We start from the raw sequence: 72089 nt of genomic DNA, 5'->3' as shown, positions 1-72089 counted from the left end.
TGAAAATCACTATGTGCAGTTGTAAGGGAGGTATGGGGATGAAAAGTTTTACACGGAAAATTATGTCCATTCATAAGGAGGACACACACTCGTGCTCATAAATTAGGGATAATTGTAGAATGTGGTGCCACACAACTTGGCACTAAACAAAACTGGCGCTAATAGCATAGGCACATAGGGAACAAACGCGACACAGATCTGTAAGTTCACGGTATTGGTGATAAGTTGAGAAAACCGTCCCGATACACGTGTGCTACAAAACACTGTTTCCTGCGCATGTACCCCGACATTAATAATGGATATGATCACCATGCACACGTACATAGGCCGCACAACGGGTTTGCGTACTCTGGATCAGGTGGTCCAGCAGCTGCTGCGGTATAGCCTCCCATTCTGGCACCAGTGCCTGTCGGAGCTCCTGAAGGGTCCTAGGTGTTTGAAGACGTGCAGCGATACGTCGACCGAGAGCATCCCAGACGTGCTCGATGGGGTTTAGGTCTGGAGAACAGGCAGGCCACTCCATTCGCCTGATATCTTCTGTTTCAAGGTACTCCTCCACGATGGCAGCTCGGTGGAGCGGTGCGTTATCATCCATCAGGAGGAAGGTGGGACCCACTGCACCCCTGAAAAGGCAGACATAGGGGCGCAAAATGACGTCCCGATACACCTGACCTATTACAGTTTCTCTGTCAAAGACATGCAGGTGTGTACGTGCACCAATCATAATCCCACCCCACACCATCAAACCACGACCTCCATAAAAGTCCCTTTCAAGGACATTAAGGGAATGGTATCTGGTTCCTGGTTCACGGCAGATGAAAACCCACCGAGAATCACTGTTCAGACTATACCTGGACTCGTCCGTGAATATAACCTGGGACCACTGTTCTTGACACCAGGCTTTACGGTCTCTCCTGTGACCAAGGGTCAGTGGAATGCACCTTGCAGGTCTCCAGGCGAATAAATCATTTCTGTTCAGTCGTCTGTAGACTGTGTGTCTGGAGACAACTGTTCCAGTGGCTGCGGTAAGGTCCTGAGCAAGGCAGCGTGCAGTACTCCGTGGGCGTCTGCGGACACTGGTGGTGAGATATCGGTCTTCTTGTGGTGGTGTACACTGTGGACGTCCCGTACTGTAGCGCCTGGACACGTTTCCTGTCTGCTGGAATCGTTGCCATATTCTTGAGATCACACTTTGTCGCACACGGAGGGCGACCTGCTGTGTTTGACCAGCCTCCAGTCGCCCTAGTATTCTACCCGTCATAACGTCATCAATACGTGTTCTTTGAGGCATTTTCAACACACAGTGACCATTAGCAGGTCTGAAAACGTCTGCACACTTACTCGCTGCACCGTACTCTGACTTGCACCAACACACCTCTGCGTATGTGGACTGCTGCCAGCGCCACTGTGCGACGAGTGCAGGTCAAATGCACCGCATGGTCATAACCCGAGGTGATTTAAACCCGCAAACCGCCCATCAGAGCGTAGTTTCACCACGTATCAGCATTATCCTTAATTTATGAGCATGAGTGTAGATGTTGATATTGCCAGAGCCACAGTCATCAGGAGGAGGTATTTCCGATACTTCGGTCATTGTCAAATGTCCCCAGACTGGTGCTACGATCATAACATTTAATTCTGATTACACTGATAAATATGTGGCTCGTTTCCTAGGACGATCCTGCCTAGTGTGCGGGTGCATCGCAGAGGTAACCAGTGACTGGAACGAACTGACATTTCCGACTTGAGGCGGAAGGCCTTGCTGGGCCTCCGAACCGGTCGGGTGGGGTACAAAAGTGTCGCCCTTTGGTTGGGTGAATAGCGAGTTAACACTTAGGCAGCCTTCGTTAATGCATCTGTTGTCAGTATTCCCCATGAAAAATCGAGTGATTCAATATCGACCACTGCCAGGTGTTGGTGTTGGATGTATTGATAACATCCAAGTACCAACCACGCAGGTCATCCTGGACACCCACACGAGTGAGTGGTCCTCTCTGGCAAGGCGAGTCCAGCTACAGACGTGGCGCGATCGCCGGGACGCGCGTCCCATGGCAGGAACTAGCGGCGCGCGACATCTGGTCTGTGGATAAGGGGACAACCTTGATGACAGGTTCCACTCTCGCAGGCATACGTTCAGTCAGGTGCTGGAAGGTTTCTTGGGGAATGGAAGCCCATTCTTCACGGAGTGCTGCACTGAGAAGAGGTGTCGATGTCGGTTGGTGAGGCCTGGCACGAAGTCGTTCCAAAACATTCCAAAGGTGCTCTATAGGATTCAGACCAGGACTCTGTTCAGGCCAGTCCATTACAGGGCTGTGTAACCACGCCGCCACAGGCCGTGCATTATGAATGGGTGCTCGATCGTGCAGAAAGATGCAAGTGCCGTCACCGAATTGCTCTTCAACGGTGCGAAGCAAGAAGGTGCTTGAAACGTTAATGTAGGCCTCTGCTGTGATAGTACCACGCAAAACAACAAGGTGTGCAAGCCCCCTCCATGGAAAACACGACCCCACCATAATACCACCGCCTCCGAATTTTACTGTTGACACTACACTTGCTGGCAGATGACGTTCATCTGGCATTCGCACATACCCACACCCTGGCATCTGATCGCCACATTGCGTACAGTGATTCTTCAGTCCACACAACGTTTTTCCACTGATCAATCGTCCAACGTTTACGCTCCTTACACCTAGGGAGGCGTCGTTTGGCATTTACCGGCGTGATGTGTGGGTTATGAGCAGCCGCTCGACCATGAAATCTAAGTTTTCTCACCTCCCTCCTAACTGTCGTAGAACTTGTAGTGGATGCTGATGCAGTTTGGAATTCCTGAGTGATGGTCTGGATAGGTATCTGCCTATTACACATTAACACCCTCTCCAACTGTCGGCGGTCTCTGTCAGTCAGCCGGCCCGAATGGCCGAGCGGCTCTATGCGCTACAGTCTGGAACCGCGAGACCGCTACGGTCGCAGGTACGAATCCTGCCTCGGGCATTGATGTGTGTGATGTCCTTAGGTTAGTTAGGTTTAAGTAGTTGTAAGCTCTAGGGGACTGATGACCTGTCAGTCAACAGCCGACGTCGGCCTCTACGTACGGTTTTGTGCTGTACGTGTCCCTTCACGTTTCCACTTCACTATCACATCGGAAACAGGGGCCCAAGGGACGTTTAAGAGTGTGGGAATCTCGCATACAGACATATGACACAAGTGACACCCAATCACCTGACCAAGTCCGTGAGTTCCGCGGAGCGCCCCATTCTGCTCTCTCACGATGTCTAATGACTACTGAGGTCGTTGATGTGGAGTACCTGGCAGTAGGTGGCACCACAACGCACCTAATATGAAAAACGTATGTTTTTAGGGATGCCCGGATACTTTTGATCACATAGTGTAAAGGGCGAGCGAGAGAGATGGAGACGCAGAGAGGGAGAGAGAGAGAGAGAGAGAGAGAGAGAGAGAGAGAGAGAGGCCACCTGCCACCCGGCCGCCGCCTCCTGCCCTCGCCTACGCACTTCCTGGAGCGCGCCGTCAGCGCCGAGTCCCTGCCGCTGGGTTTATTTTCCAGCCGCCTGCCCCACGCTCCGGTAAAAATAGCCGCCGAGGCCTTCCGCAGTCGCTACTGCCTTCCTCGATCGCGCGTTAGGACCCTCCCGTCATCGCTAAGTCGCGAGTGACGTCATCGCGAAGGCAGTAGCACACACCCTCTTAGACAAAAAGAGCGACGCACCACGAACGAATTACCCGAATGGGACGGAAGACGGTAGATGTGATGCTCGCGTACAAACAAACAAAAAAAAATGTCAATTCCTTCGAGAGAAAGGCAGTAACGCGTTGGCACTTACACAAGCAGTTATTCGGCTTGCCAAATTCTGTCCAACTGGCACGTTATACCGTCAAAATCCTGAGCTGGTTGCTGGGGCGTGCCCATAATGCTCCAAGCGTTTTCAATTGGGGATAGATCCGGCGACCTTGCTGTGCCGAGGTAGGACAAGCAGAAACTCTCGCCGTGTGCGAACAGCCTTTATCTTGCTGAATGTTAGGCTAGGATGGTTTGTCATGAAGGGAAACCAGACGGAGCGTTCTACTGTCGACGTACTGCTATCCTGTAAGGGTGCTGAGGATGGCGACCAAAGAAGTCCTGCTGTGAAAAGAAATGGCGTCACGGACCATCTCTATGTTCTGTCTCTGAAGCTCCGTACATTAGTGGGAGGACTGGGTCAGTTTTAAGGGAGCCATCCGCGACAAACGCACACAGACATACGGAAAATAGAGCAAATGGCAACTGTAGAACATGTGGTTGGAAGTGACTGGGTGCACTCGAGTACAGTGCTATACTATACCGCACGACTAATATGCTGCTCTAGCTCGTACATAAGAATGATTCTAATGAAGGACTGCCTCCCTCCATCCAACGCCTTAGATGGTTGTTATGACTGGGGAATCTAGACAATCTTGTTACAAATATTATTATATATGTCGAATATGTTGCGGTCTTTAGCAGGATGAATTTAAATTCGCCTACACCCGCTGCAAAACCGTTTTGCGAAGAGTGTTTCGCTATTTGTAGAGCTGTAACACTGTCAAAAATAACGTACTGGTGGTTGAAATCGAGACTTCGCCATTGGTAACATGTGTGCAGAGTCTCTATATGTGTGTGTGTGTGTGTGTGTGTGTGTGTGTGTGTGTGTGTGTGGAGCTGTCAGCGGCGGACGGTTGCGGTTGGAACGCACAAGTTGCTACCTGGTCATCTATAAATGATGCTGCTGGGGAGGCGCAGTCTGTCGGTGGGGGGAAGAGAAACTCTTACGGTTCAGGATGATAACTGCAGTCGACGCACTGTCAACGAACGAATAACTTGTTGTTGTTGTTTTTGTTGTTGTGGTCTTCAGTCCTGAGACTGGTTTGATCCAGCTCTCCATGCTATTCCATCCTGTGCAAGCTTCTTCATCTCCCAGTACTTACTGCAACCTACATCCTTCTCAATCTGTTTAGTGTATTCATCTCTCGGTCTCCCTCTACGATTTTTACCTTCTATGCTGACCTCCAATGCTAAATTTGTGATCCCTTGATGCCTCGGAACATGTCTTACCAACCGGTCCTTTCTTCTTGTCAAGTTGTGCCACAAACTCCTCTTCTCCCCAATGCTATTCAATACCTCCTCATTAGTTATGTGATCTACCCATCTAATCTTCAGCATTCTTCTGTAGCACCACATTTCGAAAGCTCCTATTCTCTTCTTGTCACAACTATTTATCGTCCATGCTTCACTTCCATACATGGTTACACTCCATACAAATACTTTCAGAAACGACTTCCTGACTCTTAAATCTATACTCGATGTTAACAAATTTCTCTTCTTCAGAAACGCTTTCCTTGCCATTGCCAGTCTACATTTTATATCCTCTCTACTTCGATCATCATCAGTTATTTTGCTCCCCAAATAGCAAAACTCCTTTACTACTTTAAGTGTCTCATTTCCTAATCTATTTCCCTCAGCGTCACACGAATTAATTTGACTACATTCCATTATCCTCGTTTTACTTTTCTTAATGTTCATCTAAAATCCTCCTTTCAAGACACTGTCCATTCCGTTCAACTGCTCGTCCAAGTCCTTGCTGTCTCTGACAGAATTAAAATGTCGTCGGCGAACCTCAAAGTTTTTATTTCTTCTCCATGGATTTTAATACCTACTCCGAATTTTGTTTCCTTCACTGCTTGCTCAATATACAGATTGAATAACATCGGGGACAGGCTACAACCCTGTCTCACCTCCTTCCCAACCAAAAAAATGGCTCTGAGCTCTATGGGACTTCTGAGGTCATCAGTCTCTAGAACTTAGAAGTACTTAAACCTAACTAAGCTAAGGACATCACACACATCCATGCCCGAGGCAGGATTCGAACTTGCGATCGGAGCGGTCGCGCGGTTCCAGACTGAAGCGCCTAGAACCGCTCGGTCACACCTGCCAGCCCTTCTCAACCACTGCTTCCCTTTCATGCCACTCGACACTTATAACTGGTTTCTGTACAAACTGTAAATAGCCTATCACTCCCTGTGTTTTACCCCTGCCACCTTTAGAATTTGAAAGAGAGTATTCCAGTCAACATTGACAAAAGCTTTCTCTAAGTCTTTGAATGCTAGAAACGTAGGTTTGCCTTTCCTTAATCTTTCTTCTAAGATAAGTCGTAAGGTCAGTATTGCCTCACGTGTTCCAATATTTCTACGGAATCCAATCTGATCTTCCCCGAGGTCGGCTTCTACCTGTTTTTCCATTCGTCTGTACAGAATTCGCGTCAGTATTTTGCAGCTGTGACGTATTAAACTGATAGTTCGGTAATTTTCACATCTGTCAACACCTGCTTTCTTTGGGATTGGAATTATTATATTCTTCTTGAAGTCTGAGGGTATTTCGCCTGTCTCATACATCTTGCTCACCAGATGGTAGAGTTTTGTCAGGACTGGCTCTCCCAAGGCCGTCAGTAGTTCCAGTGGAATGTTGTCTACTCTCGGGGCCTTGTTTCGACTCAGGTCTTTCAGTGCTCTGTCAAACTCTTCACGCAGTATCTTATCCCCCATTTCGTCTTCATCTACATCCTCTTCCATTTCCATAATATTGTCCTCAAGTACATCGCCCTTGTATAAACCCTCTATATGCTCCTTCCACCTTCCTGCTTTCCCTTCTTTGCTTAGAACTGGGTTGCCATCTGAGCTCTTGATATTCATACAAGTGGTTCTCTTCTCTCCAAAGGTCTCTTTAATTTTCCTGTAGGCAGTGTCTATCTTACCCCTAGTGAGACAAGCCTCTACATCCTTACATTTGTCCTCTAGCCATCCCTGCTTAGCCATTTGCACGTCCTGTCGATCTCATTTTTGAGACGTTTGTATTGCTTTTTGCCTTCTTCATTTGCTGCATATTTATATTTTCTCTTTTCACCAATTAAGTTCAATATTTCTTCTCTTACGCAAGAATTTCTACTAGCCTTCGTCTTTTTACCTACTTGATCCTCTGCTGCCTTCACTACTTCATCCCTAAGAGCTACCCATTCTTCTTCGTGTCAATTGTTCCCATATGCTCTCCCTGAAACTCTGTACAACCTCTGGTTTAGTCAGTTTATCCAGGTCTCATCTCCTTAAATTCCCACTTTTTTGCAGTTTCTTCAGTTTTAATCTACAGTTAATAACTAATAGATTGTGGTCAGAGTCCACGTCTGCCCATGGAAATGTCTTACAATTTAAAACCTGGTTCCTAAATCTCTGTCTTACCATAATATAATCTATCTGATACCTACTAGTATCTCCAGGAATCTTCCATGTATACAACCTTCTTTTATGATCCTTGAACCAAGTGTTGTCTATGATTAAGTTATGCTCTGTGCAAAATTCTCAAAAATGGTTCAAATGGCTCTGAGCACTATGGCACTCAACTTCTGAGGTCATTAGTCCCCTAGAACTTAGAACTAGTTAAACCTAACTAACCTAAGGACATCACACACATCCATGCCCGAGGCAGGATTCGAACCTGCGACCGTAGCAGTCTCGCGGTTCCAGACTGCAGCGCCAGAAACGCACGGCCACTTCGGCCGGCTGCAAAATTCTACCAGACGGCTCTTTCTTACCCCCAATCCGTATTCACCTACTATGTTTCTTTCTCTGCCTTCTTCCACTCTCGAATTCCAGTCACTAATGACTATTAAATTTTCGCCTCCCTTCACTACCTGAACAATTTCTTTTATCTCATCATGCATTTCATTAATTTCCTCATCATCTGCAGAGCTAGTTGGCATATAAACTTGTACTACTCCAGTGTCTATCTTGGCCACAATAATGCGTTCACTATGCTGTTTGTAGTAGCTTACCCGCACTCCTATTTTTTATTCATTATCAAACCTACTCCTGCATTACCCCTATTTGATTTTGTATTTATAACCCTGTATTCACCTGATCGAAAGTCTTGTTCCTCCTGCCACCGAACTTCGCTGGTTCCCACTATATCTAACTTTAATCTATCCATTTCCCTTTTTAAATTTTCTAACCTACCTTCCCGATTAAGGGATCTGACATTCCACGCTCCGATCCGTAGAACGCCAGTTTCCTTTCTCCTGATAACGACGTCTTACGTCCGTAATATTTTACCCAAAAGGACGCCATCATCATTTAACCATACAGTAAGGCTTCATGCCCTCGGGAAAAATTACGGCTGTAGTTTCCCCTTGCTTTCAGCCGTTCGCAGTACCAGTTTTGGTTCGTGTTACAAGGCCAGATCAGTCAATCATCCAGACTGTTGCCCCTGCAACTACTGAAAAGGCTGCTGCCCCTCTTCAGGAACCACACGTTTGTCTGGCCTCTCAACAGATACCCTTCCTTGTGGTTGCACCTACGGTACGGCCATCTGTATCGCTGAGGCACGCAAGCCTCCCCACCAACGGCAAGGTCCATGGTTCATGGATACTAGGATAAAAAAACCGATATCTACAGTTTGTAGAGGTCTTGACAGGGTTGTGAGAACGTATCAGAGCTCAGTTTGTAGATGTCTTGGCAGGGTTGTGAGAACGTATCAGAACTAGAAGGAATAAACAAAAGTAGTGGCGAAGCTCATCTAGTAAGCAATAAGAGCTTATACGTATGGCAAAAATATCAGAGAAGCAGCAGAAAGCAACTCTGTATACATCTCAGCTCCCTGTTGCAGATCCCTACACAGTAGAATGGGAGTCAAATGAATATGTAGAACTGTGCCACACTTTGAGTTTCCATAAAGTTCATCGCTACATGAGTCTGCAGACAGGCCTTCTGATGTGTCGGACCAATACATGGAATTGTTCCCTGACTATGAGTTTCCAATACATCCATCATCCGCACCATCCAAGCCTCATGCAGGTACGAAGCAGCGACTGTTGCTATACTTTGCATGACTGTCCTATCCAAAATGCATCGGGAAGAGGGGAAGCCTTAGGTTTTTTTTAGTAGGTTGGTGAATAAGACACGCAAATATTCTCATAGAAATTCAAACAACACATGTAAATGCCATCAGTATGACCATATACGTATGGAAAATTCTCGATAAATATGAAATATGACATAAAATTCGAGGAAAAAAACACGAAAAATTGATAGGAAATACGTATAATTGAGTAAAAAAATGTTCAAATGTGTGTGAGTTCTCAAGGGACCAAAGTGCTGAGGTCATCGGTCCCTAGAGTTACTCACTACTTAATCTAACTTACACTACCTTATGCTGAGAACGACACACAAACCCATGCCCGAGGAAGGACTCGAACCACCGGCGGGAGCGGCAAAATTGAGTAAAATACGATGAAATAAGTGAAAGTGCAACAACCTAGCAAAATTACAGAAACTGACTGAGAATACATAGAAGAAAAATTCCCTGAAATACTGACTGAAATTAATAAAATTGCATGTTCTGGACTATACACACCTTAATAGTGAAAAGGGGAGGCGTTCTACAGATGTGGTGGCAGGGCAAAACGGCCATATTATCGTACACGTGAGCAATACAGCCTACCGTCAGACCATGGCTTCTGTGTGCAAGTGAAAGGTAAGGGGGGTGGTGGTAAACTGCGATGAGACAGTCACATCTCCTCTGGCTACTGGTTGTGGTATTTATTTCCTTGTAAGATGTCGTTGTTTCTTCATATGCATTTTCGGCTGCCAACTATCATTTGGTATGAAACTTCCTGGCAGATTAAAACTGTGTGCCCGACCGAGACTCGAACTCGGGACCTTTGCCTTTCGCGGGCAAGTGCTCTACCATCTGAGCTACCGAAGCACGACTCACGTCCGGTACTCACAGCTTTACTTCTGCCAGTACCTCGTCTCCTACCTTCCAAACTTTACAGAAGCTCTCCTGCGAACCTTGCAGAACTAGCACTCCTGAAAGAAAGGATATTGCGGAGACATGGCTTAGCCACAGCCTGGGGGATGTTTCCAGAATGAGATTTTCACTCTGCAGCGGAGTGTGCGCTGATATGAAACTTCCTGGCAGATTAAAACTGTGTGCCCGACCGAGACTCGAACTCGGGACCTTTGCCTTTCGCGGGCAAGTTCGAGTCTCGGTCGGGCACACAGTTTTAATCTGCCAGGAAGCTTCATATCAACGCACACTCCGCTGCAGAGTGAAAATCTCATCATTTGGTATGACTATTGCGAACAAATCGTAATTTCCTAACTGTAACCGGGCTTGAACTTCGTAAACGGCAGGCATCATACGACTCCGGAAACCTATGTAGTGTTTGTGTTCCAAAGAATCGATGTTATGTTTGGTGTGCAAGGTATTGTTTTATCACCTTACAATTTATCATTATAATTTATCTGATAGAAACTTGCAGGGAGAATGCATGTCATGTGTTGTAAATAGATTTCCTGCATAAAAGAATTAAGAGCGTTGCATTCCACGCGACTAATAGGTCAGAAACCGCACAGAGCGTGTTTTAAGTGCAGGAGTCTGTAGCCCTTCGAATGTGTTTTAACGATCATTTCTCTCTTTCTTTGGTATGGACACCAGACACTGGAACAATACTTCAGAAGTGTTAGCGAAAGTGATTTACGTAAAATGTTTCAAACACCGTCCCTCTGGAGCTCCATCATGCATATACCACACATTTCTTTTTAACTATCACTACAACAGTCTCATAGCTACTATACACCGATAAGGGGTGCCGAACTCCTAGACATGCATGCATCTGGAGAGATCTTATGCACCTGGATGAGTGCTGTGAGTAAGATTGGTGAGGAAAGTCACGTATTGAGCTCGCTATGCTCTTTCATGAAACGTGGAATGTAGTACCCTCCTACTTCTGGTCAGTTGTAAGTTAAATGAGTTACAGCGTCACAGGGAGGGTTGGCCAAAGACAATGCAGGGAGATCTTTCAGTCTCCAACTTTATCCTGCCAGTGCGAGAATACTCTGTGACTCCCATCCACATAGGGAAAGATGGCCAGTCGTAATGGTAAATTCCACAGTATGATCGAAGTGCTAGAAATATCTAGATCAGTATAGGACACTCTCTGGTATACTTTGGTGTATATGTTCGGGAATTAACCATGAATGGACATACGAGGTGCATTCAAGTTCTAAGGCCTCCGATTTTTTTTCTCCGGGCTGGAAAGAGATAGAAACATTGGCATTGTTTTAAAATGAGGCCGCGTTCATTGTCAATACGTCCCAGAGATGGCAGCACCGTACGGCAGATGGAATTTTACCGCCAGCGGCGAGAATGAGAACTGTTTTAAATACTTAAAATGGCGACGTTTTCCTTACTTGAACAGCGTGCAATCATTCGTTTTCTGAATTTGCGTGGTGTGAAACCAACTGAAATTCATCGACAGTTGAAGGAGACATGTGGTGATGGAGTTATGGATGTGTCGAAAGTGCGTTCGTGGGTGCGACAGTTTAATGAAGGCAGAACATCGTGTGACAACAAACCGAAACAACCTCGGGCCCGCACAAGCCGGTCTGACGACATGATCGAGAAAGTGGAGAGAATTGTTTTGGGGGATCGCCGAATGACTGTTGAACAGATCGCCTCCAGAGTTGGCATTTCTGTGGGTTCTGTGCATACAATCCTGCATAACGACCTGAAAATGCGAAAAGTGTCATCCAGGTGGGTGCCACGACTGCTGACGGACGACCACATGGCTGCCCGTGTGGCATGTTGCCAAGCAATGTTGACGCGCAACGACAGCATGAATGGGACTTCCTTTTCATCGTTTGTGACAATGGATGAGACGTGGATGACATTTTTCAATCCAGAAACAAAGCGCCAGTCGGCTCAATGGAAGCACACAGATTCACCGCCACCAAAAAAATTTTGGGTAACCGCCAGTGCTGAAAAAATGATGGTGTCCATGTTCTGGGACAGCGAGGGCGTAATCCTTACCCATTGCGTTCCAAAGGGCACTACGGTAACAGGTGCATCCTACGAAAATGTTTTGAAGAACAAATTCCTTCCTGCACTGCAACAAAAACGTCCGGGAAGGGCTGCGCGTGTGCTGTTTCACTGAGACAACGCACCCGCACATCGAGCTAACGTAACGCAACAGTTTCTTCGTGATAACAACTTTGAAGTGATTCCTCATGCTCCCTACTCACCTGACCTGGCTCCTAGTGACTTTTGGCTTTTTCCAACAATGAAAGACACCCTCCGTGGCCGCACATTCACCAGCCGTGCTGCTATTGCCTCAGCGATTTTCCAGTGGTCAAAACAGACTTCTAAAGAAGCCTTCGCCGCTGCCATGGAATCATGGCGTCAGCGTTGTGAAAAAAGTGTACGTCTGCAGGGCGATTACGTCGAGAAGTAAGGCCAGTTTCATCGATTTCGGGTGAGTAGTTAAATAGAAAAAAAATCGGAGGCCTTAGAACTTGAATGCACCATTGTACTGCACAGTCATCTACGTAGAGTCGCAATCTACTATAAGGTACTCAGAAAGTGGTGGAGGGGTGGTTTACTAATGATACAAAAAAATGGGAAGCATGCTGCCGCGTCGTTGGTTGGTGTTGAAATTACGGAAAAACTGGGAAAATTGCTAAAATTGATCACACTATCAACCGTGGTGCTTAATACTGTACATCGTCCCATATCTTTTCCATCCCATCCATCCATTGGTATGCTTTAAATTACCACATAATGATTGACTGACACCACTTGTTTGGGATAGCAAGAGTCTTGAAGGGAGCAGCACCTTCTGGGGACGACCAACATCAAACAGTGATTGCGTACATGGCTGCAATAAGAAGAATCAATGCTCAGGATCTTTTTGCAAATGGAACACTGAGGCATCTGCTACTACATCACTATGTAACACGAGTCTAAATGTGGAGGTTACCAATCACCTTTGAATAGCTGTTTGGAAATGCTCCACAGGGGCGCAAACTCTTCCAGTTTCCATATTGCGTGATGTCCTCCATATTTTTGTCAGTAGGAAACACTGCCTCTGTCTTTTATTTCAACCATTCTGTGTGTTGTGGTAACAGCATAGTTTACAGCATGCGATGTCCAGCTCTCTGTGAGAGCCAGTGGGTCAAGATGTGTTAATGTCTGTTCAGCGCTTGACACAGGCCTCGAAGTCGTGCTGGAAAAACAACATGTGTGGGGGCATACAAAGCTGTAGCGATACACTGCTTGCTTGTGTTACATCGGAAAAACAATGCATCTGACTTCTAATGAAACAACAACACAGGAACGCTCTCTTGTGATTGATAGTATGTGAGATATGGTCATCCTATAATAAGGAAAAACAAATGAGCCATTTGCATCGATGGCGGATTTTCGCTCAATATTGTTTGGTTCACCAGCATTCACTTATTGGCGAAGTATTATACTTAGTAGGGGATGTGTGATAGATCCAGAGTGATCAGCAGTCTTATAAAATATGTGTTGGGGTGTAAAGTTACTGTGGTCATCGTTCCAACATGTGCGAAGGAAATGAATATGTCCGGTCATAAAGGAAGGTATCTATTTCATGTGCGAAATTGTGACTTCAGTGCATCAATAGCCATAAGGGGGATGAACGATTTTACGTGGAAAATTATGTCCAGTGATAAGGAGTACATAGATACCGATATTTCCAGAGCCAGAGTCGTTAGGAGGAGGTATTTCCGAATACTGTCAAATGTCCTCAGATTGGCGCTATGATCGTAATATGTAATTGTAATTACACTGATAAATATGTGGCTGGTTTCCTAGAACGATTCTACCTGGCGTACGGGGGGATGGCATAGGCAGCCGGTGAGTGGAAAGAATTGACATTTACGGCTTAGGGCGGGAGCCATCGTTGAGCCTCTGATCTGGTCAGGTGGGGCATAACTCTGTCACACTTTGGTCGGATAAACAGGCAACTAATTCTCAGTATGTGTTGGGCAGTCTTCGTGATTGCATATGTTACGAGTATTCTCCATAGAAAATTGAGTGATTCAGTATCGATAACTGGCTGGATAACACCCGAATTCTAATCACTCAGGTCGTCCTGGACACCCTCCGAGACACGACCGAGTGGTCGGTCCCCTGTGGCAGGCTGAGTCCGGTTGCAGATGTGGCACGGGTGTCCCATGGTGGAAACTAACTGTGCGCAGCATCTGGCCTGGGGTGCTGCGTGTGGACACGGCCACATGAGCTCGTGGGATGTGTGTCAGCAACCTCCAACATCTAGCTATGACGAGTACCATTACTACAGATTGGATCACGCTTTAAGTGTGTTGTGTCTATTGCGTCTCAATATATCGCAGTAGATTCTGTCTTTGCATGGTATTTGTTGTCGTTGTCTCTATCCTATCACGCAGTAACACTTCCTCCTCCTTCCCATAGAAGTGGAGAGAACCAATTTAGGAATTCTATAGTGCATCAGAAAGCCAGACACAACGTCAAATTGCCGAATGATCAGTTTATTGTTTCCGATAGTAGTATTGTGAGCACGCATCAGTCCAGTCCCTCCCACAAATTGTTTGACCCATCATGCAACTGAGCTGAAATTTGAAATTTTCAGCTACCTCCAATGAAATGGACTTCCTATCAAATGAACTGACTGTGGCAGTGTCCGCCTATAGCAGGCAAGTAAAAGAATTCCGGAAGGGTTTGGAAACTGGGCAGTTGCGGGATCTAATCCTGCCTAATATACCAGTCCTTGTATCCTCCAAAAGGATGCAAGGAAAAAGTGACCCACACAAGGGGTATCGATTTAATTAATTAGTCAATAAATCTGATGGAGTGAGGGAAATTTCCAAGACATCCACAGCATAGGGCGGGGGTTATTAGGTATCTACTACTTTGTTCAGGACAGGTGGGGTTAGTGCGGCATATGGCAGACAATACTTTCATCCAAGACGCCTCATTGTTGGTCGTATTATTGGTTTAATTGTACAGGTACATTGATTACATATTACGATTACTGTTGCCGTTTGCAAGGTAGGGAAAAGAAGTTAAAGTTCCCAACAGTTATGCTCACTCGAGCCCTCTATGTCTGGTGGCCAGGCGCTCACGGCGCGGTCGAATTAGCAGGAGGAACGAACGCGTCAAGAGTAACGAAATGGGAGACGTATTCGTTACTCCGATTCGCTGCCGGAACCTACCGACTCGACCCGAGTCGGGCACGAATTTCCGTGCTAAAACTACTACATGCGGAATCTTAAAGCTTGCCGAATCGGTTCTTGGAGTCTCGTGGGGTATTCGTTACTCAGCAGCGGGTGCAGAGGATTTTCTGCGCAGGAGCCGGGCAGCGGCACGTGGCAGCCTGCTCTGCTGACAGACAGGCGGTCGGCTGCACGTGTCGCGACAGCAGGGCGCGGGACCCGCTCACAGGCAGCGCAACGCGACGCCCGTGGCGAGGCAGCGGCGCTGCATAGCAGCAGAGTCTGCCGCCGTCCTACTGTGCAAGCCGTCCGTGTACTGCACAAAGGCGGCGACCGGGCTCGCTGTGAGCGGCCGTGTCATAGACTGCAGTATACGGCGACAGCACGAGGCATTTGCACGGGTACCCCTTACACGGAACCTAGTATGAGCCCTTTCTAAGTGGATGGCAACATGCTCACCGTCTCTACACAGATCGAACACGCCCTTCACATCGCGTCACAATCGCGAACAGACGCTGCGTATTCGTCCATTCCGTCTCCCTCCGGAAGCCTCGGTCCGTGCACAGGAGCTGTCTGCAGTGCTGTTGTTGTTGTTGTTGTTGTTGTTGTGGTCTTCAGTCCTGAGACTGGTTTGATGCAGCTCTCCATGCTACTCTATCCTGTGCAAGCTTCTTCATCTCCCAGTACCTACTGCAACCTACATCCTTCTGAATCTGTTTAGTGTATTCATCTCTTGGTCTCCCTCTACGATTTTTACCCTCCACGCTGCCCTCCAATACTAAATTTGTGATCCCTTGATGCCTCAGAACATGTCCTACCAACCGATCCCTTCTTCTAGTCAAGTTGTGCCACAAACTTCTCTTCTCCCCAATCCTATTCAATACCTCCTCATTAGTTACGTGATCTACCCACCTTATCTTCACATTTCGGAAGCTTCTATTCTCTTCTTGTCCAAACTAGTTATCGTCTATGTCTCACTTCCATACATGGCTACACTCCATACAAATACTTTCAGAAACGACTTCTTGACACCTAAATCTATATTCGAAGTTAACAAATTTCTCTTCTTGAGAAACGCTTTCCTTGCCATTGCCAGTCTACATTTTATATCCTCTCTACTTCGACCATCATCGGTTATTTTACTCCCTAAATAGCAAAACTCCTTTACTACTTTAAGTGTCTCATTTCCTAATCTATTTCCCTCAGCATCACCCGACTTAATTTGACTACATTCCATTATCCTCGTTTTGCTTTTGTTGATGTTCATCTTATTTTCTCCTTTCAAGACCCTGTCCATTCCGTTCAACTGCTCTTCCAAGTCCTTTGCTGTCTCTGACAGAATTACAATGTCATCGGCAAACCTCAAGGTTTTTACTTCTTCTCCATGAATTTTAATACCTACTCCGAATTTTTCTTTTGTTTCCTTTACTGCTTGCTCAATATACAGACTGAATAACATCGGGGAGAGGCTACAACCCTGTCTCACTCCTTTCCCAACCACTGCTTCCCTTTCATGCCCCTCGACTCTTATAACTGCCATCTGGTTTCTGTACAAATTGTAAATAGCCTTTCGCTCCCTGTATTTTACACCTGCCACCTTCAGAATTTGAAAGAGAGTATTCCAGTCAACATTGTCAAAAGCTTTCTCTAAGTCTACAAATGTTAGAAACGTATGTTTGCCTTTTCTTAATCTTTCTTCCAAGATAAGTCGTAAGATCAGTATTGCCTCACATGTTCCAACATTTCTACGGAATCCAAACTGATCTTCCCCGAGGTCGGCTTCTACCACTTTTTTCATTCGTCTGTACAGAATTCGCGTTAGTATTTTGCAGCTGTGACTTATTAAACTGATAGTTCGTTAATTTTCACATCTGTCAACACCTGCTTTCTTTGGGATTGGAATTATTATATTCTTCTTGAAGTCTGAGGGTATTTCGCCTGTCTCATACATCGTGCTCACCAGATGGTAGAGTTTTGTCATGACTGGCTCTCCCGAGGCCATCAGTAGTTCTAATGGAATGTTGTCTACTCCCGGGGCCTTGTTTTGACTCAGGTCTTTCAGTGCTCTGTCAAACTCTTCACGCAGTATCTTATCCCCCATTTCGTCTTCATCTACATCCTCTTCCATTTCCATAATATTGTCCTCAAGTACATCGCCCTTGTATAAACCCTCTATATGCTCCTTCCACCTTCCTGCTTTCCCTTCTTTGCTTAGAACTGGGTTGCCATCTGAGCTCTTGATATTCATACAAGTGGTTCTCTTCTCTCCAAAGGTCTCTTTAATTTTCCTGTAGGCAGTGTCTATCTTACCCCTAGTGAGACAAGCCTCTACATCCTTACATTTGTCCTCTAGCCATCCCTGATTAGCCATTTTGCACTTCCTGTCGATCTCATTTTTGAGACGTTTGTATTCCTTTTTGCCTGCTTCATTTACTGTATTTTTATATTTTCTCCTTTCATCAATTAAATTCAATATTTCTTCTGTAACCCAAGGATTTCTACTAGCCCTCGTCTTTTTACCTACTTGATCCTCTGCTGCCTTCACTACTTCATCCCTCAAAGCTACCCATTCTTCTTCTACTGTATATCTTTCCCCCATTCCTGTCAATTGTTCCCTTATGCTCTCCCTGAAACTCTCTACAACCTCTGGTTCTTTCAGTTTATCCAGGTCCCATCTCCTTAAATTCCCACCTTTTTACAGTTTCTTCAGTTTCAATCTGCAGTTCATAACCAATAGATTGTGGTCAGAATCCACATCTGCCCCAGGAAATGTCTTACAATTTAAAACCTGGTTCCTAAATCTCTGTCTTACCATTATATAATCTATCTGAAACCTGTCAGTATCTCCAGGCTTCTTCCATGTATACAGCCTCCTTTCATGATTCTTGAACCAAGTGTTAGCTATGATTAAGTTATGCTCTGTGCAAAATTCTACAAGGCGGCTTCCTCTTTCATTCCTTCCCCCCAATCCATATTCACCTACTATGTTTCCTTCTTTCCCTTTTCCTACTGACGAATTCCAGTCACCCATGACTATTAAATTTTCGTCTCCCTTCACTACCTGAATAATTTCTTTTATCTCGTTATACATTTCATCTATTTCTTCATCATCTGCAGAGCTAGTTGGCATATAAACTTGTACTATTGTAGTAGGCATGGGCTTTGTGTCTATCTTGGCCACAATAATGCGTTCACTATGCTGTTTGTAGTAGCTAACCCGCACTCCTATTTTTTTATTCATTATTAAACCTACTCCTGCATTACCCCTATTTGATTTTGTATTTATAACCCTGTAATCACCTGACCAAAAGTCTTGTTCCTCCTGCCACCGAACTTCACTAATTCCCACTATATCTAACTTTAACCTATCCATCTCCCTTTTTAAATTTTCTAACCTACCTGCCCGATTAAGTGATCTGACATTCCACGCTCCGATCCGTAGAACGGCAGTTTTCTTTCTCCTGATAACGACGTCCTCTTGAGTAGTCCCCGCCCGGAGATCCGAATGGGGGACTATTTTACCTCCGGAATATTTTACCCAAGAGGACGCCATCATCATTTAATCATACAGTAGAGCTGCATGTCCTCGGGAAAAATTACGGCTGTAGTTTCCCCTTGCTTTCAGCCGTGGTCTGCAGTGCTAGGGGTACTTAAATGTGCCGGTGGGTTAGGTACCGATGCAGTCATAGTACTGCCAGACTGGCGACCAGCTTAGCTGCTCATGCGGTATCATGTTGTCAGTAATACCAGTTACTTTACTGTACCGCATTATGAACCGTATTGCAGAACTGCAGCGCCGTAACAGAAAATCACCGTGCTCTGGGTTAAGGGGCAGCATGGTATCAGGGGAAATAAAATTGTCAACGCTGACGCTAAGATTGCGATCGACCGTGGTACAAAAATGTACGGATATATTCCTCGTCCACGAAACCCAGAAGACGGTAGATACCATCGCCCAGGTGCTCCTTGACTTCCTTAACATATTCGATACAGTTCCCGACTGCAGTCTAACGAACGAAATACGAGCGTGCACAGTGTCAGGACAGCTGTGTGACTAATAGATTGAAGAGTTTCTAGCAAACTGTTGTGTCTATACAAGACAGTCTAGACACAGGGTGAGGTTACCGATAGGCACGCGTACACACACGCCGGCTGGCGTGAGTTCTGGAACAGGATACTTGATGAATGCTATAGAGAAAAGAACGGAGCATCTCATATACTTAACTTTATTCTCTTATGAATACAGCGTTCTTCTTGAGACATTTATACTATAACTCTCAAAGTAGGTAAGGCTAATGGCGCCTTGCTAGGTCGTAGTCATGTGCTTAGCTGAAGGCTATTCTAACTGTCTCTCGGCAAATGAGAGGAAGGCTTCGTACGTCTAGTCGCTAGCAATGTCGTCCGTACAACTGGGGCGAGTGCTAGTCCGTCTTTCTAGACCTGCCATGTGGTGGCGCTAGGTCTGCAAGTACTGATGGCGGCGACACGCGGGTCCGACATGTACTAATGGACCGCGGCCGATTTAAGCTACCACCTAGCAAGTGTGGTGTCTGGCGGTGACACCACACAAACAGAACTTAGGATGTCAGTCTTCAAACGTAAAAATGATCCAGGGCGTACCCCAAGGGAGAATTATGGGTCCATTACTTTTCGCAGTATATGTAAATAACATAGTAGACAACATCGAATGTCCCACGATGCTTTTCGCGGATTATGTGTTGTACATAGAGAAGTCGCAAAGCTAGGACGACGTGCAGATATAGGCGCTCGGTGCAGGGAGTGACAACTGACGCCTACCATAAACAAACGCAACTTGCTGCGTACTGTACTGTACGACATCACGACTGCAGAACAGTCACTGGAAGCAGTAACTCCCATAACATACCGTGGAGTATGCATACAGAGCGATCTAAAGTGGAACGACCACATAAACTAATCACATATATGGCAGATATAAGACCGACATTTACTAGAAGAATCCTCAGGAAATGTAGTCCATCAACAAAGGAAGTAGCTTACATAACATTCGTTCGACCATTACTTCACTATTGCCCGTCAGTATATCCCTACCAGATAGGACTGATAGAGGAAACAGGGAAAATCCAAAGAAGAGCAGCGCGTTTCCTTACAGGTTTATTTAGCAAGCGCGAAAGCGTCACGGAGATGCTCAGGCAACTCCCGTGGCAGCGTCTGCTGCAAGAGAGGTGTGCCGCACCGTGATCTGGTTTGCTGTTCAAAGTTCCGAGAGCGGGCGTTCCTGGAAGAATCTGCAAATACATCGCTTCCTCCTACGCATACGTCACGAAAACACCACCGCGATAAAATTAGAGAGAGTCGAGTCCACACCAGCAATCGTCTCCCTGCGAACCATTCGCGTCTGGAAGAGGAGGGGGGGGGGGGGGGCGGGGAGGAGCAGGTGCACAAAGTACCCTCCGCCACACACCCCAAGGTGGCTTGGCTCGCAAAGTATACATGAAGATGTAGACCTTTTGCAAGACGTGGGACGGCAGATCAGAACGAAGGCATTCTGCAGCCGTACTCCTTTTAATGCACGCACGACAGTGGTGGTCGCTTGGTGTGTGTACCACAGATACCTGCGCGCCTGCCTCAGCCAGGGACGGTTCAGACTGCACCCCTTATCTGCCGTTACTGCTGACAGACTCACCGCTATGCGCCTGTGGTGCTGGACTATATGGATCACGTCATTTTCGGCTGCCTACTGCGATAGCACGCGACAACCAAGTTCCTGCAGTGCATAGTTCTTCGTGGACATCCGCCTTCCCACTACAATGAGGACACTACTCAAAACCCATCAAGTGTTACTAAAGTTTTTAGTGGCTGAATACATCATGATTTAATGGAGGTGTTACCATCAATGTAAATGTTCTGTGCAAGAAGCGTGTGTGTGTGTGTGTGTGTGTGTGTGTCTGTGTGTGTGTGTGTGTGTGTGTGTGTGTGTGTGAGAGAGAGAGAGATAGAGAGAGAGACAGACAGACAGTGTGTACAGCGAGTATCGGACCGGATTTGCGAATGGGTTCAAGTCGTCCTTGCAGACACAACTCAACACGTCGCTCTTAACGAAACAGAATCGACAGATGTGAAGGTAATTTCGGGGATACCGCGAAGAAGTGTGATATGAGTGTTACTGTTTACAAAGCATATAAATGATCTAGTGGAAAGCGTCGGAAACTCTTTGAGACTGTTCTGAGACGATGCATTTTTCTATAAGAAGGTAGCAACGCCACAAGATACGGACAGAATCTCACACATCTTGCACACCAGTAGGAATATTTGCTGCGTGACTGCCTCTCCCAAGAATATCAGCTGTTCTGGCAGAATGTCATCTACTCCACGGGCCTTGTTTCGGCTTAGGTCTTCATCGTTCTGTCACGTTCATGTCCCCCCTCGTCTTCATCCACGTCCACTTCCGTTTCTATAATATTGCCTTGAAGTTCATTTCCCTAGTGGAGCCCCTCTATATACTCCTTCCACGTTTCCCTTCTTTGCTTGGTACTGGTTTTAGATTTAAGCCCTTGATATTCATATACCTGCTTCTCTTTTGTCCAAAGCCCTCTTTAATTTTCCTATAGGTGGTATCTGTCTTTCCCCTAGTGTCCTCTAGCCATTCCTGCTTCGCAGTTTTGCATTTCCTGTCAATCTCATTTTTAGACGTCTGTATTCCCTTTCGCCTGCTTCATTTGCTGAATTTTTATATTTTCACCTTTATCAATTAAATTCAGTATCTACTGTGATACCCAAGGATTTATGTTAGGCCTTGTATTCTTGCTTCCTCCTTCGTTTCATCTCTCAAAGGTGCCCATTCATCTTCTACTGTATTCATTTCTCCTATTCTAGTGAACCGTTGCCTCATTCTCTTTCTCGACAACACCTCGTTCTTTCAAATTTTTCAAGTCCCGTCTCGTTAACTTCCAGCCTTTTTCATAACTAATAAATTGTGGTCAGAGCCCACATCTGCCGCTGGAAATGTCTTACAGTTTAAAATGTGATTCCTAAATACCTGTCTTACCATTATATAATCAGCCTGAAACCTTCTGGCGTGTCCAGATCTCTGCCACGTATACAAATTTCTTTCATGATTCTTAATTATTTATTTATTTATTTTTATTATTATTTATTTTATGGCCTTCATTGGACCACTCTAGTCATAAATACAAAGTTGTAAACAAGTTGTTACACAGGGATACAATTTGGCTCGACAATAACTTAATATGATATTTAGGTAATATAATTATTAGAGTCTGTTCTTATATGAAAGGTGTTTTGCTCTTCTGTCTGCCCAATATTGCTTCATTCTTTCGGATATTTTCTGTCTTTCTTCATCTGAGACCACTCTTCCTGTAATCCTTTTATTAATTTTCATTTGTAGTCTGGTTTGCGGGTCTTGCAGTATTCTGGTTTTTTCTGTCTTGTTTTTTAGGTCATCTACTGTAATTTGGAGTTCTTTTATATCTTCCTTAATTTCTGTGATCCATTTAATATCGCTCTTGCTACCCCACAATTTTTGTATTATTTTTTTAATAATTCTGTTTTCTGGAGTTCTCATCAGATGTCCCAAGAATGAGATGCGTTTCTTGCTGATCGTGCTCATGACTGGTTCTATTTTCTTATATACTGTTTCATTTGATGCTTTTCTCCAATGTCCATTTATTTTATACTGTTTATTTATACATGTCCTAATTATTATTCTTTCTATTTTTAGTATTATATCAATTTATGCTGTATTAGTTGTTTTGAAGATAGTTTCAGCTGCATACGTTATTTCTTGATGTGTAACTGTTTTATAGTGTTTTAATTTTGCATCTATAGATAGGCTTTTTTTGTTGTATGTAGTTTTGGTAATGTAATTTACGCAGTTCAGTTTTTTTTTAATTCTATTCTTCTCCTTTAGATTATATGTTATTATTTCACCTAAATATTTAAATTTATCATCAATTTTGATTTCCTTTTCTCCTATTGTGGATCAGTTAGCATAATCTCCGTTTTTCAAATGATATTCTAAGGCCTACTTTCTCTGCTATTTCTTGTAGTGATTTCACTTGTTGCCTGGCTTCTTCAACGGTGTTGGCTAGGAGAGCAAGGATATCAGCGAATCCCAAGCAGTTCAAGCTAATATCATCTTTTGCACTTCCAATTCTTATCATCTTTGGATTGTCCTTATACCATTCTCTCATTATGTATTCCAGTGCACAGTTGAACAGTAATGGTGATAGGCAGTCACCTTGTCTTAAGCCTGTTTTTATGAGGAATGGTTCCCAAATTTCTCCTCTAAACTTCAATTTTGATTTGGTGTTGGTTAGAGTGAGTTGTATTATTTTAATTAGTTTTGGATGGAGTCCTAGATTTCTTAAAATTTTTAATACTGAAGGTCTGTGGAGACAGTCATATGCCTTCTTAAAATCTACAAATGTTATTGCCAGAGGTTTGTTCCGTTTCTTGTAGTATGTCATAATCAATTTTAAATTAATTATCTGCTCTGCACAGCTTCTCCATGGTCAGAAACCTCCCTGATTCATAAACCAAGTTTTAGCGTACAAATTATGCTCTGTGCAAAATTATACCAAGCAGTTTTCTCTTTCATTTCGTACCTCCAGTCGATATTCACCTCTGTTTTTCCTTATCTTCCTTTTCTACTGTGGAATCCCAGTCCCTCATCACAATTGAATTTTCGTCTAACTATTTATCTTATGACACATTTCTTCAATGTCTTCATCATCTACAGGACTAGCTGGCATATGACCTTTTGCTACTGTGGTGGGAGCTGGCTTGGTGTCCGTTTTGGCTTAGGTAACGCATTCACTAAGCTGATCATAGACGCTTATCTGGATTCCAGTCTTTTTGTCGTTAATAGACCTGCTCCTGCGTTAACCCTATTTGTCTTTGTATTTTTAACCCTGTATTCACCTGACTAGTAGCCTTCTTCAGCCTGCGTTCAGTAATCTACGCTATATCGAACTTCAGTTTATCCGCTTGCCTGTGCAAGTTTTATAACCTACCTGTACGATTAAAATGTCACGCGCCGACCCGTAGGACGCCAGTTTTGTTTGTCCTGATGACGATATCCTCCTGACTAATCTCTGCTGGAGATCCGAAAGGGGTACTATTTTACCTCCGTAATATTTTCCCCAGAATGTTGCCACCATCATCTAACCTCGGAAAAAAATTACGGCTGTAGTTTGCCCTTACTTTCAGCCGTTCGCAGTACCAGCACAGCAAGGCCTGTTTAGTCGATGAGTCATCCAGACTGTTGCCCCTGCAACTACTGAAACGGTAGCTGCCCCTCTTCAGGAACCAAACGTTTGTCTGGCCTCTCAACAGATACCCCTCCGTTGTGGCTGCACCTACGGTACGTCTGTGTGTATCGTTCGAGGCACACGGGCCACCCCACCGACGGCAGGGACGATGGTTCATGTTGGAAAATTTTAGTTACAATTTATTAAGTACGTCCTGGCGCGCTGGTCGCTTCGTTCATTTTACAATAAAAGGCAGCGGCAAGCACACGCGGACGCTCTCCTGTACACGTATTATCCACCTTTCTTCATTGGTTTGCGTGCTTCTTCACTGGGAGTAATGAGAAGCAGCCGGCAGTCGACAGTTTATTGCACGCGCAGTGCCATCCCCCCACCATACGACGGCTGCTGACTGTGCGGGTGTGCATTTACAGGGTGTTCCAAAAATGACCGGTATATTTGAAACGGCAATAAAAACTAAACGAGCAGCGATAGAAATACACCGTTTGTTGCAATATGCTTGGGACAACAGTACATTTTCAGGCGCACAAACTTTCGAAATTACAGTAGTTACAATTTTCAACAACAGATGGCGCTGCAAGTGATGTGAAAGATATAGAAGACAACGCAGTCTGTGGGTGCGCCATTGTGTACGTCGTCTTTCTGCTGTAAGCGTGTGCTGTTCACAACGTGCAAGTGTGCTGTAGACAACATGGTTTATACCTTAGAACAGAGGATTTTTCTGGTGTTGGAATTCCACCGCCTAGAACACAGTGTTGTTGCAACAAGACGAAGTTTTCAACGGAGGTTTAATGTAACCAAAGGACCGAAAAGCGATACAATAAAGGATCTGTTTGAAAAATTTCAACGGACTGGGAACGTGACGGATGAACGTGCTGGAAAGGTAGGGCGACCGCGTACGGCAACCGCAGAGGGCAACGCGCAGCTAGTGCGGCAGGTGATCCGACAGCGGCCTCGGGTTTCCGTTCGCCGCGTTGCAGCTGCGGTCCAAATGACGCCAATGTCCACGTATCGTCTCGTGCGCCAGAGTTTACACCTCTATTCGTACAAAATTCAAACGCGGCAACCCCTCAGCGCCGCTACCATTGCTGCACGAGAGACATTCGCTAACGATATAGTGCACAGGATTGATGACGGCGATATGCATGTGGGCAGCATTTGGTTTACTGAAGAAGCTTATTTTTACCTGGACGGCTTCGTCAATAAACAGAACTGGCGCATATGGGGAACCGAAAAGCCCCATGTTGCAGTCCCATCGTCCCTGCATCCTCAAAAAGTACTGGTCTGGGCCGCCATTTCTTCCAAAGGAATCATTGGCCCATTTTTCAGATCCGAAACGATTACTGCATCACGCTATCTGGACATTCTTCGTGAATTTGTGGCGGTACAAACTGCCTTAGACGACACTGCGAACACCTCGTGGTTTATGCAAGATGGTGTCCGGCCACATCGCACGGCCGATGTCTGTAATTTCCTGAATGAATATTTCGGTGATCGTGTGATTGCTTTGGGCTATCCGAAACATACAGGAGGCGGCGTGGATTGGCCTCCCTATTCGCCAGACATGAACCCCTGTGACTTCTTTCTGTGGGGACACTTGAAAGACCAGGTGTACCGCCAGAATCCAGAAACAATTGAACAGCTGAAGCAGTACATCTCATCTGCATGTGAAGCCATTCCGCCAGACACGTTGTCAAAGGTTTCGGGTAATTTCATTCAGAGACTACGCCATATTATTGCTACGCATGGTTGATATGTGGAAAATATCGTACTATAGAGTTTCCCAGACCGCAGCGCCATCTGTTGTTGAAAATTGTAACTACTGTAATTTCGATAGTTTGTCTGCCTGAAAATGTACTGTTGTCCCAAGCATATTGCAACAAACGGTGTATTTCTATCGCTGCTCGTTTAGTTTTTATTGCCGTTTCAAATATACCGGTCATTTTTGAAACACCCTGTATATGTCCGTGCCGCAAACGTGACGTCTGGATACTGCAGCACGGCGACTTAAGAAATTGTGTATCATGTATATTCGTTAAGATGTTCTAACTCGTCGTGGTTTTATTGTATCTCTTGACTATTTGTTTTAATTGTACACGTGCTAGTAATCACGGTGTTAAGCGTAGTTCATTTGAACACGAACGTCTGTATAACTGCCTTTGCTTTCCTGTTTAAGTTGAATCGCAGCTGCTGATCGGTGGGAGGCGCACGCACGCTGGCTTTGCAAAACAATGCGCTGGTGTGTTTTTGGGGGGGGGGGGGAGGGGAGAGGGAGGGAACGCTTTTCCTTTGGCGCACCCACTGCCCGTCCCACCGTCTACAGGCTGTGTGGAAACAACACCGACTCAAAGGAAGGCCTCGGCGCTTGTTGGTGACGTCACGTCAGCTAGGCACGGCGAACACCAGGTCTGTTGCAGGCAGAAACGCCTGGGCGTGCTTATCACTATAAATCTCTTATTTTTGGTCAAAATGTTTGGTATTGTTTTGGTTTCTGCAGTTGTATTTAGATGAAAGATTTTCTTACTATCGTAAAGCTACAAATGAAGATCGTAGTTCTGTATTACTCAATCCTGTCGAAACAAACGTAGATCAATATGAGAAGATGCTTTGTCCCATTGCGAGCTTCGGAAATTTTACATTCAAGTAACTACGAGGTGCATTCAAGTTCTAAGGCCTCCGATTTTTTTTTCTAATTAACTACTCACCCGAAATCGATGAAACTGGCGTTACTTCTCGACGTAATGGCCCTGCAGACGTACACATTTTTCACAACGCTGACGCCATGATTCCATGGCAGCGGCGAAGGCTTCTTTAGGAGTTTCTTTTGACCACTGAAAAATCGCTGAGGCAATAGCAGCACGGCTAGTGAATGTGCGGCCACGGAGAGTGTCTTTCATTGTTGGAAAAAGCCAAAAGTCACTAGGAGCCAGGTCAGGTGAGTAGGGAGCATGAGGAATCACTTCAAAGTTGTTATCACGAAGAAACTGTTGCGTAACTTTAGCTCGATGTGCGGGTGCGTTGTCTTGGTGAAACAGCACACGCGCAGCTCTTCCCGGACGTTTTTGTTGCAGTGCAGGAAGGAATTTGTTCTTCAAAACATTTTCGTAGGATGCACCTGTTACCGTAGTGCCCTTTGGAACGCAATGGGTAAGGATTACGCCCTCGCTGTCCCAGAACATGGACACCATCATTTTTTCAGCACTGGCGGTTACCCGAAATTTTTTTGGTGGCGGTGAATCTGTGTGCTTCCATTGAGCTGACTGACGCTTTATTTCTGGATTAAAAAATGGCATCCACGTCTCATCCATTGTCACAACCGATGAAAAGAAAGTCCCATTCGTGCTGTCGTTGCGCATCAACATTGCTCGGCAACATGCCACACGGGCAGTCATGTGGTCGTCCGTCAGCAGTCGTGGCACCCACCTGGATGACACTTTTCGCATTTTCAGGTGGTCATGCAGGATTGTGTGCACAGAACCCACAGAAATGCCAACTCTGGAGGCGATCTGTTCAACAGTCATTCGGCGATCCCCCAAAACAATTCTCTCCACTTTCTCGATCATGTTGTCAGACTGGCTTGTGCGAGCCTGAGGTTGTTTCGGTTTGTTGTCACATGATGTTCTGCCTTCATTAAACTGTCGCACCCACGAACGCACTTTTGACACATCCATAACTCCATCACCACATGTCTCCTTCAACTGTCAATGAATTTCAATTGGTTTCACACCACGCAAATTCAGAAAACGAATCATTGCACACTGTTCAAGTAAGGAAAACGTCGCCATTTTAAGTATTTAAAACAGTTCTCATTCTCGCCGCTGGCGGTAAAATTCCATCTGCCGTACGGTGCTGCCATCTCTGGGACGTATTGACAATGAACGCGGCCTCATTTTAAAACAATGCGTATGTTTCTATCTCTTTCCAGTCCAGAGAAAAAATATCGGAGGCCTTAGAACTTGAATGCACCTCGTAGATTTACTTGTTCCATTTTGTTATCGAAACTTACCCCAACCCCCTTACAATGAACTCGTTTCTTTTATTTATTTATTTATTTATTTTCGTTTGACATGGTCACTGGAAATGTGAACTAATTTACATGTACAAGTGTCCAACTGTTGCCAGTCATTAGATTACAGTCGTTTTCAACGAAAGGAATTCTAAACAGGAAACGAAATAGCTTCATACCTCGAAAATACTGCTGAGCTTAAACTTTTTTAAACATGCACATTCGAAAAGATAAATATTCCCCTCTTGCAACTGAAAGGAGAAACTTTATAAGATAAAAAAATTTTGAAACTTCCTGGCAGATTAAAACTGTGTGTCCGACCGAGACTCGAACTCGGGACCTTTGCCTTTCGCGGGCAAGTGCTCTACCATCTTTTTTTTTTTTTTTTTTTCATACACAACATTCTTTAATTGCTTCCACAGTGGCATTGTACACTTTATTGTTTTATTGCTATAATTAGCAATTAACAGACACAAAGCACTAGAGGTAAAAGGTCCTGATATATACTGAGTGGAAAAATTAAAAAGTCCAGAGCAAAAGTAGTAGTTTACAATGAACAGTAGCAGCTATTAGTCATCATCTTATCTTATGAGTAATATTACTAACGTTTACTAGCACTAGAGCAAAGAAAACCAATTAAAATGAAATGATAGTAGACTTAATAACCAAAGCTGATCTACTTAAAATATGTTATTCTGAGCTATTTCTTTTACATTGTACACACAATTACAATACTGTAATCTGTTTTCTTCACTTTATATCTGCACTAAACCATTTACAAAATTGTTAAGGTAATGCCGGATGAAACGTTTATAAATATGTAGGCCTTAAACTATTTGTTGTTACAAAGATCGTCTTTGGATATCTATTACATGAAAATTGAAACACACAATCATCCCAATTAAGTGCACTTACTAAAACAGCAAAGGATTACATGCATGCTTACCTTACTTTTGCAGAATGTATTGGGTGAAAACGAGACCAAACTGTATGCTGTTTGATACAGTAATTTGTAGAGCAAGATGTACGTAAATCGATTACACAAATTTCATGTTCGTCAGAACTTTCAACCTTTTACGAGTAATGCAGTGAGTCGAACTGCTGAATTTTACAATAGAAAGTTGAAACATTATTTCATACTATGCACTAATCGAGACAATTCTTTAACGCACAATACGGTGAGAAAATAAATAACAATGCACAGAGATTTAACACTTTCACATTTTCCTTACTTCAGAAAATCATTCCAAAACAGACATTTCAATTATCGTCTTACGCAAGTCTGTTTCAGTTTTCTGTACATAATTTATAACCAACTGTGAAGACTTTTCGACACAGATCGCCGTTTGTAAGGCAATGGAGAATTTTTCCATCGCTACAATCGCATCTTTTCCCATCCTGTTATAATCTGGACGACCTCGGACAAACTTTTTATCCTCTTCGTTGTAAATGGCATATACTTCCTCACTTGTTACCACATTCTTCAAGCGTTGTCGTTTTCTTGCCAGTGTTCTAGCTTTCTTTCTTTCCTCATACAAAGTTTCCCAGTCCGACACTTCTTTTTTCAGACAAGCGAGGTACGTCTCTACATTAAAATCTGATTCACTTTTAGATCTATCAATCATTTCGCTTGATGAACCATCACATTGCATGTTTTCATCACCCATAAACGTGCTCCTCCGATTAAAAATTGATGACTTCCTTCTTGGAGGATTTTTATCAGGTGAGATTACGTTAATGCTCGAAACTTTAGAGACATCTAAGTTTGATGACATGGCTTCTTCCATAATAATTAGTAACTATAGTTCCATCAAATTACGATGAAGCTTTCTTATATCTTTTATAATTTGTTGCTCAGTGCTCACGATTTCAGTGCAGCTATAAAGCCCGCCCAATTTCAAATATATCAGAAATGACATATACCACAGAGATATTAACGCAAGCAATTTCCAAAGTACTCAAGGAAACACGCATGGAGCTAATACCTCCATGGAAACATGAATGAAAGATCGATTCACTCCCGACGGGACTGGACAGACAGAACGTAAACACTACAGTCTAATATAGACTGTGGTAAACACTATTGAGATAAAGAAAAGGAGGGAAATGACGCTATAGACTTACGAGGCCCTCAGACGTTCAATAATATTGTCAAACTATCATTATACTAAAGCCCGGTCCACACGCAACGATCTGTCTGCGCAGACATCGGCGCAGATGTCTGTACATGCAAAACATCGCTCCAATTGTGCCATCTGAGCTACCGAAGCACGACTCACGCCCGGTCCTCACAGCTTTACTTCTGCCAGTACCTCGTCTCCTACCTTCCAAACTTTACAGAAGCTCTCCTGCGAAACTTGCAGAACTAGCACTCCTGAAAGAAAGGATATTGCGGAGACACGGCTTAGCCACAGCCTGGGGGATGTTTCCAGAATGAGATTTTCACTCTGCAGCGGAGTGTGCGCTGATATGAAACTTCCTGGCAGATTAAAACTGTGTGTCCGACCGAGACTCGAACTCGGGACCTTTGCCTTTCGCGGGCAAGTGCTCTACCATCTGAGCTACCGAAGCACGACTCACGCCCGGTCCTCACAGCTTTACTTCTGCCAGTACCTCGTCTCCTACCTTCCAAACTTTACAGAAGCTCTCCTGCGAAACTTGCAGAACTAGCACTCCTGAAAGAAAGGATATTGCGGAGACACGGCTTAGCCACAGCCTGGGGGATGTTTCCAGAATGAGATTTTCACTCTGCAGCGGAGTGTGCGCTGATATGAAACTTCCTGGCAGATTAAAACTGTGTGTCCGACCGAGACTCGAACTCGGGACCTTTGCCTTTCGCGGGCAAGTGCTCTACCATCTGAGCTACCGAAGCACGACTCACGCCCGGTCCTCACAGCTTTACTTCTGCCAGTACCTCGTCTCCTACCTTCCAAACTTTACAGAAGCTCTCCTGCGAAACTTGCAGAACTAGCACTCCTGAAAGAAAGGATATTGCGGAGACACGGCTTAGCCACAGCCTGGGGGATGTTTCCAGAATGAGATTTTCACTCTGCAGCGGAGTGTGCGCTGATATGAAACTTCCTGGCAGATTAAAACTGTGTGTCCGACCGAGACTCGAACTCGGGACCTTTGCCTTTCGCGGGCAAGTGCTCTACCATCTGAGCTACCGAAGCACGACTCACGCCCGGTCCTCACAGCTTTACTTCTGCCAGTACCTCGTCTCCTACCTTCCAAACTTTACAGAAGCTCTCCTGCGAAACTTGCAGAACTAGCACTCCTGAAAGAAAGGATATTGCGGAGACACGGCTTAGCCACAGCCTGGGGGATGTTTCCAGAATGAGATTTTCACTCTGCAGCGGAGTGTGCGCTGATATGAAACTTCCTGGCAGATTAAAACTGTGTGTCCGACCGAGACTCGAACTCGGGACCTTTGCCTTTCGCGGGCAAGTGCTCTACCATCTGAGCTACCGAAGCACGACTCACGCCCGGTCCTCACAGCTTTACTTCTGCCAGTACCTCGTCTCCTACCTTCCAAACTTTACAGAAGCTCTCCTGCGAAACTTGCAGAACTAGCACTCCTGAAAGAAAGGATATTGCGGAGACACGGCTTAGCCACAGCCTGGGGGATGTTTCCAGAATGAGATTTTCACTCTGCAGCGGAGTGTGCGCTGATATGAAACTTCCTGGCAGATTAAAACTGTGTGTCCGACCGAGACTCGAACTCGGGACCTTTGCCTTTCGCGGGCAAGTGCTCTACCATCTGAGCTACCGAAGCACGACTCACGCCCGGTCCTCACAGCTTTACTTCTGCCAGTACCTCGTCTCCTACCTTCCAAACTTTACAGAAGCTCTCCTGCGAAACTTGCAGAACTAGCACTCCTGAAAGAAAGGATATTGCGGAGACACGGCTTAGCCACAGCCTGGGGGATGTTTCCAGAATGAGATTTTCACTCTGCAGCGGAGTGTGCGCTGATATGAAACTTCCTGGCAGATTAAAACTGTGTGTCCGACCGAGACTCGAACTCGGGACCTTTGCCTTTCGCGGGCAAGTGCTCTACCATCTGAGCTACCGAAGCACGACTCACGCCCGGTCCTCACAGCTTTACTTCTGCCAGTACCTCGTCTCCTACCTTCCAAACTTTACAGAAGCTCTCCTGCGAAACTTGCAGAACTAGCACTCCTGAAAGAAAGGATATTGCGGAGACACGGCTTAGCCACAGCCTGGGGGATGTTTCCAGAATGAGATTTTCACTCTGCAGCGGAGTGTGCGCTGATATGAAACTTCCTGGCAGATTAAAACTGTGTGTCCGACCGAGACTCGAACTCGGGACCTTTGCCTTTCGCGGGCAAGTGCTCTACCATCTGAGCTACCGAAGCACGACTCACGCCCGGTCCTCACAGCTTTACTTCTGCCAGTACCTCGTCTCCTACCTTCCAAACTTTACAGAAGCTCTCCTGCGAAACTTGCAGAACTAGCACTCCTGAAAGAAAGGATATTGCGGAGACACGGCTTAGCCACAGCCTGGGGGATGTTTCCAGAATGAGATTTTCACTCTGCAGCGGAGTGTGCGCTGATATGAAACTTCCTGGCAGATTAAAACTGTGTGTCCGACCGAGACTCGAACTCGGGACCTTTGCCTTTCGCGGGCAAGTGCTCTACCATCTGAGCTACCGAAGCACGACTCACGCCCGGTCCTCACAGCTTTACTTCTGCCAGTACCTCGTCTCCTACCTTCCAAACTTTACAGAAGCTCTCCTGCGAAACTTGCAGAACTAGCACTCCTGAAAGAAAGGATATTGCGGAGACACGGCTTAGCCACAGCCTGGGGGATGTTTCCAGTTTTAATCTGCCAGGAAGTTTCATATCAGCGCACACTCCGCTGCAGAGTGAAAATCTCATTCTGTAAAAAAATTTTATTTGATAAAACAAGTATCTCTCCTCTCCCTCTTCTTCTGTCCCCCACCCACTCCCCCAACGTGTACAATCGCACGATATTTAATTAACATTCAGTGCTCCTCACCCCATAGTCAACCAAGATACCTAAAGAAGCGCAACAATATGTTCACAGTTTCTTGTAAAAGCAACCCAGTACAAACGTAGCTTCCTCAGATTTACAAATAAGGTAAAGAAACACGAATTCTGTTGCTGCTGGACCATGAAATTGTTTTTGTATGTCAATCCCTAATAAAGGTGGAAAATTAAGTTCAGGAGTACACTATTTGTTAAGAGGTGTAATGAATTGCACAATTAATTGATTGCAAAAATCTCTCAGAACAATGTGTGTTGGTCAACTACCGCCAATAGTTTCACATTTTCCTGTGTCAGAGAGGGAGACACCATCATTATGAGTATGTCTGCAACAGACCTGGCGTTCGCCGTGCCTAGCTGACGTGACGACACGAACAAGCGCCGAGGCCTTCCTTTGAGTCGGTGTTGGTGGAACCGGGTGAAGAATCCGATTTGACGCGTATGTCCGGGGTTTCACAAGTCTTTCACCGGGGTTCGCAGTTTAAGTGATGGACCCGTAAGTGTAGCAGCTGTGTTGTTTTCCTTGGACAAAGTTTTTCAGTCAGCCTTCGGCCATACTCGGCCTTAAGAATTTTTAATCTTTAATTTGTTCGAACTGCGTTCACGAGACGCTGACGTCACTGTCATTCTTATAAAAATTCTGAGAGCTACCCATTTCTCTGGAAAAAGAAAAAAATCGTCCAAATATATCAAATCGGAAGTCGTGGTAACGCTATTCGTCAACTATTTCACATAGAACTTGGAAGCAGCTGTTTTGTTAACTACCTCCGCTGTGTCAATATGTGTGCTATATTTGGTGCCAGACTCAGCTGCATGTTTTTCAAGATAAGATACAAAGCTTTTCTGACACTGAATGACAATCACATGCAATAGTGTGGTACGTGTGAGATGTGTTTGCAATTTCTCTTACTATTCTATTATACAGGGTGGTCAGAAAATGTGTGAAATGCTTGTAGGGATGTTACAGGGCAGGTTGTACTGAGACATAAATGATAAGAAAAAAATTCTATACGTTGCTCCGTTTTCGAGTTATTTAGCATTGAAGTTGGCCATTCAGATCGTCGCGCGCGTAAATTCAAGTTTCAGCTGACGAGACAAAGCCAGCACTCGTTGGGCAACACCGCCCCTGGCAGGCCGCTTGAATGCGAGCGAGCGAGGCCCCGATTGGCTAAATTCTATGCTAAGTAACTCGGAAAGGGAGCAACGTATCGAATTTCTTTCTTAACATTTATGTCTCAGTACAACCTGCCATGTAACATCCCTACAAGCATTTCACACATTTTCTGACCACCCTGTATATGTAGAAGCAGTTTGGTTGGAACAGTCACGCTCCAGTCTTCAGTCGGCAGAAATCGATAGCCTTCGGTAAAATATCGTATTTGCTTCAGAACCCGCTCACCGGCTTTTGAGACCCTACCTTATCGCAGCGAAGTGGCGGCAAGAGCTCCCCTGTTGAACATGACCAAGCTGTGTATAGGCGGCAGCAGAGTGCATCGGGCGCACTGCGGCATCGTAAACCACGCTGGCGATGAGCGTGTGTCCGGTGGCGGCAGTTTGTTTATGAGGCTGCTCGGACAAAATACACTGTGAGAAACAGCGTGCGCTCGCGGTCGAGCGGTCCCTTCTCGTAGGCAGAAGACAGGACCACGAGCGCTGGCGGAGCTCGCGTGCCTCCACCGGTTAAGCCTTCGTTACTGTGCACAACTACATTACTGGCCATTAAAATTGTTACACCAAGAAGAAATGCAGATGATAAACGGGTATTCAGTGAACGAATATATTATACTAGAACTCACATGTGTTCACATTATCACGCAATTTGAGTGCATAGATCCTGAGAAATCAGTACCTAGAACAACCACCTCTGGCCGTAATAACGGCTTTGATACGCCTGGACGTTGAGTCAAACAGAGCTCGGATGGCGTGTACAGGTACAGCTGACCATGCACCTTCAACACGATACGACAGTTCATCAACAGTAGCGACTGCCGCATTGTGACGAGCCAGTTGCGCGGCCACTATTGACTAGACGTTTTCAGTTGGTGAGAGATCTGGAGAATGTGCTGACCAGGGCAGCAGTCGAACATTTTCTGTATCCAGAAACGCCCGTTCAGGATCTGCAACATGCGGTCGTGCATTATCCTGCTGAAATGTAGGGTTTCGCAGGGATCGAATGGAGGGAAGACCCACGGGTCATAACACATCTGAAATGTAACGTCCACTGTTTTAAGTGCCGTCAATGCGAACAAGAGTTGACCGAGACGTGTTACCATTAGCACCCCATACCATCACGCCGAATGATACGCCAGTACGGCGATGACGAATGCACGCTTCCAATATGCGTTCACCACGCTGTCGCCAAACCCGGATGTGACCATCGTGATGCTGTAAACAGAATCTGGATTCATACGAAAAAATGACGTTTCGCCATTCGTGCACCCAGGTTCGTCGTTTAGTACACCATCGCAGGCGCTCCTGTCTGTAATGCTGCGTCAAGGGTAACCGCAGCCACGGTCTCCGAGCTGATAGTCCGTGCTGCTGCAAACGCCGTCGAATTGTTCCTGCAGATGGTTGTTGTCTTGCAAACGTCATCATCTGTTGATTCAGGGATCGAGACGTGGCTGCACGATCCGTTACAGCCATGCGGATAAGATGCCTGTCATCTCAACTGCTAGTGAAACGAGGCCGTTGGGATCCAGCACGGCGTTCCGTATTACTCTCCTGAATCCACCGATTGCATATTCTGCTAACAGTCATTGGATCTCGACCAACGCGAGCAGCAATGTCGCGATATGATAAACTGCAATCGAGATAGGCTACAATCCGACCTTTACCAAAGTCCGAAACGTGATGGAACGCATTTCTTCTCCTTACTCGAGGCATCGCAACAGCGTTTCACCAGGCAACGCCTGTCAGCTGCTGTTTGTGTATGAGAAATCGGTTGGAAACTTTCCTCATGTCAGTACGTTGTACGTGTCGCCACCGGCGCCACCCTTGTGTGATTGCTCTGAAAAGCAAATCATTTGCATATCACAGCATCTTCTTCCTGTCGGTAAAATTTCGCGTCTGTAGCACGTCATCTTCGTGGTGTAGCAGTTTTAATGGCCAGTAGTGTAATTTAAAATTACTAGTGTGGTTCGGTTTGTTGGATCCCATATTAAATTCATTATTGGGAAAGAAGTTGAGCACCCTGCTTTGACCTTGTATGTACTTATGTCAGTCCTATTTCTGCGTCTCCTCCTTCCCCATCTTTCTGTCCACCTTCCTCCCCCTTCTCTCTGTCCACCTCCTCCAACCCCAACACCCCTTTCTCTGTCCATCTCCTTTCCCCCTCCCTCTCTCTGTCCATCTCGTTCCCCCCTCCCTCTCTCTGTCCATCTCCTTCCCCCCTCCCTCTCTCTGTCCATCTCCTTCTTCCCCCCTCCCTCTCTCTGTCCATCTCCTTCCCCCCTTCCTCTCTCTGTCCATCTCCTTCCCCCCTCCTTCTCTCTGTCCATCTCCTTCCCCCCTTCCTCTCTCTGTCCATCTCCTTTCCCTCTCTGTCCATCTCCTTCCCCCCTCCCTCTCTCTGTCCATCTCCTTCCCCCCTCCCTCTCTCTGTCCATCTCCTTCCCCTGTCACTCTCTCTGTCCATCTCCTTCCCCCCTCCCTCTCTCTGTCCATCTCCTTCCCCCCTCTGTCCATCTCCTTCCCCCCTCCCTCTCTCTGTCCATCTCCTTCCCCTGTCCCTCTCTCTGTCCATCTCGTTCCCCCCTCCCTCTCTCTGTCCATCTCCTTCCCCCCTTCCTCTCTCTGTCCATCTCCTTTCCCCCTCCCTCTCTCTGTCCATCTCCTTCCCCCTCCCTCTCTCTGTCCATCTCCTTCCCCCTCCCTCTCTCTGTCCATCTCCTTGCCCCCTCCCTCTCTCTTTTCATCTCCTCCTCTTTCCTTTCTACGCCCATCTCCTCTTCCCCCACGTTTCCCATCATCGCCTTCCCTTTCTGTGCACATCTCCTCCTCCACCTTTCTCTTTGGATCTCCTTCTTCTCTCATACCTTATGAACCATGTGTAGTATGATATAATTTTGTAGATACAGTCAGTGCCATATGTTGATACTGTCTGTTAAATATGTTGCGAATAGAGTCAGTAGCAAAGAAGTAATAAATTTAAACGTCATGACGTCACGTTTCATGCATGTTTTATTGCACCAAACAGCGAAAATGCAGTAAGCAATTTTTTTTTTCTTGTCATACTCTGAGAGGGTAGTCAGCGAGAAAAAGTATCGTGTGAGGATTTGAAATTACGTTCAAAGTTTGTTGCAAGTCACTAACTGGTCTCGTCGTCGAGTACTGAATGAATAAAATCTGGGTATTCGCGCGTCATGGCGCACACTTCTTTTTGGGCTCCACCCTTTCCTTTTTCTATAGGTGGGTTATTCTTATATCCACAGCGATTCTTTCCAGGCAGTAAGTGATACGTATATAAAGTTTGGTTGAAATCAGTAGAGTGGTTTCAGAGGAGATGTGGGACATACATACATACATACATACATACGTACATTTTTATAATACGTATGTATATATTTTTTTCCATTAGACGATTTTGATGAACTAACCACTGTACCGTGCCCCAAGTTTGCGCTCGAATTTCCTACGGAAACCCCATGAAAATTCATCTAGTGGTGTTGGAGATTAGTGTGTTCTAAGAGAAACTGACAGACACGACGGTATTATAGACTCGTTATTACCAGAGATATAGAAAAGACATTTGTTTCAAATATTGTTAATGATACTTGACAAGATGTATCAATTCCAAAAAGTTTTGATTTTTCTATAATAGCACTATTTGTTTGGATCATAACACTAACATTGTCAAATATAACACAAACAAGTACACTTATATTGTACTAATTTTATTTGTAATGTATTGTTAGCATACGTGTAATATTTGGAGCAGACAATATTGATTCAGCGTCTTCTTCATTATTGAAACGCATCTCACGTAGCAAGAATGTGTTCGAGGCACAAGAATTTACTGCATGCAAGTCCAGTGTTCTAACCACTGCGCCACCTCGCTCGGTCAAAAACTGGGCACGGAGCGTTACTATTATATCCCTCCAACAAAGAAAACCGCTATTTTTGTATTTCTTTGGTCATGGCAACTTGCGTTTTCGGCTAACAGCAAGTTGTGTAGCTTATCATTCATTTCTATAATTCATTCTAACAATTGATCACCGTTGAAAGATTTCACTTGATCCTCGTAATTTCTGGTAAAGTCGTTACATACTCGGGAATGCCTCGAAAATGTGTGTGTGTGTGTGTGTGTGTGACAGTGTTATTGCTAGACATTCTCTCAACAGATACTGAATGTTAAAAGTAATTTACAGCAATCTTCGAATAACTTTTATATACCAGGTTGAGTCAAATCAAAACCTTAAATATTTATTGTACGGAAGTGGTACAAAGCTGTATCACTTTTCAACATAATCTCCCCCACGCTCAATGCAAGTCCTCCAGCGCTTACAAAGTACATAAATTCCTGTAGAAAGAAATTCTTTTGGTAGTCCACGCAACCACTCATGCACCGCGTGGCGTACCTCTTCATCAGAACGGAACTTCTTTCCTCGCATTGCGTCTTTGAGTGGTCCAAACATATGGAAATCACTTGGGGCAAGGTCTGTTGAGTATGGTGGATGAGGAAGACACTCAAAATGCAGGTCTCTGATTGTTGCAACTGTTGTACGGGCAGTGTGGGGCCTTGCATTGTCATGTTGCAAAAGGACACCTGCTGACAGCAATCCACGTCGCTTTGATTTGTTACAGGCCGCAGACGATTTTTTAGCAGATCTGTGTGTGATGCACTGGTGACAGTGGTCCCTCTAAGCATGTAATGCTCCAAAATGACGCCTTTTTCGTCTCAAAAGAGAGTCAGCATAACCTTTCCTGCTGATGGTTCTGTTCGAAACTTCTTTGGTTTCGGTGATGAGGAATGGCGCCATTGCTTGCTCGCTCTCTTCAATTCCGGTTGGCGGAAGTGAACCCAGGTTTCGTCCCCAGTAACGATTCTTGCAAGGAACCATCACCTTCTCGTTCAAAGCGCCGAAGAAGTTCTTCACAAGCGTCAACACGTCGTTCTCTCATTTCAGGAGTCACCTACCGTGGCACCCATCTTGCAGACACTTTGTGAAACTGGATCACATCATACACCCACGACTAATCTGTAAACATGCTGCAATGCCATTCAGTGTCACTCGGTGGTTTTCCTTCACTATGGCTTCAACTGCTGCAATATTCTGTGGAGTCATAACTCGTTGTGCCTGACCTGGACGAGGAGCACCTTCCACTGATGTCACACCATTTGCGAAGTTCCTACTCCATTCTTAGACTTGCTGTTGTGACAAACATGCATCACCGTACTGAACCTTCATTCGTCGATGAGTTTCAATAGGTTTCACACCTTCACTGCGCAAAAACCGAATAACAGAACGCTGTTCTTGGCTGGTCATTCTGCACGCTGTTTGTAGCGGCGCGAAATTTAGATTTTTTATTACAAATTTAAGGTTTTCATTTGACTCACCCTCGTATATAAATGTACAATGTGACAATTATTTAACTATACGAAGAAAACGTAAAGTAGTTGCAAACTACGGCGTGCACTCTTTATTCAACATGTAAACATCACTACAGATATTCGGATTTAGGTTATGACATGTTCGATATGCCTGCCATCATTGGCGATGATGTGGCGCAGACGAATAGCGAAATTCTGCACGAGTCTCTGAAGTGTCGGAACATCGATGTCGAGGATCTCCTGAATGCTCGTTTTCAGCTCATCAATGGTTTTGGAGTCATTGCTGTACACCTTGTCTTTAATATAGTCCCACAAAAAGGAGTCGCATGTGTTCAGATCCGGAGAATATGGCGGCCAATCGAGGCCCATGCCAGGGACCTCTGGGTACCTCAGAGGCAGAACGGGGTCTTCAAAGTGCTCCTCCAGGACATCAAACACTCTCCTGCTTCGATACGGTCGAGCTCCGTCTTGCATCAAGCACATCTTGCCGAAACCAGGGTCACTTTGGATATTAGGGATGACATAATCTTCGAAAACCTTTACGTACTCACCGTGCAATCAAGGAATATCGCACAGATTATTCCGTGATTGGACGTTGCACACCTAGCAATCACCTGTCGAGGGTGATGATGTTTGGTTTGTGGGGCGCTCAACAGCGTGGTTATCAGCGCCCGTACAATTACCCAATCTTTGCTCAGTCCAATTGCGCCACTTTCCTGGATGATGATGAAATGATGAGGACAACACAAACACCCAGTCATCTCGAGGCAGGTGAAAATCCCTGACCCCGCCGGGAATCGAACCCGGGACCCTGTGCTCGGGAAGCGAGAACGCTACCGCGGGACCACGAGCGGCGGACTCCTGTCGAGGGTGAAGAGACTTTTCGATCGTGAAATACGCATTCTCAGTCCCCCAAATGCGTCAGCTTTCCTTTATTGACGAACCCATCCAAATGAACGTGGCCGACAACAAGGCGCGTACTCGTGCGCATACTAATTCCCATCATGCACCGCGGCCAAACGAGTAGTTTGAACGTCCTAACGCAAACCTTTCAGAGATTATGAGGATTTTATTTCATATAGTTCAATAATTGTCACCCTATATGTACAAACAGAACGATACTCACTCTCAAAAAATGGTTCAAATGGCTCTGAGCACTATGCGACTTAACAGCTGAGGTCATCAGTCCCCTAGAACTTAGAACTACTTAAACTTAACTAACCTAAGGACCAGAATGAGATTTTCACTCTGCAGCGGAGTGTGCGCTGATATGAAACTTCCAGGCAGATTAAAACTGTGTGCCCGACCGAGACTCGAACTCGGACCTTTGGCTTTCGCGGGCAAGTGCTCTACCAACTGAGCTACCGAAGCACAACTCACGCCCGGTACTCACAGCTTTACTTCTGCCAGTACCTCGTCTCCTACCTTCCAAACTTTACAGAAGCTCTCCTGCGAATCTTGCAGAACTAGCACTCCTGAAAGAAAGGATATTGTGGAGACATGGCTTAGCCACAGCCTGGGGGATGTTTCCAGAACGAGATTTTCACTCTGCAGCGGAGTGTGCGCTGATATGAAACTTCCTGGCAGATTAAAACTGTGTGCCCGACCGAGACTCGAACTCGGACCTTTGGCTTTCGCGGGCAAGTGCTCTACCAACTGAGCTACCAAAGCACAACTCACGCCCGGTACTCACAGCTTTACTTCTGCCAGTACCTCGTCACTACCTTCCAAACATTACAGAAGCTCTCCTGCGAACCTTGCAGAACTAGCACTCCTGAAAGAAACGATATTGCGGAGACATGGCTTAGCCACAGCCTGGGGGATGTTTCCAGAACGAGATTTTCACTCTGCAGCGGAGTGTGCGCTGATATGAAACTTCCTGGCAGATTAAAACTGTGTTAAGGTAGGAGACGAGGTACTGGCAGAAGTAAAGCTGTGAGTACTGGGCGTGAGTCGTGCTTCGGTAGCTCAGTTGGTAGAGCACTTTCCCGCGAAATGCAAAGGTCCCGAGTTCGAGTCTCGGTCGGGCACACAGTTTTAATGTGCCAGGAAGTTTCAGTGGCTCGTCGTTCACCCTCGGCCCACACCGCACGTTGACTTTCGGAACGCAGACACCACTGTACCGCCAACGGTAGCTCGTCCACGGAGGTGCTAAGTCTGTAGCTGCTACGGTATGTAGAGCGGGGAAAGCCTCGGGCGAACGCAGTCGCTGGCTGGAATGCACTCGCGGTCGGGGCTGAACTGTCGCAGCAGAAACTGCACAGGCCTTCCCGCTAGCGCACCAGATCACGTGACGTAATTTCCGGGGATTTGGCTACGAGGGGCAATCGAGTAACTCCCCGCCTGACGAAAACACATTTTACTTTTCAACACTGTCAGCTTTTTTTCTTTTCCAGTATGTAGAACATGGACGGACAGACTTCGCAAGTGCAGAAAGTACTTGGAATCAAGTAATAGCACTAGTTCTACTTTCATTTTTTGAAAATGGCCTCGGTGGCCGAATGTGGTCATGGAGATCGAAAATAAAAGTGCAGCTGGTGTTCTTGTTTGATTCCAAGATCGTACTTAACCAATAAATTTAATCCAACTACATTGCAAGTTTTCAATACCTTCAGTAGGACAACAAAATAAACTCATCACTTGATGCGAATCTTCGACCATACCGCCAGTAGTTAGGGTCTGGGAAGAAAATGCAAGTCTGGCGATTGGAACCACTGTCAAAGCTCTTGGAAGCGACGCAACGATCCGGGACGTAAATGAGTATGCGTCCGTCGCGACGAAAGGCTATTTACTTACCTGCAAAGAGGTAGATGATTAGCATGGAGAGAAACCTTTAATTTGTCCAGAGATGGGAGCACAGTGTTCCCCCGTCCTGGTTCTACCCTGGTGATGGTAGTCGGGGCACACATTTTCAGCTGTCCCCATTGATGTATTTCAACAATACCTGTCGGCAGCTAACGGTTCCATTTTACTATCATTTCATTCTAGAGAAGCTGCACGGTCATCAATGGTATCTGTTCTTTCGGGAACAGATACCATCTTCATAAAATTAATGATGTTTGTCAGACAGAACCCTTTGTGACAGAAGTGGCAGCTGTTGCTGAACTCTCGTAAGAACGCTGTCTGATGATTTTAAAAATACGGAGGTGCGTCTGTTGAACGATCTAGCAACATCATTTATCTTTAAGACTCGACACCTCTGTACAGTGAACGTTGTTCGGCCATTCCTAAATAGGTTCAGGCAAATGCCAGAATGGTTTCTCTGATAGAGCACGGCCGGTTTCCTTTTAAATTCTTCCCTCATTCGAGCTTGTGCTACGACCCTAATGACTTCGTTGTCGACGGGACGGTAAGCACTCCGTACAGTAGATGCTTGAAGCTTGACACCTCAAGAGACTACGAAAGTACGAAACAGGGAGGGAAAATTACCGTGTAGCAGACCTTTATGACCAGCAGACTCACTAGAGTCATAAATGGGGATTTATTTGGCAAAAAGCTAAGCGTTTGCACTAGACAATACATATTGACACGTACAGTACATAAAGAGCAAGATTTGAAACAAAATACAAGTTGTAGCGTTGTCGTAGGTTCTTCCATTATTCGTCATGCAGGTGCAAACGAGTAGTCCCAGCAAAGTGATGTACGGAGCAGCAGGCACGCCGTGTGGACGCACCACGTACTGTCGGTATTTCCGCACTGCAGTAGTCCAGCACCGAAAGCCAGAGCGAGCGCACTATACTGACATTTGCCACGAACTGTTCCACTCTCTTGCGTTTTAATCGCTTCTTCGAGAACCCTCATTTGTGCTAGCAAGACGATTAAGGGAAGGACCTACGACAACGGATAACTTGTGTTTTAGGAAGTGTCGCTCTTGTGAAGCTGATGGTCATTATGTCACACGATGTTGTTTGTTCAGCGATTACGTTTCTATACTATTTCGACACCGTGTTTTAATTGTCGGTGTTTTGGCCGTTTGCCTGCACTATAAGATTATAAGATGCGTCTGCAAAATTGGGTTAGTAGTCTCAGAAAATAAAGGGCACAAGAGTTACAAACAAAACACAGTTACTACCCTTAAAAATATCCAGCATTAGCTCCAACACACATCTGACCTGGCTCGTACAGCTGTTGGCAACTGTCAGCAAACGCTTCGCGTGGACTCAGTCGGAGCGCCGGGGTCACGCGTTGCTGGATACCTGCAACGTCCGCGTGCTCAACTTCCTCGCTCGTCGCAGCGTGACTTCTCTTCAGCACCTTCCTTATTCTCCAAATCTGTCGTCTTGAATTCGTCGTGAGAGGCCTACGCTTCGCAAATGTTGCGTGTGACCACGGTGCTTCAAGCGACTACAGTAGAATCGTTTGGCGACAGTTTGCAACAGCTTTACGGCCGATGTGTCTTGTCGCTGCTGATCATTACTTTGAAGACCGGTAGCTCCTGTTTCCGTTACTTTTTGAGACGATTGAGTCAAGTAATCGGACGAACCTCGTATTTCTCTTGCCAGTGCAGCTCTGAACGCCGAGGCAGGGGATCAGTACGGTCCTATGTAATGTGAGTGTTCCTGTTGGGCATACACCCCCCCGCCCCCCATATTATCTGTACAGGTCCACAGAGCGTCAGCAGTGCTCACTAGAATCCGTGCCCGCCGACCACGTGTCAGATACGTGGATAGCCGACGTGTCAGGCGGAACTGGTGGTCAGGGAAGCGGCGACAGCCCCTCGCGTTCTTCGTCACGTGTGGCCGTGACTGGTCGCACCGCAACGTCGCCCGTTGACGGCAAATACTGTACCTCGCCATTCCATGCATGCGGGCGGCGTTCAATAAGTAACGCAACACATGGTTTCCCCTGAAAGCAGTTTGGTGGTTCTCAGAGTTCCAGTACACCATATTATTCCTCAATCTTTTGGCTACAAAACCATGGTTTTCAACGTAGTCTCCATTCAGTGGGACGGCCTTACGCCGTCTTACTAGGAGGGTTGTATGCTTGCACAGCACCACTGTACTGGCCGACATCGGAGCCAGCGGCTTGCTGTGTCAATAGCCTCTCCATCATCCACGTACTGCTCCTCGCGGAATTCGTCCTTCATTGGGCCAGACATATGGAAATTGGAAGATGGGTGATTCGGGCTGTTGGATGCACGAGGAAGAACATTCCAATGAAGTTTTGTCAGCTGTCCAGTGTGCAGTCTTGTGTGAAGTCATGAGGTGTCATGGAGAAGGAGAAGTTCGTTTCCATATTTGTGGCGACGAACACGCAGAAGTGGTTCCTTCAATTTCCTGAAGGTAGCACAATAAAGTTCCGAATGGATCGTCACACCATGAAGCAGGAAATCAGACAGAATAAATCCTTCAGACTCCCAGAAGACGGTCGCCGTGACCTTACCGGATGACAGTGCGGCTCTGAACCTTTCCTTCGGAGCAGAGATGGTGTGGCGCGACTCCATGGGTTGCCGTTTTGTTTCGAGAAGTAGTTGTCACTATCGGCCTCGTAACGCGCAAGGAACTCGACACAGATGGTCCTTCGTTGTTCTTTGTGGTCTCCTGTTAGGCAGCGAGGAACCCTGCGGGCTCACACCTTTCAGTACCCCAGCTGGTGGACGAGTGTGACAGCACCCACCAACAGAGACGTCCAGTTGAGCAGCGAGAGGTTTGACTGCGATCCGTCGATCACCTCGAGTGAGAGTGTCCACACGTTCCAACACAGCAGGAGTCACGGCTGTGTGCGGCCGGTCGGCGCACGGGAGATCGGACAGGGCTGCGCGACCTTGTTGCCACAATGTCAGACGCCTCGCCCAACGACTCATCGCGCTTTTGTTCACTGCCAGGTCTCCGTAGACATTCTGCAAGCGTCTACGAATATCTACGACGCTCTGGTTTTCCGCCAAGAGAAACTAAATGACACCTCTCTGCTTGGAACACGGCACCTTTACAGACGCCACTTTGAAGGCTACGAATAGCGTCGCCATATATCGGAACTTCATGAAACTCTAGGGACTGGAGCGGGAATATTCCCCCATGTCCCACAACAAATTCCTTATTTTTTCAACCAAAATTGACCTAGAAAAAAATGTTGCATTAGTTATTAAAGGCCACTCGTAAACACGTAGAAACTGTGACTTCAAATTATGAGAAAGTGAGATGAAGCTCGGCCGCCATGTCATCCTCCGCCAGAGGGCGTCATTTGGATGTTCGTGATGTCACCATACCATACCATACCATACCATACCATACCACACCACACCACGTCTTCCGACCGTTGTCAAGTTTTCGAGGCCCTGAGGCCGCTGCTTCTCACTTTCCTTTCTGGGGATTAAAGCGACAAAAGTTTCAAAGTGCCCAAAAACGCCTTAGGAATAATATCTAAGTATTAGTCAGCTCGCTGGAAAGTTAAACAGTTCTTTCCAGCGAGCTGACTAATACTTAGTATAGTTTCTGCTGCCGTTGGTGGGGAGGCTTGTGTGCCTCAGCGATACAGATAGCCGTACCATAGGTGCAACCACAACGGAGGGGTATCTGTTGAGAGGCCAGACAAACGTGTGGTTCCTGAAGAGAGGCAGCAGCCTTTTCAGTACTTGCAGGGGCAACAGTCTGGATGATTGACTGACATGGCCTTGTAACACTAACCAAAACGGCCTTCCTGTGCTGGTACTGCGAACGGCTGAAAGCAAGGGGAAACTACAGCCGTAATTTTTCCCGAGGGCATGCAGCTTTACTGTATGGTTAAATAATGACGGCGTCCTCTTGGGTAAAATATTCCGGAGGTGAAATAGTCCCCCATTCGGTCTTCGGGCGGGGACTACTCAGGAGGATGTCGTTATAAGGAGAAAAAAATTGGCGTTCTACGGATCGGAGCGTATAATGTCAGATCCCTTAATCGGGCAGGTAGGTTAGAAAATTTAAAAAGGGAAATGGTAGGTTAAAGTTAGATATAGTGGGAATTACTGAAGTTCGGTGGCAGGAGGAACAAGACTTTTGGTCAGGAGAATACAGGGTTATAAATACAAAATCAAACAGGGGTAATGCAGGAGCGGGTTTAATAATGAATAAAAAATAGGAGTGCGGGTAATCTACTACAAACACCATAGTGAACGCATTATTGTGGCCAAGATAGACACGAAGCCCATGCCTACTACGGTAGTTCAAGTTTATATGCCAACTGGCTCTGTAGATGATATAGAAATTGATGAAATGTACGATGAGATAAAAGAAATTATTCAGGTAGTGAAGGGAGACGAAAATTTAATAGTCATGGGTGACTGGAATTCGAGAGTAGGAAAAGGGAGAGAAGGAAACATAGTCGGTGAATATGGATCCGTCTGGTAGAATTTTGCACAGAGCATAACTTAATCATAGCTAACACTTGGTTCAAGAATCATAAAAGAAGGTTGTATACATGGAAGAATTCTGGAGATACTAGAAGGTATCAGATAGATTATATAATAGTAAGATAGAGATTTAGGAACCAGGTTTTAAATGGTAAGACATTTCCAGGGGCAGATGTGGACTCTGACCACAATCTATTGGTTATGAAATGTAGATTAAAACTGAAGAAACTGCAAAAAGGTGGCAATTTAAGCAGATGGGACCTGGACAAACTGATTAAACCAGAGGTTGTGCAGAGTTTCAGGGAGAACATAAGGGAACAATTGACAGGAATGGGGGAAAGAAATACCGTAGAAGAAGAATGGGTAGCTCTGAGGAATGAAGTAGTGAAGGCAGCAGAGGATGAAGTAGATAAAATGACAAGGGCTAGTAGAAATCCTTGGGTAACAGAAGAAATATTGAATTTAATTGATGAAAGGAGAAAATATAAATATGCAGTAAATGAAGAAGGCCAAAAGGAATACAAACGTCTCAAAAATGAGATCGATAGGAAGTGCAAAATGGCTAAGCAGGGATGGATAGAGGACAAATGAAAGGATGTAGAGGCTTATCTCACTAGGGGTAAGATAGATACTGCCTACAGGAAAATTAAAGAGACCTTTGGAGAAAAGAGAACCACTTGTATGAATATCAAGAGCTCAGATGGCAACCCAGTTCTAAGCAAAGAATGGAAAGCAGAAAGGTGGAAGGAGTATATAGGGGGTCTGTACAAGGGCGATGCACTTGAGGACAATATTATGGAAATGGAAGAGGATGTAGATGAAGATGAAATGGGAGATACGATTTTGCGTGAAGAGTTTGACAGAGCACTGAAAGACCTGAGTAGAAACAAGGCCCCGGAAGTAGACAACGTTCCATTAGAACTACTGACGGCCTTGGGAGAGCCAGTCCTGACAAAACTCTACCATCTGGTGAGCAAGATGTATGAAACAGGCGAAATACCCTCAGACTTCAAGAAGAACATAATAATTCCAATCCCATAGAAAGCAGGTGTTGACAGATGTGAAAATTACCGATCAATCAATTTAATAAGCCACAGCTGCAAAATACCAACGCGAATTCTTTAGAGACGAATGGAAAAACTGGTAGAAGCCGACCTCGGGGAAGATCAGTTTGGATTCCGCAGAAATGTTGGAACACGTTAGGCAATACTGACCCTACGACTTATCTTAGAAGAAAGATTAAGGAAAGGCAAACCTACGTTTCTAGCATTCGAAGACTTAGAGAAAGCTTTTGACAATGTTGACTGGAATACTCTCTTTCAAATTATAAAGATGGCATGAGTAAAATAGAGGGAGCGAAAGGCTATTTACAATTTGTACAGAAACCAGATGGCAGTTATAAGAGTCGAGGGACATGAAAGGGAAGCAGTGGTTGGGAATGGAGTGAGACAGTGTTGTAGCCTCTCCCTGATGTTATTCAATCTGTATATTGAGCAAGCAGTAAAGGAAACAAAAGAAAAATTCGTAGTAGGTATTAAAATCCATGGAGAAGAAATAAAAATGTTGAGGTTCGCCAATGACATTGTAATTCTGTCAGATACAGCAAAGGACTTGGAAGAGCAGTTAAACAGAATGGACAGTGTCTTGAAAGGAGGGTATAAGATGAACGTCAACAAAAGGAAAACAAGGATAATGGAATTTAGTCGAATTAAGTCGGGTGATGCTGAGGGAATTAGATTAGGAAATGGACACTTAAAGTAGCAAAGGAGTTTTGGTATTTGGGGAGCAAAATAACTGATGATGGTCGAAGTAGAGAGGATATAAAATGTAGACTGGTAATGGTAAGGAAAGCGTTTCTGAAGAAGAGTAATTTGTTAACATCGAGTATTGATGTAAGTGTCAGGAAGTTGTTTCTGTAAGTATTTGTATGGAGTATGACCTTGCATGGAAGTGAAACATGGACGATAAATAGTTTAGAGAAGAAGAGAATAGAAGCTTTTGAAATGCGGTGCTACAGAAGGATGCTGAAGATTAAATGGGTAGATCACAGAACTAATGAGGAGCTACAGAACAGAATTGGGGAGAAGAGAAGTTTGTGGCACAACTTGACAAGAAGAAGGGACCGGTTGGTAGGACATGTTCTGAGGCATCAAGGGACCACAAATTTAGCATTGGAGGGCAGCGTGGATGGTAAAAATCGTATAGGGAGACCAAGAGATGAATACACTAAGCAGATTGAGAAGGATGTGGGTTGCAGTAATTACTGGGAGATGAAGTAGCTTGCACAGGATAGAGTAGCATGGAGAGCTGCATCAAAGCAGTCTCAGGACTGAAAACAACAACAACAACATGATGGAATAAAAGAAATTATTAAGATAGTGAAGGGAGACGAAAATGGGTGACTGGAATTCGACAGTAGGAAAAGGAAGAGAAGGAAACGTGTTAGGCGAACATGGAATGGGGGTAAGGAATGAAAGAGGAAACCACGTGGTAGAACTTTGCACAAACTTAATCATAGCTAACACTAGGTTCAAGAATCATAAAAGAAAGTTGTATACATGGAAGAATCCTGGAGACACTAGAAGGTATCAGATAGATAATATAATGGTAAGATAGAGATTTAGGAACCAGGTTTTAAATTGTAAGACATTTCTAGGGGCAGATGTCGATTCTGACCACAATCTATTGGTTATGAACTGTAGATTAAAACTGAAGAAACTGCAAAAAGGTGGGAATTTAAGGAGATGGGACCTGGATAAACTGAAAGAACCAGAGGTTGTGGAGAGTTTCAGGGAGAGCATTAGGGAACGTTTGACAAGAATGGGGGAAGGAAATACAGTAGAAGGAGAATGGGTAGCTTTGAGAGATGAAATAGTAAAGGCAGCAGAGGATCAAGTATGTAAAAAGACGAGGGCTAATAGAAATCCTTGGGTAACAGAAGAGATATTGAATTTAATTGATGAAAGGAGAAAATACAAAAATGTAGTAAGTGAAGCCAGCAAAATGGAATACAAACGTCTCAAAAATGTGATCGACAGGAAGTGCAAAATGGCTAAGCAGGGATGGCTAGAGGACAAATGTAAGGATGTAGAGGCGTGTATCACTAGGGGTCAGTCAATAAATTTGTTTGGAAAATTGCCGAAGGAAATGAAAATGTTAGTAAGATACCTCTGTTTAAAACGTCAGCCAAAACATAGTTCATAAGTAATGCCTACTATTAAGGACTAATGAGGAGGGATAATTAGAACACTCTGTCAGATCACTGTACAGGATCACAATGCTTTGCGAAGGAAATCGTGTGGCAAGATCTATAGTGCGGGATAGTGGTGACTTGTCATCCTCCTGTGGTCAACATCACATTCATCATAGTGGTCAGAGGGGGGGGGGGGCGTAGGGTAACCGTGATTCAGTTATCCAGACGGTATGAAGGGAGGCATAAATTTGCATTGGGTCATAGTTGCGTGTGTACGAGCCTGGAGTCACCTATCCGAACAGACTGGAGGGACTGCGAGGCGAGCATGTTCATGGTCCAGAAGTCACCACTGGGTGGCCGCAGTGTACGCATGGATCAATATGTTTTGTATCATCTCGTACAAACTGTGTGTAACCAGAAGAACACTGTACAATAGGCACCAAGCAAATGAGGCACTGAGCTGTTACGACACCTCACTCGCATTTGGGTGGCTGGAGACTGCCGTGTCTGGCCATCGTGATTTGCGTTTCTCATGGCTTTTCTGAATAAAGCAGGCAACTGCTGGAATAGGGCCATCGTCAAGGCCGTGGGAGAATACGTACCCTGTCTTCATAAAAACATTTTTGTGTTTTCTATGTATATGCGTAATTGGAGCTAGGGATTCGGAAAGCCAATATTTGTTTCTGTAACACGGGGCCCATCATTTCTAAAGCCAAGAAGATAAAGTTAAAGTATAATTTTCTGCGCCAGATGCTCTACATCAACTATCGCGAGCTAACAAAAAGGAAATGCACTCTCGTAATAGTGTGTCGCAGCTACACTGACTTGTAGTTGTGAGGTTCAGTATCTCGGACAGTCTGTCATACTTGCGCGGTTGGAGAGGTGCCTTCGACAATACATTTCTTTCATCCATTTTGTGCGACTTTTTTTCCTTTCGCGAAAAATGTGAGTACATATTGTATAAACTGCTGGAGACCACTACCGTCTTCTTGTTACTACTATCCTTACCGTGGGTGTGGTGGCCTAGCTGCTAGAGCACTAGACTCCGGCCCTGCGGGGTTATGGGTTCAGTTCCAGGTACGGCCGGTGTTTTTGATCGCTCCAGGGCGGGCCCTCGTCCGCTCACCCCCAGCCTGACGAGTACAGGGAGGGGGACATTTTCCGGGGTAAAAGGCGACCACACCCGACACCTTCTGCCTCCTAGTGCGTCTTGTTACTGGCAGGACAATAGCCAGATCGACGGCTAACGCCACAGGCTTGTTTTTATTGCCCATACTTCCCTCTCGACGTTATAAGCTAGTTTCAGAAACCAAATGTCACTGTGCTACAGTTACATAACACCTGATAACGCCTTGTTCTGCAGCGTACTTTCGGCGGGAGAGAGGTGCAGCTAGTGAAATCCATCGCCTGTGGCCTCTGACCTGTGCAGCATGCACCGCAGTCCCGGGTCCGCAGATAAATCACGGAAACCCGCCGACGTACTCCACACACGAGGGGTCCCGGCCTGTCGGCAGGCCCGACGGGAGGGACCTGAACGTCGTAACGGTGGGAAACGACGGACCTGCTATCGGCACTCGCGACCTATCTCGGAAATCCGCTCGTGTGTGGCCGTGAACTCGCAGCGGCGTCCACGTGCTTCCTGCACTACGGCTGTTGATAAAATATAGATGTATCGATGTTTTTCCATAAAGTATATAGGGAATATGTAGGGGACTAGTGAAGCAACTTAAATCACTTAATAAAAGCAAGTTTTCTGGTGCAGACTGTATACCAATTAGGTTCCTTTCGGAGTATGCTGATGCATTAGCTCCATACTTAACAATAATGTACAACCGTTCGCTCGACGAAAGATACGTACCCAGAGACTGGAAAGTTGCACAGGTCACACCAATATTCAAGAAAGGTAGTAGGAGTAATCGACTAAATTACAGGCCCATCTCGTTAACGTCGATATGTAGCAGGATTCTAGAACATATATTGTGTTCGAGCATTATGAATTACCTAGAAGAAAACGGTCTATTGACACACAGTCAACATGGGTTTAGAAAACACAACTAGGTCTTAATTCACATGAAGTGTTGAGTGTTATTGACAAGGGACTTCAGATCGATTCCGTATTTCTGGATTTCCGGAAGGCTTTTCACACTGTAGCACACAAGCGACTTGTAGTGAAATTGCGTGCTTATGGAATATCGTCTCAGTTATGTGACTGAATTTGTGATTTCCCGTCACAGTTCGTAGTAATTGACGCAAAGTCATCTAGTAAAAAAGAAGTGATTTTTGGCGTTCCCCAAGGTACTGTTATAGGGTCTTTGCTCTTCCTTATCTATGTAAACGATTTTGGAGACAATCTGAGCAGCCGTCTTCGGTTGTTTGCAGATGACGCTGTCGTTTATCGAGTTATAAAGTCATCAGAAGATCGAAACAAGCTGCAAAACGATTTAGAAAAAAATATTTGAATGGTGCGAAAAGTGGCACTTGACCCTAAATAACGAAAAGTGTGGCACTTGTCCCTAAATAACGAAAAGTGACGTCATCCACATGAGTACTAAAAGGAACACGTTAAATTTCGGTTACACGATTAATCAGTCTAATCTAAAAGCCGTAAATTTAACTAAATACCTAGGTATTACAATAACGAACAACTTAAATTGGAAGGAACACACAGAAAATGTTGTGGGGAAGGCTAACCAAAGACTGCGTTTTATTGGCAGGACACTTAGAAAATGTAACAGGAGACTGCCTACACTACGCTTGTCCGTCCTCTTTTTAGAACACTGCCTACCTTACCAGGTAGGACTGATGGAGTACATTGAAAAAGTTCAAAGAAAGGCAGCACATTTTGTATTATCGCGAAATATGGGAGAGAGTGTCACAGAAATGATACAGGAATTGGGGATGGAAATCATTAAAAGAAAGGCATTTCTCGTTGTTACGGAATCTTTTCACGAAATTCGAATCACCAACTTTCTCCTCCGAATGCGAAAATATTTTGTTGACACCGATATACATAGGGAGGAACGATCACCACGATAAAATAAGGGAAATCAGAGCTCGTTCGGAAAGATATAGGTGTTCATTCTTTCTGCTCGCTATACGAGATTGGAATAATAGAGAATTGTGAAGGTGGTTCGATGAAGCCTCTGCCAGGCACTTAAATGTGATTTTCAGAGTAACCCTGTAGATGTAGATGTAGTTTTTATATGCCGACATTTCGATCTGAAAAGAGCAATTCCAAGTGCCGATATTTTAATTTTATATTATACTTTTTTCACAATTCCCGGTAAATATTTGAAGTTGTTCTTTTGAAAGTGTAACTGAACACAATTTTACTTTCACTGTGTGAAGGAGTCACTACTTTTTGAGCTTTCATTATGTTGAGTCTTTCTCTTTGACTGTGTGAATCAAGTATAGGTGGCACCAAACAAATACTTCGATGGCGGTGTGTGTGGAATAACAAGATTTCCGATGTGAAGAAACTGCACACCAGTTGCGTTTTACGCCACTAGTATGCTGTTTCTTTACATTGCCATTTTTCAAAAACATCTGTTGAAAATGATGAACAAAAATGTAAATGACAAGATTGCTCTTTGCGGAGACGTGTGGGGTGGCACCGAAGTATTCAGTGCTCTGTGCTACCAACAAAAACTTCAACGTTTAGCTTCACCACGCAATTTTGACACTACAATTGCTAGGTCGCTGGCGTTGGCAGAAATGAAAAAAAAAAAAAAAAAACGTGGAAGTCGACACGAAATGTGCCGGACAAATCAGGTATCTGATGAGACCGTACAACGGACTCATCCGACACCTTTTCTTGCGCCATTTACATGTAATTAGCATTGTTAGCAAATTGATTATCATTCGCTAGGACGACTGTTCAATCCCGCGTCCGGCCATCCTGATTTAGGTTATCCGTGATTTCCCTAAATCACTCCAGGCAAATGCCGGGATGGTTCCTCTGAAAGGGCACGGCCGACTTCCTTGCCCATCCTTCCCGAAATCGATGAGACCGATGACAACGCTGTCTGGTCTCCTTCCCCAAAACCAACCAACCAACCAAATTGATTATCGCACGCGCAAACGTGCATCGTTCCCCTTGCAATTCTTGCTCTAAGTGGAATAGACGGGCTGTTAGCGTGTTGATGTACAGAACATCTAATAATAAATCAGTACTTAAATATACAGCTGTAAAACCGGCAGTACATTTATAATGTGCAGTCGATACTTTTAAGGGCAGGCACGGGGTTGTTTTTCCGTCAATATATCGATACCTTTTCTGATATATCAATTGCCGATAATGATATTTTACACATATTTCACACATATTTGTACACGTCTTTCAAATGTGTCTCTAGCGTATTTCGCCCTGCAGTTTCATTTTCATGCCGCTCACTTTGTAGTGAGCGATAAACGTTTTTTACTTCCATCATGTGTAGGGAGTGTGAGAGAAAGAAAGGCTTGTAAAGCTTTGAAAGTATATGTTAAGTTTGTTGCAAGTCACTAAGCGTTGTCATTGTCAAATACTGGGTGAATGTAATCTGGCTATTTGTGCGTCGTGAGCTTCTTTTTCACCCCCACCCTTTAAGAAGTATGCGGTTCTCACCCCCACGGTGGTTTTTTGGAGACAGGTTAGTGGTATGTGCACCATGTTTGGTTGAAATCGGTCCATTGGTTCAGGAGGAGAAGTGGAACATACGTACATACATACATACATACATACATACATCATACATTGAGCTGACAAAGGTCGTAGGGTACCTCGTAATATCGTGTCGGACGACCTTATGCCGAGGTCGTGCAGCAGCGCAACGAGCCACGGACTCAACAAACCGCTGCAAGTCCCCTCTACAAATACCGAGCCGTGCTCCTTCTACAAACGTCCATAGTTGCGAAAGTGTTACCTGTGCAAGATTCTGTGCACGGACCAACCTGTCAATTCGATGGGAGTCGTGTCGGGAGATCTGGGTGGCCGCATAATTATCTGTAACTGTCCAGAATGCTCTTCAGAATAATTGCGAACAGTTGTGGCCCGGTGACTTGGCGCACTGTCACCCATAAAGTTTCCGTCGTTGCTTGGGACATCAAGTCCATAAATGGCTACATATGGTCTCCAAGTAGCCGAAAATAACCATTTCCAGTCAATGATGGGTTCCTTTGGACCAGAGGCCATTCCATGTAAACACAGCGCACACCATTATGGAGCAACTGGCAGCTTGCACAGTGCGTCGTTGACGTACTGCGTCCCTGGTCTCGTGGGGTTTGTGTCACATTCGAGGCCTACCAGCCGACCATCAGCTGTTACCAACTGAAATCGGGACTCATCAGACCAAGCAACGGTTTCACAGCCGTCTAGGGTGCAACTGATGTGGCCACGGGCCAAGTAAAGGCGCTGCAGGCGATGGTGCGCTGTTGGCAAAGGTACTCGCTTCAGTCGTCTGCTGCCAAAGCCCATTCACAACAAATTTCTCCGCACTTTGCTACCGAATGCGTTCGTCATAGGTTCCACTTTCTTTCTTTTTTTTTTTTGTTTATTGTTATTTTTAAACCCGTACAAACAGGCATGCTGACAGCAGCATGTTACGCTGCTCTTCAGTCATAGAAAAGAAACAACAGAAAGAATACACATAAGTTACATAACGGTGGGTAATAAAACAGTAGACACATAAAGACAAACACGGAGCCGTTCACAATCGACGATAATCCACACTACAAACTGTTGACACGACGCACAAACACTGAAGATGTCGATGGCACAGGTGAACGATGGAGTGCGACGGGGAACACTGAACACTAAACACGACGGCAGACACGAGACACACGGCGATGATCCCCGGCGTGCGAATGTCCACGTAGCATGTGCGAGTCTGGGGACCTGCCAAGAGGGGAAGAAGGGTGAGGTAGGGGAGAGGGGAGAACAAAGATGCCAAAGGCTGAGGAGATGAGAGGAGGAGTAGAGGGACAGGGGAGGGGAAGCCCGGGGGAGGGGTGGGGAGAAATGGAGGAGAGAGGGAAGGGGGAGAGAAGGGAGGGAGGGTGCCCAAAGGAGCAAAAACAGGAAGAGGGAGGGAGGATCAAAGTTGGTAGGAGGGGTAGACGGAGGGGAGGAGGCCATCATCATGGAGAGGGACCTGGCAGAAGCCACCTTGGGAGAGGATAAGGAGGGTGGAGAGATGGAGACCGGGTGGGACGTGGGAATACAGGCGCGGCAGCGGGCGGGGGTGGGAGAGGATGGGGGAGACAAGCGGGTGAGGAGGATCCATATCCGTTCAAGGAAAAGGAGTAGGTGGGGGAACGGAATGAGGTCGTACAGGATCCGCGTGGGGTAGGGGAGACAGATGCGATAGGCGAGGCGGAGAGCATGGCATTCAAGGATCTGAAGGGATTTGTAAAAGGTAGAGGGGGGGGGGCGGAGATCCAGGCAGGGTGGGCGTAACAGAGGATAGGGCAGATGAGGGATTTATAGGTGTGAAGGATGGTGGAGGGGTCCAGACCCCACGTACGGCCAGAAAGGAGAGACGGAGCTCGGCTTGGATTGTCAGGAGATGGGGGGTCGAGGAGAGGCGACGGTCGAGGGTGACGCCAAGGTACTTGAGGGTGGGGGTGAGGGTGATAGGACGGCCGTAGATGGTGAGATAGAAATCAAGGAGGCGGAAGGAAGGGGTGGTTTTGCCTACAATTTTGGGTTCCACTTTCATTTCTGCGATTATATCACGCAGTGCTGCTTGTCTACCTGCACTGACATCTATACGGAAATGCCACTGCTCTCGGCCGTCGGCCACTGCATTCTCCGTGCTGAGAGGTAGTGCCTGAAATCTGATATTCTCGGTACACTTTCGATACTGCGGATCTCAGAATATTGAACTCCCTAACGATTTCCGAAATGGGATCTCCCATGCGTCTACCAGCTCCATCTATCGTTCCGCAATCAGAGCCTGTTACTTCCCGTCGTGCGGCCATAATCACGTCGGAGACCTTTTCACATTAGTCACCTGAGTGCAAATGACGGCTCCGCCAATGCACTGTCCTTTCACACCTGCTACCGCCGTCTGTACAAGTGCTTATCGCTATTCTTCCATGACTTTTGTCGCCTCGCTGTGCGTACACACATACTTACACTTCTGTATATATGGATTATTATCACTATTTTTCAGCATCTCAATTTCTGTAAATGAAAGCAACAAAAGTACTTACCTACTTTATTCATATTTTGTACGTTTCTTATTTCTTTTTGATATATAAATTCACGAATGTTTATATAGCAGGAATCAATATGTAATAAAATAAATTATTTAAAATGTTTCTTTTTTGTGGATATGGTACTTGGTGAGACACTTAATATTTTGAAAATAGTTATGATAATAATATGTAAATAGATTGTCATTGTTATCCACTTAAATAACGACCTGCGCCAATCTAATTTATTATATATTTTTTAAATTTTATTATCAGCCTTTACCTTACACCATACAGCTCTCTCTTTCATACATTAAATGTTCAGGAACTAATACGTCAATGCTTCTAGACTGTTTGTTACCACATAAACAGAGCCGGCCGGGGTGGCCGAGCGGTTCTAGGCGCTACAGTCTGGAACCGCGCGACCGCTACGGTTGCGGGTTCGAATCCTGCCTCGGGCATGGATGTGTGTCATGTCCTTAGGTTACTTAGGTTTAAGTAGTTCTAACTTCTAGGGGACTGATGACCTCAGAAGTTAAGTCCCATAGTGCTCAGAGCCATTTGAACCATTTTTGAACCACATAAACACAGGCCACCCTACAGATAGACCAATACAGTATAATGATACAACACTTCTGTGCAGCCTATTGTCTGTAATAGATTGGTCTGAAACACGGACACCAACGGCAACAGTGAATCTCTGCAACACTTCGCAAAGTATCTGATCCGGCGCTGCTAACGAAGCCGTATCAGAAGTCAGCGATGAAGGAGCAAGTTTAACGAATTGCTGCAAGATAATAGTAGCACTTCCGTGTAGTCTCGGGCATGCGTCCTCTTCTTCCCCATAAGACCAGAAAGGTTTCTTTATGATGTGCAGGACGTGAAGATATCTACAGAAACATTCATTGCTAAGTTTGAATCTGGCTGTTAGAGAGACGAAATGTCTAGACACCGAATGTGTACAGGATTTCGCGGAGTCGGGAACGGACGGGTGAATTATTGCCGATTCAACCCATTCCCACTGTCAGTACGTAGCTTATCATTTCCTAGAACGCCTGTGTGTGCTACCTCCGTTCGCTGTTGTCATCTCGGATAATTTTCAGCTGCATGCGGAAAGAGTTTTTTGTTCGCCTCGAAGGTGATGGACCGGTCCTTTCCTAATGGTTTGTGGTCAGAGTAGGGACTAGGCTGTTCTCAAGGGCGAGCGATTTCCGCAGGAAAGAAACTTGCAAAGCCCTGGCCAGTGTCAGCGCAATGCTGGCTTCTACTAGTGGGAACTGGAAATGAATTCCATTTCTGAGGCTGACTGACAAAGAGGCCAGCAAATTAAACAATTTCGCGGAGCGATTTGCTGACTGCGAAATGGAAGAGTCGGCCATCAGCCGTCATTGGGTTCATCTGGGGAGTAGTGGGCAGTCTGGGGCGGAGTTTCTGTTTTAAAGTGGCTGTTAGTGATCATTCGTTATGAGTGGAGTGAGATTACTTTTGCAGTACGGAAAACCTACAAAGCATTCAAAAGTAATTTCGTGCATGGGCGTGGAATTTTGCTCAGGCACATTCCTCTTTTTCTCAGTAGTGAGTGTAGACTTGTTCGATAAAACAGATCCCAGAGCAGAGCGTGGAGCCATTAGCCAGCCGGAGGGGGCGTTGGGTGAGAGCAACAGAATGGCCAAGGTAATTGGTACCAATACCTTTCAGTTGTTCCTGTGCAGATTTGAGCGTGGTGGTTTTGTGTTGACATCCTTTTCAGTGACGAATGAAATGTCGCCATGTTTTTCTTGTTCTTGTGGTAGTGGCCATCACGAAATTGGACACCTCAAGGACATACCCACTCAGCAGGCGCTAAGCGCCGTGATGCACCCACCTCATAGATTTGTTGTACAGTGTTAACAGAGCAGTGGGTGAGCGCCAGCACCAGCTGAATGTTCTATGTTTCCATGCGATATCGTGTGTTCACATGTGGTTTCACTCTTCTGTGGAACGGTGCATTCATGTGTGTTTCGTAGTCACAGAAATTCAGGAGCAAGGGCCTACGTGTAATTCTAGTCTGGTCAACGTGCGTAGAGGACAAAAAGCCAGTAACAGCGGCAAAAGCGCTATAGTAAACTATAAGAGAAATTACGGAATCTGACGCTTTTGACAAAAAGTTAGTGCATAGAACTGTACTTCAGAACTACGACTCAGGAGAGTACCCGCTGACTAAAAAAATACAGAGTTACCTTATTATTCTCGCTGAGACCGCCGTTCTTTCTCTTCTCCGCTCAGAAAGTATAAAGTTGGACAAAAATTTTTACTGGAACGCAGAGAGATTGCAGCAGCAAGAACGAAGTTTTGTGTACAATACACTTACAGTGCGCTGAGGTCAACAGTCTTGTTGTACACTTTGATAAACTTGTTTCACCAAACCATATGTAAGAACAAATTTTGCTCGATTTCAATGGAAGTATCGGCCTGAAAGTACCACAGTTACTTCTGTATAACGTATGTCGGCGATTTGGGTGATGAGTGCAATAACGAAGGGCCATTAAGAGCTGTAAATAAAAATTTTCGGGACATAGGGAGTATTCGTCGTATTAAGGTGAGCCGCCAGAACTGAAATCCTGACCGCGGCATACAATGCCCGCGCTGTAAGTAGGCTGTTTATGTTTTCTTTATGTAAGTTTGCTGTTTATGTTTTCTTATTGGCAAAGTTACGTAGCGCTCTATATGAAAATCACTGGCTGTGCTGTGTGCAGTCTGTGGCTAGTTTGCATTGTTGTCTGCCATTGTAGTGTTGGGCAGCGGCAGCTGGATGTGAACAGCGCGTAGCGTTGCGCAGTTGGAGGTGAGCCGCCAGCAGTGGTGGATGTGGGGAGAGAGATGGCGGAGTTTTGTAATTTGTCATGAACTGCTATATATATTATGACTATTAAGGTAAATACATTGTTTGTTCTCTATTAATATCTTTCATTTGCTAACTATCCCTATCAGTAGTTAGTGCCTTCAGTAGTTTGAATCTTTTATTTAGCTGGCAGTAGTGGCGCTCGCTGTATTGCAGTAGTTCGAGTAACGAAGATTTTTGTGAGGTAAGTTATTTGCGAAAGGTATAGTTTAATGTTACTCAGGGCCATTCCTTTGCAGGGATTATTGATAGTCAGATTGCGTTGCGCTAAAAAAAAACATTGTGTGTCAGTTTAAGCACAGTCGTGTATAAAGTGTTCTAAGGGGACGTTTCAGCGCGCTATCGCGCACCGAGTCTCTCGTAAATAAAATACGTACATACGTCACGCGATATAGTAATGATATCTCAGATCATACCAAAATTAATTTCATAGTTGTATGATAACTTTCCCTCTGGAAGTTTCTACAGGACGCAACAAAACGCAAATTCATGAGCAACGACATTTTTCGTTACGCAGGCGGAACAGTTTCACACCTCTTACGGTATTCTGTTTTTCCTCTCTGATAACTTTTTTTTCTTTTCACCGTGAAATATGTATAAAACGCATCTATACGCTTTGATAATGTTCGTATACTATTTTCAGTCGAAACATGTCCGTGACTTTTTTCTACAGGTTGAAGTAAAAAAATTTTTTTTCTTCTGAGTTTCTTGTAACATTAGTTCTACGTCTTTCTTCACAGCAGAATGGTAATAATTTGCTTTTCGGAAGTACTCCATCATATTCTAGACTAAAAATATATTTTTCCGGAATTTTTTACTAACATTTGAAATTATCACTAACTGGGAATGCTGTAGAAAATTGAGATGATCTTGAAGTGCCTATTTTCGTGACGGCCGCTGTAGCAACCAGTGCGAAGAGGTTATATGAACTGTTATCGGTATACATGGTAGTTGGTTTGCTACAAGAAAATGGTTCAAATGGCTCTTAGCACTACGCGACTTAACTTCTGAGGCCATCAGTCGCCTAGAACTTAGAACTAATTAAACCTAACTAACCTAAGGACATCACACACATCCATGCCCCAGGTAGGATTCGAACCTGCGACCGTAGCGGTCGCTCGGTTCCAGACTGTAGCACTTAGAACCGCACGGCCACTCCGGCCGGCGGTTTGCTACAGTCCTCTGACTATTGACACTGGAATAGTCAGTAGTTTTCCACTCCTGTGCCAACCTCTCCATCGCGGAGTAGTACTTGCACCCTATAATTTGAATTATTTGTTGGATACATTCAAACCTCTGTCTTTCTACTACAGTTTTTACCCTGCACACCTTTCTGTACTACCATGCAACCTATGTGCTGATTTTTTCACGTCGACAAATCCTATGAAGACGCCCCAGTATTTCTTATGTCTTGCTTCCAATACCAATCGCAACATCAGAGCTTCCCCTCTGGTGCCTTTATCTATCCAAAGCGAAACTGGTCGTCATGTAACAAATCATCAGTTGTCCTTTGCAATTGTCTGTGTACAAGATGATTGGAAAGGTGGACACAATTTCACTTCACTCTATTTATTAACTATCTACTGAATTTTAATTCTGCAAATTCAGTTTTATTATACATACATCGAAGTCTATAGATGTTAAATATGCCATTCGCCAGTTGCACGGATAACATGTAGACGCTAGATGACTTCATCCTTCACTCGATGACGCATGTGATACGTTTCCTTAGGTTATTCAAATCTGTGGGATGAGATGTACCTAAACTGCATCTTTGATGAACTCCCACAAGGAAGATATCGCCGGGTGTGGGATCAGAAGTCCTCTGTGGCCGGAAGTGAAGTGCTAAGTTTTCGTTCCCCATGCCACCCATCCGTCGTTGAGGTAAAGATAATTCTGAATATACTGCTCTAGCGATAATAGTTTTTCGACATTGTCTTTCAAATATGTTTGACAGAATTCGAGTTCAGTGTGTAGTGCAGGAAATTTAGCGAACTGAAATTGTGTCCGTCTTTTTGAATCACACTGTATTCTTCTTCTGCCACTTATTTAGACTAACGAGATAGTGTACCAGAGCAGATGCATAACCCAGGTTCGCTAACAAACATCGTAAGAGGCTACGGCAGCTCTCAACGACGTTTCCAGCCTTACGTCAGTCCATTGGAATTGCTGGACACTATTTTTTGAAGACAAAAAACTTCGGGAAGTGGGTATCAATTCCGTGCGGTATGGGGCCTCGAGTAACGATTTCTTCATTGCACAGCTGCAGGAACGTCGCAGTCCAAACGCAGTGTGGATTCAGGAGGATGCAGCTACAGACCATAAGGACGGTGATTCAGTGACTACACGGGGCGCCACTTTGCACATCGATTACCCTCACGGCTCGCTGTTATCCCACGATCGGCGAGGTCACTTGATCTTCCAGCCACAAATTTTTTTCTGTGGGGCGATCTCAAGAATAAAGTTGATTCAGGGCGACTCGACAACAGCGCTGAGTTGAAAGCCGCAATTAAGAAAGAGGTAGCGGCCACGCCTCGGGAACCGATTCAGAACATCATGTCTTCAGCAATGCACCGCCGATGGTGCAAGCCATTTATGTGATGTAAGTTTTAAGGGATAAACTTGAGTTTAGCTTTTCAGTAATTGCATTGTGTGGAGAACAGTTGCCTGTATGTTGAAGAAAATGGAAATGAAGTCCCATGCTTCTTTACAGAGCGTAGGGGAACGATGCGGGAGACCCGCACCGCATCGCACCGCATTTGTCTCGTGATTTCTGCATTTTGGCTCGTCGTTTCTGCATTCTGATTTTAATTTGGTTCGCAATTTCTTTATTTTGTCTTGTCATGGTTTCCGTCACTAACTGTAATAATTCTGCCAGATTGGTGGGTCCTATTGCGTTTTCTTCCGATGTCCTACGCTCTGTGTTTTCGCCCAATTGTTGGTTTGCAACCGATTGCATTGAACTGTGCTGTGACACGTTTCTGCTCGCATTCCTTGTACTCTGTGGTGAGGGAGCTCTGATTATTTGTACTATGGGTTCTACGTATTCAAGACGCAAGTTAGAATCCTCATCGACTATCTCTCTACTTTCCTGCTCCCCTGTCGTATGCTGACTTATGTTTTCTATGCCTTGACGTACATTATCCTCGTTATGGTGCGTTGTATGTCCTATTTCTCGCGATACTGCATCGTCTGTTGTACTGTCCTCTATTCTCTGTCCATTTTCATGCTGGGTCTCTACCTCAATTCTGCCATTGCTAATCTTTCCGAATCCCTTATTTTCTGTTTTAAAAGAATTCACGCGCCCTACTTCGCGTCAACATGCGCTCATACGATCTCACGCGTTTCATAAACTTTTTGCACACACGACTTGACAATCAATTCACTTACTTGTTGGGTCATAACCAACTTGTCAACGATGTATTCGCCACCTGTGCGCTTGCATTGGAGAGAAAACTTAATTCTAACAATATTAAAATTCATAACTTAATTATGCTATTGTCTCTGCCAGAATGTCTCACTTTTATTGAATACTTTCTTAATATCTATCGCTGTAGCTACTGTTTTCGACTATTTATAACGTTCAAAAAAATTTTTTTTATTACGAAAATTTTTCAACATGATATTTTTCTGACCTAGTTAGGCATGTGGTCGACCTACAATCATGGTATTTTACCATCCTGACAGGGTCGCCATTTTCTAACATTCTGCGTGGTGTCTGTTTGTTCTATATCGTGTCTCCCTACCACTTTCGCACAACGACGCTCTGAGCGTGTTTATTAGGGACTTGACTAGTTTGAACCTGGGACCTGTTGCTGGTAAGGAGACGCCAGACCACACATGACATGTAGAATTCAGAAGAGTTCAGTGAGACTAGCGATGATATAACCAAATACTTAATGATTTCAGCGTCAGTTCCACTGCACTCCCTGTAAAAGAATCTTAATACTAACTAAATTTAGTGGAAGGGGTTCAAGGCTTTCCTATTTTTAGTTAGCTGGTAAAATAACGTCGAAAAAGCAGTTAAGTTTACCATTGGAAATTTTATTCTACTCACAAAACATTGTTTATAAATTGCGCTATTGATAAAAGAAAATGTTTTAATACGGGATGGTAAAAACCAACTGCGTCAACAAAAATGTGAACGAATATTCCCTGAATGGGTTTCCAAGTTCTACAATGGATCAAAGGATGACCTATGCCATATCACATCTATAATCTAGGTTTAAACTAAGTTTCACAAAAGAGAAAACTATCAAAATGATCTACAGTGACCCTCAATTATCTTTAATTACTTATCTAACTTGTCGTAAATTACAGTGGCTTCTCAATAACTATATAACAGAAAAATCATCGCGTTTCAGGTTTTTACTTCAAGTGGCAAATGTGAACACCATGAGCTTTAATTGACGATCGACACTAGTATTACGCAAAAAGGGGGTGTAACAGATGAGACTTCTGCAGTTCTGAGTGAAGCTTTATGCGATGTTATGCGGCATCGCGTGCGTTCATTACCTTGTTGGTGTTCGTCAGCGGGCGGCGGGCAGCACAGCTCCGCTCACCTCGCCGTCTTGGAAGCAACTCTCTCCTAACTTCTGCTTACTACAATTTACCGAAGTTGGTTTAAAAAAACTATCTGGCTGTGTTTTCATCTGACCAATCAGGGTCTCAATGTTAACCTTAAGCTCCGCCTACAAAAATTCTGTCTATCCAATGAGAAACGTTATACTTTTCATGGTGGGGCAATGTTTTTAAAGTTTGCAACGTAACAGAGACGCGAAAAACTCTCACGCTAAAACTTGCAGCTGGTGTGGTCCTTTTTAGTGTTATCGTAAGATCTATACTGTTCTTCTGGAGGGCTCTATCTTTTAACATGGGCTGGGGGGTGGTCCTGACGTAACAGAGACGCGAAAAAGTCTCACGCTAAAACTTGCAGCTGGGGGTGGCCCTTTTTGTGTTATCGTAAGATCTATACTGTTCTTCTGGAGGGCTATAGCTTTTAACATGGGCTGGGGGGTGGTCCTGACGTAACAGAGACGCGAAAAAGTCTCACGCTAAAACTTGCAGCTGGGGGTGGCCCTTTTTGTGTTATCGTAATATCTGTACTGTTCTTCTGGAGGGCTCTAGCTTTTAACATCGGCTGGGGGGTGGTCCTGACGTAACAGAGACGCTAAAAAGTCTCACGTTAAAACTTGCAGCTGGGGTGGTCCTAGTGGTTAGCTGACGACGTTGGTGTCCAGTCCGTCCCTTATCGTAGGGCCTTCTAGCTTAACACGGCACTGCTCTCGGTTTCTGTTCTCGTTTCTCCCCTCGGAACTGCGTCTATCTCACGGTGGGAAGGTATGACATGCATTTAGGCATTCTTGTGTTAGTCTGTGGTATTCCATTTGCTCACTCGTTACTCGTATTACTTTGGTTAATTTAATGTCACGATTTATTCGGAGCTGTGTGACATACTACTGGATTTGCTTATCATGTCAGGGTTTTCATGGAAGGTGTTGGATTTGCCTGACACCTTACCAAATGTACTATTTTGCATGGGCGGGCCTGTAGTTTCCCTGAAAAAATAATGCCGAAAAGCAAGTCAGTAGGTATTTAAAAAGAAGTCAGAAGATCACTGAATAATAAAAAAGTTGTATCATACATGTTTTCTGTTCACGTCACCATACCACTTACCAAAAGAGAATTATCGAATTATCGGTGCGATTGCACCATCGGCGGGAAGATACAGACAGAGCTTCAATAATTTTAAATTAAAAAAAGTTACTGCTTATTTATTTAATCAGAAAGTTATAATACAGCATAGTTCCTGAACTTTTAAAACCAACCGAAAATGCCGGAGGTACGAAAAATTATTATTTAAGTAAACCATATTTCCAAAAGTAGTGATTTTTTAGGAATTACGAGAAATTCTTATTTTAATAAACAAATATTTTTTAAATATACTTTTTTTTAAATTCTTCTTAAAATGAAATATGTTGTTTGTCTCTAAATAAGGTGGCAATCATAGTGATGGATATGTGTAACCGAAAATCGTGAACAAGCATATACCAGTAAGTGAAAACACCCGCATGTCTTAGTAACTACTGTGCAATTTGCACTTAAGTGGCTGACACAGGGTTCATCGAAGCACTTTCACACTATGTCTCTGCCGTTCCGCTCTCGAAGAGCGAGAGGGAAAACCGAATTCTTAAATCTTTCTGTACGAGCTCTGATTTATCTTATTTTATTATGATAATTATTTTTCCCTATTTGAATTCTGGAGAGAAAATCAGAAATTTCTTGAGAGATCTTGGCGCAACGAAGGATGCCTTTGCTTCAATGAGTGTCACCCCAACTCGCGCATCGTTTCCGTGACACTCTCTCTTCCCTATTTCGCGATAATACGAAACGTGGGTCCCTTCCTTGAAGTGCTCCGATCACCTGCGTCACTTCTATCTCATTAGGATTCCATACAGCACAGCCGTATTGTAGCAGAGGGTGGACAGGCATAGTGAATTTCTTGCATCTTCTAAGTGTTCTGCCAATAAAGCGTAGTCTTTGGTTTGCCTCCCCATAATATTACGCATGTGATGGTCCCAATTTAAGTTGCTCGTAATTGTTATCCCTTGTATGTAGCTGAATTGGCAGCTTTTAGATTTGCATGCTTTACCGTGCAACCGAAATTTAACGGAGACTGGGCGAAAACATTCATATGTCTGACGTAACTGGCGGAGACTTGTTTCAGTCGGTTGTCTTTCATGAAGCGAAACCGCTCAGTCACGGAGACTGACATGGCTGTGCAGTGTAGTCTCATCCTGTTGTTTCATCCGAATGAAGACCATCGACTGGTCAGTCTGTTGCCAAACGGCCCGTGATGGACAACGCCCGTCTTGCAGTGCCTGCTACGGGAGTTAGCTGAGCATCTCCCGAGACGCGTTCGTGCCTATTAAATGATCCTGTGACGTAACATGCTGCATCTCGCTACATCTTCTCTATTTCCTATACCTATTCTATCTCGAACGATCCCAGATTGATGATGAATTTTCAAGTACTGCTCGAACTTAAAGTCTCGTAAACGAATTTCATTCATCTGAGACATTAGGGGGTTATACACTACTGACCATTAAAATTACTACACCACGAAGATGACGTGCTACAGACGCGAAATTTAACCAACAGGAAGAAGATGCTGTGATATGCAAATGATACACAGCATTCACAGAAGGTTGGCGCCGGTGGCGACACCTACAACGTGCTGACATGAGGAAAGTTTCCAACCGATTTCTCATACACAAACAGCAGTGGATCGGCGTTGCCTGGTGAAACGTTATTGTGATGCCTCGTGTAAGGAGGAGAAATGCGTACCATCACGTTTCCGACTTTGATAAAGGACGGATTGTAGCCTATCGCGATTGCGGTTTATCGTATCGCGACATTGCTGCTCGCTTTGGTCGAGATCCAATGACTGTTAGCAGGATATGGAATCGGTGGGTTCAGGAGGGTAATACGGAATGCCGTGCTGGATCCCAACGGCCTCGTATCACTAGCAGTCGAGATGACAGGCATCTTATCCGCATGGGTGTAACGAATCGTGCAGCCACGTCTCGATCCCTGAGCCAACAGATGGGAAAGTTTGCCAGACAACAGCCATCTGCACGAACAGTTCGACGACGTTTGCAATCAGCTCGGAGACCACGGCTGCGGTTACCCTTGACGCTGCATCACAGACAGGAGCGCCTGCGATGGTGTACTCAACGAGGAACCTGGGTGCAGGTCGACAATCTTCCAAAGAAGAAGGGCCATGGGCCTTCACCCACAAATGAACACTACAATCAGAATTTATCTTACATCGTCTACGACAAGACAACGACAAATTCCCGTGCGGAAAGAGGTAGGAACCCTCACTAGCAATGATAATCTCAGAAACTGGTATAGTACGGTAAGCTAAGATTTCCCTAGTTTCAAAGGATTCCAAACCCGGTCTACCTGCATTGTTACAAGCAACGAAAGCAACAGTTAGCCATCCGTTACCCAAACTAGAGGAAGAAGAAGATTTCATTAAAGAAAAATTTAACCTCGCACCACAAAATGTCATTTTTTCGGATGAATTGAGGTTCTTTTTACAGCATCATGATGGTCGCATCCGTGTTTGAGCGACATGGCGGTGAACGCACATTGGAAGCGTGTATTCGTCATCGCCATACTGGCGTATCACCCGGCGTGATGGTATGGTGTGCCATTCGTTACGCGTCTCGGTCACCTCTTGTTCGCATTGACTGCACTTTGAACAGTGGACGTTACATTTCAGATGTGTTACGACCCGTGGCTCTACCCTTCATTCGATCCCTGCAAAACCCTACATTTCAGCAGGATAATGCACGACCGCATGTTGCAGGTCCTGTACGGGCCTTTCTGGATACAAAAAATGTTCGACTGCTGCCCTGGCCAGCACATTCTCCAGATCTCTCACCAACTGAAATCGTCTGGTCAACGGTGGCCGAACAACTGGCTCGTCACAATACGCCAGTCACTACTCTTGATGAACTGTGGTATCGTGTTGAAGCTGCATGGGCAGCCGTACCTGTACACACCATCCAAGCTCTGTTTGACTCAATGGCCAGGCTATCAAGGCCGTTATTACGGCCAGAGGTTGTTGTTCTGGGGTACTGATTTCTCAGGATCTATGCACCCAAACTGCGTGAAAATGTAATCACATGTCGGTTCTAGTATAATATATTTGTCCAATGAATACCCGTTTATCATCTGCATTTCTTCTTGTTGTAGCAATTTTAATGGCCAGTAGTGTCCATTGCTTCGTCGCACCTACCATCAGCGAAAGGGTGTACAAGGATTGGAGAAGGGAGGGGGGGATGTGGTATTGGGCACTATGTTCCCTTAGCCACACACCGCGCGCACAGGTGAAGGTGTTTGTGTGGAGCAACGGAGGCTGAGATGTATTGATCACGCGTGCAGTATTACCTAAAGCAGTGTGCTCGCAGCAGCAGGAGTTCAGGTTTCACGGCCGTCGGCAGGTTTCGTCTCCATGTCGGGCTCCCATTGTCTGTGCCTGCTGACTCTGCCACACCACAGACGAGTGCCGACTGCAGCGCCCACGGCAGCTCCTCACGCTCCCGTGGCAGCAGGCGCGCTTCCCGCCGACTCGGTGATTTCACGGTCAACCATCTCACCACTCCCAGACAGCCCACACACTTAGAAAGAACCTGACCGCTGACCCTGATCGGTTGACAGCTCGGGACGCCATGTTTTTATCAACGTTGTGTTTATTCCCGCCGGTTTAATGCGCGCGCTGCTGTTGTGGATTGTTTCAATGCTCTGAATTCTGATTCCGTGGTGTGTTATTTGTATACTGTAACATGCTGTGTCTCGTCGTATCACGGCAAGGGTTTTGTCATTGCATTTTGTGTAATGTTGCAACGTCCTCTTTGAATAATTTATACAAGACTGTGCTTAAACTGACACACAATGTTTTTAGCGCAACGCAATCTGACTATCAAAGATCCCTGCAAAAGAATGGCCCTGAGTAACATTAAACTATACCTTTCAGAAATCACTTACCTCACAAAAATCTTCATTACTCGAACTACTGCAATACAGCGAGCGCCACTACTGCCAGCTAAATAAAAGATTCAAACTACGGAAGGCACTAACTACTGATAGGGATAGTTAGCAAATGAAAGATATTAATAGAGAACAAACAATGTATTTACCTTAATAGTCATAATATATATAGCAGTTCATGACAAATTACAAAACTCCGCCATCTCTCTCCCCACATCCACCACTGCTGGCGGCTCACCTCCAACTGCGCAACGCTACGCGCTGTTCACATCCAGCTGCCGCTGCCCAACACTACAATGGCAGACAACAATGCAAACTAGCCACAGACTGCACACAGCACAGCCAGTGATTTTCATATAGAGCGCTACGTAACTTTGCCAATAAGAAAACATAAACAGCCTACTTACATAAAGAAAACATAAACAGCCTACTTACAATGTAACATCGATAAAACCTGCAGTTATAAAGAGTCGAAGGACGTGAAAGTGAAGTAGTAGTTGAAAAGAGGGTAAGATAGGGTTACCCATTAGCCGCGCTGTCTACGGCGCTTTATCACGGTTTGCGCAGCTCCCCCCGTCGGAGATTCGAGTCCTCCCTAGGGCATGTGTGTGTGTGTGTGTGTTGTCCTTAGTTTAAAGTAGTGAGTAAGCCTAGGGACCGGTGGCCTCAGCAGTTTGGTCCCATACGAACTTACCACAAATTTCCAGATTTTCTCCCCGATACTATTCAATCTTTAGTGTACCATCTGTCCGATAATATTCGATCTGTACACTTGAGTAAGCGTTCAAGGAAACCAAGCAAAAATTTGGAAAGACAATTACAGTTCACAGTGAAGAAATAAAACTTTGGTATTTGCCGATAACATTATAATTCTGTCAGAAACGGCAAAGGACTAGCAAGAGCGGTTGAATGAAATGCATAGTGTCTTGAAAAGAGGTTATGACATCGACATCAACAAAATTAAAACAGGGGTAATGGAATGTTGCTGAGTTAAATAAGGTGATGCTCACAGAATTACGTTAGCAGAATAATTGACAATGGCCGAAATAGGCGCTATATAATATGCACACTGGTAATAGAAAGAAAAATGTGTTACATGTTAACAGATTTGTGGTTTTTCAGACACATTATGCCCTTCAAAGTCTTTCCTCATGATGTTTGTCTCAAGTGTAGCCTTGTATGAAAGTGAAACACGGACAGTGAGTAGTTCAGACAAGAAGTAAGAGTAATTTCAGCTGTGCCGGAGGGGTCTGTCGTAAGACCGTTGCTATTCAAAATATAAACAAATGACCTTATGGATGACATCAGAAGTTCACTCAGGCTTTTTGTGGATGATGCTGTGGTGTATCGAGAGGTTGTAACAAAGGAAAATTGTACTGAAATGCAGGAGGATGTGCAACGAATTGACGCATGGTGCAGGGAATGGCAGTTAAATCTCAATGTAGACAAGTGTAATGTGCTGCGAATACATAGAAAGAAAGGTCCTTTATCATTTAGTTACAATATAACAGGTCAGCAACTAGAAGCAGTAAATTCCATAAATTATCTGGGAGTAGGCATTAGGAGTGATTTAAAATGGAATGACCACATAAAATTAATTGTCGGTAAAGCAGATGCCAGACTGAGATTCATTGGAAGAATCCTAAGGAAATGCAGTCCGAAAACAAAAGGAAGTAGGTTACAGTACACTTGTTCGCCCACTGCTTGAATACTGCTCACCAGTGTGGGATCCTTACCAGATGGGGTTGATAGAAGAGATAGAGAAGATTCAACGGAGAGCAGCGCGCTTCGTTACAGGATCATTTAGTAATCGCGAAAGCGTTACGGAGATAATAGATAAACTCCAGTGGAAGACTCTGCAGGAGAGACGCTCAGTAGCTCGATACGGGCTTTTGTTGAAGTTTCGACAACATACCTTCACCGGGGAGTCAAGCAGTATATTGCTCCCCCATATGTAAATCTCGCGAAGAGACCATGAGGATAAAATCAGAGAGATTAGAGCCCACACAGAGGCATACCGACAATCTT

Source organism: Schistocerca cancellata, chromosome 9 (assembly GCF_023864275.1).
Source record: "Schistocerca cancellata isolate TAMUIC-IGC-003103 chromosome 9, iqSchCanc2.1, whole genome shotgun sequence".
Taxonomy (NCBI): Eukaryota; Metazoa; Arthropoda; class Insecta; order Orthoptera; family Acrididae; genus Schistocerca; species Schistocerca cancellata.
This window is presented reverse-complemented; position numbering follows the sequence as displayed.